This window comes from Primulina eburnea, chromosome 8 (genome assembly GCF_022965805.1).
Source record: "Primulina eburnea isolate SZY01 chromosome 8, ASM2296580v1, whole genome shotgun sequence".
Taxonomy (NCBI): domain Eukaryota; kingdom Viridiplantae; phylum Streptophyta; class Magnoliopsida; order Lamiales; family Gesneriaceae; genus Primulina; species Primulina eburnea.
This window is the reverse complement of record NC_133108.1, coordinates 39,436,465-39,508,553: the sequence shown is the minus strand read 5'-3', so window position 1 is coordinate 39,508,553 and position 72,089 is coordinate 39,436,465. Positions and strand designations below refer to the sequence as shown.

The window sequence follows — 72,089 nt, the reverse complement described above, 5'->3', positions numbered from 1 at the left end:
TTTTTGGATAATATTATTTCACGTATTACCGTGATTGTCGGAGACATCTACAAACAACACGCTTGAAAGTGTTGGCTGAAGATTACGTTTTGCTACTCTAATTTTGGGCACCATGTTTTTGCTTTCTGGAATAAGTTTTATTCTAGTTACTTGTTTTAGAAAATAATTTTTCCTCAACGTATTGAGAAAATTGGTTTTTTTATTAAAATCACTAGAGTTAGCTTTCGTAGCCTGAAATTGATTTTCTAGCGATTATTTTACCTGAGACATTGCACAAGTATTTATTCATAATTAATTCTGAGTTATTTTAATTAAAGTTATTTAATTGTGTGTTATTTAATTCTGCTACGTGTTGTCATTAGGTAATGTAACATATATAACAACATTTAAATATGAGACACAACTTTTTTATATATTTTATACATTTTATGTTAAACAAATTATACCCAATACCAATAAATATATCTCATTCTCTAAGGTAAAAAAGTAAATATAAATCAGTGTGATACTATTGACTTTATATATTTATATCACATGGTACCAATATATAATCTTAAAGAGAACAATAATAAATCTTATAATTTTTTAATTCAATTTTTCAAAAAATAATAAATGCTCAAGTTAAAAGCATGGAAGCCTTATTTGTCTGCGTTTTGCATTAAAATATTTTTTAAAATAATTTTATAATTTCATCCTTTATATATATAATTCAGCGAAATAAAATTTCGTCAAACATTATTACAAATTATTTCTGAAGTATTAACATTTTTGTTTTGCATTTACCATTTCTCTGACAATATATTATTACGAAGTACAAACCAAAAAAATATGATTAGGTCTCTTGTGAGATGGTCTCACGAATCTTTATTTGTGAGACGGGTAAATCCTACCGATATTCACAATAAAAAGTAATACTCTTAGCATAAAAAGTAATATTTTTTAATAGATGACCCAAATAAGATATTTGTATCACAAAATACGACCGTGAGACCGTCTCACACAAGTTTTTGCCAAAAAATATTATATACATGGTCATCTTAGGTTTTTTCTTAATTAAAAAGGAGAGTGAAAGACCTAAAAATAGATAATTTAAGCACTATTTAGTCTTTAGATTTTCGATTTTATACCATCTGTTTGTTTAAAACCAGTATTATAAAAAACACGCTTAAGCTTAAAACTCGACAAAAACGCCCTGCTTTGGAGAAAAGCGGTCAAACTGTAACTACAGTTTGAACGAATTAAGCGTAATTAAAGCGTTTAACTAAGCATGCTTAAACACAATTAATCGCATCTGTTTTTTATTTTTAAATTTTTTTATTTTGAAGGTATGTCTCTTTATTTTAAAATAATAAATTAAGTTTATAATTTAGATGTTTATTTTTTAATTTTAATTATGATTAAACGCGTCTGACAATGATTTGACAAATATTTAGTTATTTTTAATGTCAAAAACTTGTGTGAGACGGTCTCACGGGTCGTATCTGTGAGACGGATCTCTTATTTGGGTCACCCATGCAAAAGTATTAATTTTTATGCTAAAAGTATTACTTTTTATTGTGAATATGGGTAGGGTTGACCCGTCTTACAGAATATGATCCGTGAGATAATCTCACATGAGACCTACTCATTTTTAATGTAGTTTAGTTGCAAAAACAAATAAAGATTATAATTTTGATATTTTTATCTTTTTATAAATATGATAATTAATGTATTAAGCTTAAATTTATCATATTTATGTATTATTTTATCTATTTATTGGTTTGAGATAATTACAATTACACTAAAGATAAAAAACGTTTTTTCACGCATAAGCCCATGCTAATCTCGCTTAAGCTTGAAAGCTTGGAGCTCGACATCCACGCTTCGGGACGCTGCACGCTTTTTTTATCCTTATTTAAAACATAACAATTATACTTATTTCTCTTTTTCTCTGGTATATTTTACTGTAATTATACTAATTTTGTATTTTAATATAGTAACCATGCATGCATGCATATTTTATGTCTTTCGATATCACATGGGGTATGTCGATATTCTCAAACCTATTATTATGACGAAAAATTATATTTTTGACATTTAATTGTATGTTTTTTCCAAAATATTGAACAATTTATAGTCGCAATCCTTTGAATTTTGCTTTTTTCGATTTTTTCAAATTTTCAGTGAATACTGACGTGATTTTGAAAATGATGACGTGCCACCTAAATTAATGACATTGTTTCTGGCATTGTTGACACATTCAATTCTACTTCAACACCAAATTGGAAAGTAAAAAAAAGAAAAGAAAAAGAGAGTAAATTTGTAAGGCCCGAGAAATGTATTTCGTTAATCAGAAAGGATCAGGCGATAATTAATACAATGATTGGTGATAATTGATTTAATTATAGACGGAACAGATCGGGCCGGAAAAGACGAGAAAATACACCAAATAAAGAGAAGGACGAAGCCATCATGCACATGCGCAACGAGGTGCGCGAGTCATGCGCGGGTGGTCCAGAACGTTGGGCGCATATGCGCGGAGAAACGCGCGCATATGCGCGAAGAGCGGAGGTGCGAGGCCGAACATCTCGCGCATATGCGCGAGTCATGCGCGGGTGGTCCAGAACGTTGGGCGCATATGCGCGGAGAAACGCGCGCATATGCGCGAAGAGCGGAGGTGCGAGGCCGAACATCTCGCGCATATGCGCGAGCAACGTCGCGCATATGCGCGAGAAGATATGCAGCAGATGCTGGGCCGAAGCTCCGGCGCATATGCGCGGCTTTGTGCGCGCATATGCGCGCGGCATGCATTTTGACAAAATGCCACTTGGTCTCATGATGCATGTAGTAGCCCGAATTCCAAATTGGGTAATTAACGGATTAATGGTGATTAAGAAGGTTTAATGTGTAATTTTGACCGTGGTCATGATCGGACGGACCGAAGATGGTTCGGTAGCACCGAAGGGTTCGGACGATCCGAAGTGGGTTCGGTGGATCCGATCATGAGGTGTCAAGAGTTGATCGACACGTCAGTTTACATGCAAGTTCGGATGATCCGAAGTGTAGGTTCGGTGGATCCGATCATGAGGTGTCAAGAGCCGATGGACACGTAGGAGTTCGGACGTTCCGAAGTAGGTTCGGTGGATCCGAACATAGCCTATAAATAGTGCTCGGATTTCCTCATTTTGCATTGCAAATTCTTGAGTTGTGTCTCATATTTGGGAGGTTTGGAAGGTTTCTAGGGTTAGTTGTCGGTCGAGCGATAGCCAAGAGCTGCCAGGATTGGTAGCGTAGCGACGCCTGAGTTACGAGGCAATCGACATCAAAGGGCTGTCGACGGACGAAGGTAAACCCTAAACCTTTGGTATTACTGGTTTTGCTAGTCGAGCATGGTAGTATTGTTCATTGGGTATGCTTTTGATGCGTAGGCTTGTTCTAGACCTGATTAGCGGTGTTGCGTAAGGCTAGGCTTGCTGTGATAGAGGTACGAAAGTACTATCCGAGATATCCTGGTCGAGTATACATCCTTATATGTGTTGCATGATTATGTGGTGCATTGATATATGTCATATGATGCATGCTATTATGTCACGTTTTATGATGCATGTTGCATTTCATGTTGAGCCGTATCTCCTTCGAGATAGCCTTTACTGTTGAGCTGTATCTCTTTCGAGATAAGCTATATCTTGTGGGGCCGCTCAGCCCTGTCTTGTCTTGTGGACGCATGGACACCGAGAGTACACAGTGGCCGACGGGTCGGGAGGGCTTCGGTGATCCGGGACATTTTTGGTCCACGTCTGTTCTTGTAGTGGATGCAGTGACCCAGAGGAGTACCGCGCGGCACTATCCACTTGGCGCCTCTAGACTGAGCATTTTGAGATCCTTTGTTACTCCTGTTTCTTGACTACCCTGGTATCATATCATAGCATGTGCATTTCATATAGGCTTGTATACTCATGCTTTTGTACTGGGCGTTCTTATCGCTCACGTCCTCGGTTTTGTTTATCTTGGACACCCCATTCCCACGGGGCAGGCCTCAGGTTGGACAGCTCAGGAAGAGCAGGAGGAGGACAGTGAGTGGCTGGTTGGTTTAATTTTCAGTACTATTCTTTTCGATATGGTTGTACCGTATATTTCATTTTAGTTCGAGTTGTTCTGGATTTCGATTGGGTTGTATAACTATCGTTTGTTGGCCTTTTCCGCAATTATCTCTGATTATTATTAATTAAGTTAATCGCATGCTTAGTTCTTGATTAGTAGGTGATTCTGGAACGGGTCACTACATTTATGGTATCAGAGCATGCTTATGATTTTGGGATATAGATTCTGTTTTGGGATTTTCGTGGATCATTTTACCATTTTCCCCATTCTATCTTGTAGCGATGGCTGACCATTTTGGTGATGAGAGTAGTCAGGGAAGTGTAGGTCGTTGGGGTGACCAGGACGATCGTAGGCGTCATCGTGAACATCGTCATCGTCGGGATGGTCCTAGGCGTTTTGATTTGCACCGTTTCATTCAGATGGGGCCTAAGCCTTTAGTTGGCGGGGAGACTCCCGATGATGCTGAGGATTGGTTAGAGCGCATGGAGAGTTGTTTCCGAGCATTCCAGTGCACCGAGGAGCAGAAGATGGAGACCCTTAGTTTTCTTCTCGAGGGCCGTGCGCGCAAGTGGTGGCGATCGACTTCTGCGCCGATAGTTCAGTCCCAGGGTAGGGTGACTTGGGCCGATTTCCGTGCAGCTTTCATGCAGCTGTATTTTCCTCCAGCCCTTCGCCAGGCAAAGACGATTGAGCTCCTGAATCTTAAGCAGGGGAGTATGTCTGTTGATGAATATCAGCAGAAGTTCTTCGAGTTGTTACCCTTTGCCCCTCATATCAGTGGCAGTTCTGAGGCCAAGTATGACCATTTCCTCTAGAGTCTTAACCAGGAGATTTTTGATCGAGTCACTGTCTGTGATAATCCTACTTCTTATGATGGGTTAGTGAACCGGTGTCGCCAGGCAGAGATCAGTCTCCAGCGTGGTAGGGCTATTCTTTCTTCTAGACCTCCGAGTACTTTGAGCCCTCGATCTCAGTCTTTCAAGAAATCTGGTTCTTCTTCTTCTGGATCTGGATCACGGTCTAGCGGTGTGTTCCGCTTTGGTAAGAAGAAGGTTTCTTGTGTGCATTGTGGGAAGAACCATCCATCGGAGCAATGCCGATCAGCCGCGGGAGCTTGTTTTCAGTGCGGAGAGATGGGTCATCTCAAGAAGAATTGTCCTCAGTTGCGAGGTGGAGCAGGATCTGGTTCCGGATCTCAGACGACTGTACAGCAGAGGAGGCAGGGTCAGGCAGTGGGTAGTTCAAATCTTCGACCTCGTGCCCAAGGTCAGGTTTTTGCGCTGAACCAGGATCAGGCTGCAAATGAGACAGAGAGAGTCATAGCAGGTACTTTTCGTTTATGCGGTATTCCTGCTTTTGTTCTTATTGATACCGGAGCATCACATTCATTCATTTCTGCACGATTTGTTAAGCGTCATAAGTTGCCATATGTTTCTCTAGACGTCATTCTTTCCGTTTCTACCCCGATGGGTCATTCGGTGTTAGCAAAGCGTCTAGTGATGGGTTGTCCCTTAGATTTTGAGGGTAACGAATTGATTGCGAATCTTATGATCTTGGAGATGGAAGATTTTGATTGTATTTTGGGTATAGACATTTTGACTACCTACCGAGCTACTGTGGATTGTTACCAGAAGCTTGTTCAGTTCCGTACGACTGAGAGCTCTAGTTGGTTTTTCTATGGTGAGGGAGCGCGACCTCCGATGCCAGTGGTATCTGCTCTGAAAGCCTGTCGTGCTTTAGAGTCGGGCGGGGAAGGCTACCTCATCTATGCGATTGATTCGTCCACAAGTAGTGTTGGTATAGAGGATATTCCAGTGGTTTGTGAATTTCCTGATGTCTTCCCAGATGAGATTCCTGGTTTTCCTCCGGTTAGAGAGGTGGAATTTGGCATTGAGTTAATGCCAGGGACTGCACCGATTTCTCGTGCCCCATATCGTCTTGCTCCGTCAGAGATGAGAGAATTGAAGCAGCAATTGCAGGATCTTCTTGATAAAGGTTATATTCGCCCAAGTGTTTCACCTTGGGGAGCTCCAGTCTTGTTTGTCAAGAAGAAAGATGGATCTATGCGATTGTGCATTGATTATCGCCAGCTGAATCGTGTGACGATCAAAAACAAGTATCCATTACCTCGTATCGATGATTTGTTCGATCAGCTTCAGGGTACCTCTGTTTACTCCAAGATTGACTTGCGATCGGGTTATCATCAGATGAGAGTTAGAGATGATGATATTTCCAAGACTGCATTTCGTACTCGATATGGGCATTACGAGTTTCTAGTTATGCCATTTGGAATGACGAATGCGCCAGCAGTGTTCATGGATCTGATGAATCGAGTCTTTCGGGATTTTCTAGATCAGTTTGTTGTGGTTTTTATCGACGATATCTTGATTTATTCTCACAGTGTGGAAGAGCATATTCAGCACTTGAAGATTGTGTTGCAGATTCTTCGCGAGAAGCAATTGTATGCTAAGCTGAGTAAGTGCGAGTTCTGGATTGATCGTGTAGTATTCCTTGGTCATGTGATTTCCAAGGAAGGAATTTCTGTGGATCCCAGCAAGATTGAGGCAGTGCTGAATTGGTCACGTCCTACGACGGTGGCTGAGATCCGTAGTTTTCTAGGTCTGGCAGGGTATTATCGCCGCTTCATCGTGAATTTCTCCCAGGTAGCTAGACCTTTGACGCAACTTACTCGGAAGGATGTTCCATTTGAGTGGTCATCTGAGTGCGAAGATAGTTTCAGAGAGCTTCGTCGACTTCTGACTTCTGCACCTGTTTTGGCGTTACCGTCAGGATCTGATGGTTTCAGTGTTTACACCGATGCCTCTTTTCAAGGCTTAGGGTGTGTGTTGACGCAGAATGATCATGTGATCGCTTACGCATCCAGGCAGTTGAAACCTCACGAAGAAAAGTATCCTATTCATGATCTAGAACTAGCTGCTATTGTGTTTGCGCTAAAAATCTGGCGTCATTACTTGTACGGGGTTAAGTTTGAAATTTTTACTGATCATAAGAGTCTGAAGTATCTGTTCACTCAGGCTGAGTTGAACATGAGACAACGTCGTTGGATGGATCTACTTAAAGATTATGATTGCGAGATCAAATACCATCCAGGTTCTGCGAATCTCACAGCCGATGCTCTTAGTCGCAAGGTGAGAATCTCTGCACTTCAGACCAGTGCTATGATTAGTACTATCCAGGATTGTTGTTCATTGGGATTTAATTTCAAACATCGGAAAGGTATGGAGAGCATTCGTGTTGCTACCATTTTATCTGAACCAGCTTTGTTCGCTCGGATTCGAGATGCACAGATGTCTGATCTCAAGACTCAGAGATTAGCCCGATTGGTTCGTGGAGATAGCAATTTCCATTATCAGTCTAATGGTCTTCTGTGTTTGTCTAATCGGGTTGTGGTACCAGAGGATGATACTTTGAGGGAAGAGATCTTGGCTCAGGCTCATCGAAGCAAGTTGAGTGTTCATCCAGGAAGCAACAAGATGTATAAAGATTTGAGGACACGATTTTGGTGGAAAGGGATGAAGCGCAGCGTTTATCAGTTTGTTTCCAAGTGTCTTGTTTGTCAGAAGGTTAAGGCAGAGCACCGTCGACCGGGAGGATTATTGTTGAACTTACCTATTCCCGAATGGAAGTGGGAGCATATCGCGATGGATTTCATTACTCACTTACCATTGTCTTCGAGGAATAGTGATGCTATTTGGGTAGTGGTGGATCGACTCACCAAGTCTGCTCATTTTCTGCCTTATAACCGTGACTTCACTTTCGATCGGATGGCTCGCTTGTACATTCAAGAGATTGTACGTTTGCATGGGGTACCAGTTAGTATTGTCAGTGACAGAGATCCTCGTTTTACCTCACGATTTTGGGGTAGTTTCCAGTCAGCATTGGGCACTTCACTGAGTCTGAGTACTGCTTATCATCCGGAGACTGACGGTCAGTCAGAGAGGACTATCCGTACACTTGAGGATATGTTGCGAGCTTGTGTTATGGATTTCGGACCCGCTTGGCAAGATCATTTGCCTTTGATTGAGTTCGTGTACAACAACAGCTATCATCGTAGTATTGGTATGGCACCATTTGAGGCGTTGTATGGGCGACGTTGTCGTACTCCATTATTCTGGGACGAAGTTGGGGAACGACATGTTGAGGGACCGGAGTTAGTCCAGCAGGCTATTGATAAGGTTGCAGTAATCAAGAAACGGATTAAGATCGCTCAGGATCGACAGGCTAGTTATGCGAACACCAAGCGACGACCTCTTTATTTTCAGCCAGGTGAGAAAGTGTTTCTCCGAGTTTCGCCTTTTCGCAGGATTTTGAGATTTGGTCTCAAGGGTAAGCTATCTCCGAGATTTGTTGGTCCTTTTGAGATTCTGGAATGTGTGGGAGATTTGGCTTACAGGTTAGCATTACCTCCGTATCTGTCTGGGATTCATGATGTGTTCCACGTATCTTTGTTGAGACGATATGTAGCAGATGAGTCTCACATCTTGCATCCATCTGAAGTTCAACTAAATACGGACTTGTCTTACGTAGAACGACCAGTGCGGATCCTCGATCGCAAAGACAAGGTGTTGCGGAATAAGATCATTCCTCTTGTCTTAGTTCAGTGGCAGCGCAGAGGCACTGAAGAAGCCACTTGGGAGCTAGAGAGTCGTATGCGTTCGGAGCATCCAGAGCTCTTTTGAGTTATACTTTGTTTATGTTTGTGTTTTCAGTTGTAATCGAAATATCAGTTGTATTCAACAACAATTGAGATGTAATAACGATGTTGTTATTTCGTTTTGTTCATCCTCTAAGCCTGATTTCGAGGACGAAATCTTTTAAGGGGGGGAGAATGTAGTAGCCCGAATTCCAAATTGGGTAATTAACGGATTAATGGTGATTAAGAAGGTTTAATGTGTAATTTTGACCGTGGTCATGATCGGACGGACCGAAGATGGTTCGGTAGCACCGAAGGGTTCGGACGATCCGAAGTGGGTTCGGTGGATCCGATCATGAGGTGTCAAGAGTTGATCGACACGTCAGTTTACATGCAAGTTCGGATGATCCGAAGTGTAGGTTCGGTGGATCCGATCATGAGGTGTCAAGAGCCGATGGACACGTAGGAGTTCGGACGTTCCGAAGTAGGTTCGGTGGATCCGAACATAGCCTATAAATAGTGCTCGGATTTCCTCATTTTGCATTGCAAATTCTTGAGTTGTGTCTCATATTTGGGAGGTTTGGAAGGTTTCTAGGGTTAGTTGTCGGTCGAGCGATAGCCAAGAGCTGCCAGGATTGGTAGCGTAGCGACGCCTGAGTTACGAGGCAATCGACATCAAAGGGCTGTCGACGGACGAAGGTAAACCCTAAACCTTTGGTATTACTGGTTTTGCTAGTCGAGCATGGTAGTATTGTTCATTGGGTATGCTTTTGATGCGTAGGCTTGTTCTAGACCTGATTAGCGGTGTTGCGTAAGGCTAGGCTTGCTGTGATAGAGGTACGAAAGTACTATCCGAGATATCCTGGTCGAGTATACATCCTTATATGTGTTGCATGATTATGTGGTGCATTGATATATGTCATATGATGCATGCTATTATGTCACGTTTTATGATGCATGTTGCATTTCATGTTGAGCCGTATCTCCTTCGAGATAGCCTTTACTGTTGAGCTGTATCTCTTTCGAGATAAGCTATATCTTGTGGGGCCGCTCAGCCCTGTCTTGTCTTGTGGACGCATGGACACCGAGAGTACACAGTGGCCGACGGGTCGGGAGGGCTTCGGTGATCCGGGACATTTTTGGTCCACGTCTGTTCTTGTAGTGGATGCAGTGACCCAGAGGAGTACCGCGCGGCACTATCCACTTGGCGCCTCTAGACTGAGCATTTTGAGATCCTTTGTTACTCCTGTTTCTTGACTACCCTGGTATCATATCATAGCATGTGCATTTCATATAGGCTTGTATACTCATACTTTTGTACTGGGCGTTCTTATCGCTCACGTCCTCGGTTTTGTTTATCTTGGACACCCCATTCCCACGGGGCAGGCCTCAGGTTGGACAGCTCAGGAAGAGCAGGAGGAGGACAGTGAGTGGCTGGTTGGTTTAATTTTCAGTACTATTCTTTTCGATATGGTTGTACCGTATATTTCATTTTAGTTCGAGTTGTTCTGGATTTCGATTGGGTTGTATAACTATCGTTTGTTGGCCTTTTCCGCAATTATCTCTGATTATTATTAATTAAGTTAATCGCATGCTTAGTTCTTGATTAGTAGGTGATTCTGGAACGGGTCACTACAATGCACGAATTATGTATATATATATATACATACAAACGTTATAATCTCGGGAGAAAAAGGGGAATTCAGAGGAAGGATTGCTTCTTGAGTTTAGAAATTGATTTGCGATCAATCCGTCCGTTCGATTTTGAATCCGGACACAGTACTGTGTTCCTGTCAGAGCAGGCTTCATCTGGACGTAAGTTTTGTTACGTTTAGACATGATTTTAATTTATGATATTGTCAGAATTGAATAGAAAATAGATATAGTGTTTCTGCTACAGTAGATATTGTATAATGGAAGTCAGATTAAAGAATAGACTGATTATGCAATTGTTATGATTTTTGAAAGATATTGACTGAGATTCGATATCAGATTTGTATTATCGTTGAGATTATAAATTTTATTAATACCGATTATGACTCGTGGTATTATATCTGTGGTGTTCAGAATGACGGGGTATTCAAATTGTATTGTTAGGTCGTCGAAACATCAGTTGATCAGATTGATCAGATTCAGTAATGATTTTGATTGTAGCGTGATATCGTTGTTGTGAATTAGATTGTAACTTGTTCAGATATGGATCAGATTATATACCGATTTGAGTATTGATCAGAACATGTTTTGATTCAAGTTATGTACTGATATTGTATTTATATGATTGTCATTGCCAGACTGGGTATGGACAGATCAGAAGACGAGACTTCGTCTTCGTCAGAGCGAGAAGATAAAGGTATAAATAAATGTTGATGCGAGATTGCACAACTCAAGTTAGGTTTGACTTGAGTCTCCCTAAATCACATACTTTATTTTATTGCATTGATATTTGCAGATTATCAGATTGATATGTTAATGTATTGACTTAGAACAGAGTCCGAGTCCGAGTCTAGGGCAGATCAGCCTAGCTAGGGCAGAACCGCCGAGTCTTTCTCAGAACCGATAAGACTCTAGACTTACGGTGTATCGACGCGCTTAAATGTAGATCAACGTTTAATGTAGACACTCGATACAGCATACCGAAGTCTAAATTAGATTGGGATCCCTAGATTAGAATAAGAGATGAGTCAAGTCTTAGATATTGAGACTAGAATTGATTTACAGATCCGTATTAATTTATGTTTCGTAGATTACGATTCATGTTTTATTTACAGACTTGTATTCATACATGTTGTTGATTAGGCTACATGTGATAAGACATATTTCATGCGTTTATATATGTTTTATATGATTGCATGTATACATTGTTTATACTGAGATATTTATATCTCACCGGAGTTATCCGGTTGTTGTCTTGTTTTGTATGTGTGCATGACAACAGGTGGGGCAGGATAGGAGTCCAGAAGAAGATGAGAGCTCAAGATTAGAGTGGTGATTCCAGACTTGGATGTAGAGAGGTTTCATTACTAGATCATAGTAGTTGAACCTTAGTTTTTAACTAGATGTATGAGATACAAGATTGGTATGTATTATACTGGTTTGTATAATAGAATAATGCCATTACCTTCCGCAGTTACATTTTAAAAGAAAAATTTTTAGACCCTGTTTATCTGAATTGATAATTAGTCTCAATGACGATTAAGAAGATGATTAGCGTCCGGGTCCCCACAACAGGTGGTATCAGAGCGATAGATCCTTTGGACTGAGATAGTCAGAGCGATAGATCCTTTAGATTGAGATAGAAGAGAATGAGCGGGGTAGATTGAGATTTCTTACCTTGCATGTGATTTGATAGCATGAGATTGATTTTAATGTAGATTAACATTATGTATGCTAGCATGAGACTATGTTTTACTGCTTTAAAATACATGGTTACCTGCTTTCTGATTTGAATGGGTATTATGTATTATTGAGTATGAATCAGATCTGATTCATGATCAGCAGTAAGATGATCAGAGAAAGATTTCAACAGGTTTGTTGTATTTGGGTTACTAATGTTTTGGTAATCAGATATACCGCCTCGGAGAATTCCAGAGAGAGGTAGTACTTCGACTAGCCAGATGGGTGTGTCAGAAATTTTGATAGAAACAGAATTGAAGAAGTTTCAGTCGTTTCAACCGCCGATTCTGAATGGTACTGAGACGCCAGTAGATTGTGAGAATTGGCTTGAAGAAATAGAGATGCTATTTGAATTTCTTGGGTTCACCGATGATTGTAGAATTACACTGATTGAGAACCAGCTACAAGAGAGTGCAAAGAGATGGTGGTTAGTAACCAAGAAACTCCTGGAACAGCGTAGTTCACCGATTACGTGGAAAATTTTTAAGGTTGAATTCTATCAAAGATTTTTCCCCGTATCATACAAACAAGATAAAAGTGCAGAGTTTTCAGATCTGAGACAGGGGCACTTAAGTATTGATGAGTATTTGGCTCAGTTCTTTACGTTACTACGTTTTTTCCCTCATGTGGCTAAAAATGATGAAGTTATGTCTAGTCAGTTCATTCAGGGATTGAATCCGGAGATACGTGCATTGGTGAATGCAAAAAGACCGATTAATTTTGCTGATATCTTAAACAGAGCCAAAAGAGCATAAACAGTCCTGATGGGACGAAAGGGAGCATCATATGATCTTCCAGTACCGAATTCACAGCAACTGCCTTCCAGAGTTGAGATTGGCAGTAGCAGTAGTGAAAAGAAAGAACCGCTGAAAATGCGAGAGGAGCAGTTTAAGAAGCTAGAAAGTGGTTCGTCTAGCTCCAGTGGTTCCAGTCCAAGTTATATTGGAGTATATTGCAGAACTTGCGGAGGAAAACATTCCACAGAGCAGTGCCAGGGAGTGACTGGCAGATGCAATGTATGTAAACAACCGGGACATTTTGCTAGAGTTTGTCCCCAGAGAAGTTCCCGAAGATTTCAGGGAGCAGGATCATCTGGTGGCAGTGATCGAAGAACAGCCCCAGGAGGCACTTGATGATATAGTGGCAGGTACTAGTACTCTATGATTATGTTGCATATGTATTGATATATACTAATGCATTCGTTATGAGTATCTTTGAAAGAATTTCATTGATATATGTTGTACCTGTTGAGTCTGGTTGTACTGTAGTATTGATTTCCTTATGTTAGGAAAGAAAGATTGATATCAGAGATTTCTGTGAAATATCATAAACTACAGTAAGATAAGAATAAGATCGAGTTAGATTATGATGTACTTTTGTTTTCAGACTTGATTGCATTATTGATATTAATATGCTGAACAAGTACAGAACTACTATAGATCCTTTCAGGAGAGTATAAGATTCAGACCAGATATGGCTGATGAGTAGAGATTTCACGGTAAGAATTTTAGATTCAGGATTCTTGTGATACTCAGATTGTATATGACTCGATTAATACAGAAAGGAACAGATAGTATCCTTATGTATTCAGTAGATACACTGAAATCGAGCCTAGCATTGGCAGATTTGCCAATGATGAAAGAGTTGACTGATGATTTTTCAGATAAGATTGCAGATTTGCTTTATATCAGAAAGATGGATTTCAGAATTGAATCAAGATCAGGTACTGTTTATTTGATTAGAATTCAGTACAGAATGATATGGAATGTACAGAATGATACAGAAAGAATTAAAAGATCAGTAGAAGAGTAATGACCAGGAGTTACATCTGATTTAATGTTCCTCTTTGGTATGTTTCAGTAGGTTCAGAGATATTCTGATAATTTCATGCTTATTATATCTATGATATGGGATATATTTGCAACATCTGATTGATTGAATCGAATATTTGAAGATTGTATCGAATATTCTGAGAACTGTGATTTTCGTATACAGAAATTATTCAGATAAGAATCCTGCTTGAAACAGATTGTATTCAGAGTATGCGATATCTGAAGTTAGTATACTGATTGATTTTGACACAGTTGAGATTGTGATCAGTGACTGAGAAAGATACCGATATCAGAAAGATCAGAAGGATCAGAAATGTCAGAAAGGTCAGGAAAGTTAGAAATTTCAGAAATGTCAGATATGTCAGAAATTTCTTTTCGGTCTGAATTGATAGATTATCGAGTATGATTGCTGTTTATATCTACTTGAGTATTATTATTGTTCTGGAACAGTATTTGAGACAACTTATATTGTTTGGGGGCATATTATATTGGCAGATGAGATATAGCAGTGGATCAGAATGATAGAAAGACGTGATAGATTAGTCAATATCGACAGTGTTGTCAGAAATTGCTACTTTATGAATTTATTAACTCACTAGATCAGTATAGGTTATTGATATTGTGAATCAGTTATGATAGTACTGTTATTCTGAGTCAGTGTTTGATACAGTTCAATCCGAATCAGAATGGAATTCGAGAATTTCAGTGATTCAGAAAGTTAATCAGAATGTTCAGAAATTGATATCGATAATCAGAGCCGAATACCAGGTAGGTATTTTTCTTTACTTTACCTTATTAACTGATTGTTTATATCGTATCGTTCGAATCAGAAAAGACAGATGGTGTCAGAAACAGACAGTAGTAGATTCAGTTTTCAGTTTGATGACTGAGAATGCACAGTATTCGAACAGACAGTTTTGATATAGACAGATTTAGTCAGTTATGGTAGAATTTATGCTGAAATGTTGGCAGAAATTGTACTGAAATGTCTGAATCGCCAGTAAATGAAGACATAAAGATAGAGATCAGAAGATTTATTACAGAACTTGTATATTTCTGATTAGACATAGGAAGTATATTCGATGAATTTCGTAGAAAGATCATTATAATACTTTCAGATTAAGACATGATAGGATTGTGATTGATAGACTGTTCAATCTATATCTATTAGTTTGTACCAGATCACGTACAAACACGACCAGATGACAAAGATCGGTGTCAAAGAAATGGTCAGATTGACTAGGAGATAGCCAGAGTGTGCTATCCAGATATGGGAAGATATCCAGAAAGCGGCAGTGCTGGATGTTAGCACTAGTTGATATGGCAGATTGTCACTATCTGAGTTATGAGATGATGGCATTTATCAGATTACCAGAGGGGTCATGAGATTGGTACAGATGAGACGTCGTACAGTGAGTACTATAGATTCTTTGAATCAGAATAATATCTCGGAGATACCTGGGATAGGATCTGATACGATCAGAGATATGACAAAGAAAAAGATAGCTAATTCAGAAAAGAAGGAAGATAGATCAGATCAGACAGACTTATTATGCCAACGTCGGATGTTGACGATTGGTATTTGGAGAAGAAGACTAAGTATATCCTTGACCGGGATGAACAGAATTGATAAACGCTGATGGCAGTGATTTGTTATGGGCTGTGATTTGGTATATACAGATGTGGTATAGCCAGTATTATGAGACTGAGATTTCAGAACAGATTCATTGAGATGAGTTCTGCTTTGAACTCTGTATACATTTCTTCTGATATATCTGAATTGATTACTTGCGAGTTCGAGGACAACCTCAGATCTAAGAGGGAGAGAAAATGTAAGGCCCGAGAAATGTATTTCGTTAATCAGAAAGGATAAGGCGATAATTAATACAATGATTGGTGATAATTGATTTAATTATAGACGGAACAGATCGGGCCGGAAAAGACGAAAAAATACACCAAATAAAGAGAAGGACGAAGCCATCTTGCACATGCGCAACGAGGTGCGCGAGTCATGCGCGGGTGGTCCAGAACGTTGGGCGCATATGCGCGGAGAAACGCGCGCATATGCGCGAAGAGCGGAGGTGCGAGGCCGAACATCTCGCGCATAGCGAGAAGATATGCAGCAGATGCCGGGCCGAAGCTCCGGCGCATATGCGCGGCTTTGTGCGCGCATATGCGCGCGGCATGCATTTTGACAAAATGCCACTTTGTCTCGTGATGCACGAATTATGTATATATATATACATACAAACGTTATAATCTCGGGAGAAAAAGGGGAATTCAGAGGAAGGATTGCTTCTTGAGTTTAGAAATTGATTTGCGATCAATCCGTCCGTTCGAGTTTGAATCCGGACACAGTACTGTGTTCCTGTAAGAGCAGGCTTCATCTGGACGTAAGTTTTGTTACGTTTAGACATGACTTGAATTTATGATATTGTCAGAATTGAATAGAAACCAGATATAGTGTTTCTGCTACAGTAGATATTGTATAATGGAAGTCAGATTAAAGAATAGACTGATTATGCAATTGTTATGATTTTTGAAAGATATTGACTGAGATTCGATATCAGATTCGTGTTATCGTTGAGATTATAAATTGAATTAATACCGATTATGACTCGTGGTATTATATCTGTGGTGTTCAGAATGACGGGGTATTCAGATTGAATTGTTAGGTCGTCGAAACATCAGTTGATCAGATTGATCAGATTCAGTAATGATTTTGATTGTAGCGTGATATCGTTGTTGTGAATTAGATTGTAACTTGTTCAGATATGGATCAGATTATATACCGATTTGAGTATTGATCAGAACATGTTTTGATTCAAGTTATGTACTGATATTGTATTTATATGATTGTCATTGCCAGACTGGGTATGGACAGATCAGAATACGAGGCTTCGTCTTCGTCAGAGCGAGAAGATAAAGGTATAAATAAATGTTGATGCGAGATTGCACAACTCAAGTTAGGTTTGACTTGAGTCTCCCTAAATCACATACTTTATTTTATTGCATTGATATTTGCAGATTATCAGATTGATATGTTAATGTATTGACTTAGAACAGAGTCAGAGTCCGAGTCTAAGGCAGATCAGCCTAGCTAGGGCAGAACCGCCGAGTCTTTCTCAGAACCGATAAGACTCTAGACTTACGGTGTATCGACGCGCTTAAATGTAGATCAACGTTTAATGTAGACACTCGATACAGCATACCGAAGTCTAAATTAGATTGGGATCCCTAGATTAGAATAAGAGATGAGTCAAGTCTTAGATATTGAGACTAGAATTGATTTACAGATCCGTATTAATTTATGTTTCGTAGATTACGATTCATGTTTTATTTACAGACTTGTATTCATACATGTTGTTGATTAGGCTACATGTGATAAGACATATTTCATGCGTTTATATATGTTTTATATGATTGCATGTATACATTGTTTATACTGAGATATTTATATCTCACCGGAGTTATCCGGCTGTTGTCTTGTTTTGTATGTGTGTATGACAACAGGTGGGGCAGGATCGGGGTCCAGAAGAAGATGAGAGCTCAAGATTAGAGTGGTGATTCCGGACTTGGATGTAGAGAGGTTTCATTACTAGATCATAGTAGTTGAACCTTAGTTTTTAACTAGATGTATGAGATACAAGATTGGTATGTATTATACTGGTTTGTATAATAGAATAATGCCATTACCTTTCGCAGTTACATTTTAAAAGAAAAATTTTTAGACCCTGTTTATCTGAATTGATAATTAGTCCCAATGACGATTAAGAAGATGATTAGCGTCCGGGTCCCCACAAAATTAGTTGACTAAGATCGTGAATTGATTGATAACATAAAAAAATAAAAAATTGACAATGACCAATAATATAATTTTTCCTTAACTATATCTACAATATTTAATTTGATATTTTAAAATTTGAAATAATATGTCATCATTCATTTTGAGCATATTCCCAATAACATTTTCCATATACTCGAGTCATTTGAAATTTATTTTGGGTTAAAAAGAACAAAAGAACCATAGAAAAATAATATAAAATAAATAATAGAAGAGGAATATTTTTTTAAGATTGTTCATGCCTTTATAGCATGTGGAAAAAACCACCGATTTTGGTGGCTTAGTGGCCTAATCATCTCTCTTTAATATTTAAATGTCTTTTTCATCCCTATGATGGAGATATGGATTAATTGATATTGGACTTCAGCTATCATATATTTATATTTTTTACGTGTTATAAATCAATTTTACGAAACGTATATTATATTTGATTCACTCATGAAAAAATATATTTTTTATTGTAAATATAAGTATGATTGACCGTCTCACGAATAAAATATATGAGACTGTATAACAAGAAACCTAATATTTTAAATTATCCTTTTAGATATAGATGTATGTGTATGTACATATTGCATATCTAATATCACAATTTGAACATGAGAGAGGCCCATAAGTAGTATTAAAAAAAACAATTTTACATCAATAATTTTTTACATTTTTTTATTTCACTTTCTCCACCCAAAATTCTTGAAACTTCTCACACAATCTAAAAAGATGAAAATCGACATTATTGCTGGGCCACTTTCAAATAAATACGCGCAGTACAAGAAGCACACGACTGTTCAATATTCTTCCAGCGGACCAAATAGAGCTAATTCCATAAATTATAAGGGGAGTTGCTTGCTTTCTTGATTTAAATTAATTTGGTGAAGTGGATGATTTACAAGAATCTGACATTAAAATCTTAAATCTAAGTGATGTTTCATATTTAAAACTAGAGTTGGTCTATTGTGAGACGGTCTCATGAATCTCTGTCTGTGAGATGAGTTAACCTTACAATATATTCACAATAAAAGTAATACTCTTAATATAAAAAGTAATATTTTTTCATGAATGTCCTAAATAAGATATCTGTCTCACAAAATACGACTCGTAAGACCATCTCAAACAAATTTTTGTCTTAAGATTAATCTAAGCGATTAACAATAAAATATAGTTGTCAGAATTTTTTTAAAAAAAATAAACAAGATTTTCGTTTTTTTAAATTATATACAACTAGTTCATTATATTTGGGCTTAATTAATGATAATATTACTAATATTTTTGTTTGAAATGTCAAATATTGGCGTTGTTTTTGTATTTTTACTTGATTAATTATTTCATTTTTGGAGAGTTCACTCACTTAACACGCAACTCGCGGCGGGTTGAAGAAGTGTTCTTATATACCGTTTTTGCGGGCTGTCAGGCTCGTTTTACAACTCGAGACAATAAACCAGGGATCGCTTGCTCTAGCGATAAAAATAAAAACCAAAAGCCAGATAATCTTGAATGGTGAAGTCTCAGTGATCGCGTGGGATATTTAGTTCAAGTAAATCCTCACCCCGATCGTATGATTCCTCATATTCTTCAACCCGGTATGTCGGCCTTCTCTTTCCACAACCCAACATAGTAATCCATATTCTGGACAAAGAACCCATTTACTATATTAAAAATCTATGATATAGTGTGATCCATTACAGCTGGACTACGTTGGTATGATATAAACAAATACTAAGACGTCGAGGCAGTTTCCATTCAGTATACTTTTTGCTTTACGAAGCTCTACTTTCATTAGCTTCTGATTTTCCGGCCGCCTTGTTCCCCGCTGCTCCGCCTTGCCTGGATTTCTGTCATCACTTCGTGGGTTAGGTTTTCCATTTTTAGCAAGTTTTTTTCAGGGCTACCAGTTTCAAGATTTTTTGGGACCTGAGACTGTACAGTGACCTTCGATGTTTAATGGGCTCGCTCTTTTTTGGGAGGTTTGACAACTGAAGGAAAAGTTGTTCAAAATATTTTCTTGACATATATGCCCGCCGATATCCCGGAAAGTCACCGTACTTCAGTTTTTTTTTTGGCCAAGAAACTGCGCAGTTTCCCATTTCAGAAAATTAAAATCTGGCGTTAATCGGCTTGGAATTTAGAAAAACTTTGTATACAAAAATTATAGATCGGGGAGATACAAACCGACGGTGAAGATTTCATCCGCGCGTGATATCCAGAGCGGCCAAAAGCTCCGCCGCACAGAGCCGGGTACGACATGGAGGGTCAATTCTTACTGTCTTCACTTTTGGGCCCTTAAGCTTCCAGTTTTAGCGATGTAAATTTTGTGTTTTATTGAAATTAAGAAAATACTGGCAGTATCTTGGATGTGAAGGAGATTCCGTTCTGGGGAAGTTTTGGAAATAAGAAAAGGAGAAGATATACTGGTTTTTCAGTCAATCTTTGAAAAATATCTGCCCGGTTTAATTTAATCTTTGTTGGGTTTGGAAGATTGATTATGCAGTAACGAGAAAAGGCGATCTTCGTATAGTTTTGGTTGTTTGAGAGGAAATCACTTGCTGAAAAGTTTAGACTCTTTGAATTAACTTGCTCTAGTTGTTCGGAACGACAGTTTCTTTGAATTGAAGCAAAAGTTGGTGGATGCGGCACTGAGGAAAGAAGAAATTTTGGGTGAAAAGAGTTAAATTCTGCAGAGTAAAGAGCAAAATTTTGACAATGAAGATTCCTTCTGGTGGATTTGTGACAAATTCTGGAGAAGGTGTGTTCTTCTTATGCATTGGCTCAGTAACATCTCTTTCTTTTTCCTTTTTTTTATTTACCCAAACATTTTCTCGTTTTGTGCTTTACCCTCACTTTCATGCTGAAAAGCTGAAGTGTTTCTTGGAATTTGGAAATTCTTTAATCGTGTGAAAGGAAAGTTCAAGAACTTTTTGGTTCATAAACTTGCAAATCATGCATTAAGATTGAATTTTAACTTTTATCAGTATTTTGTCATAATTACCTGTGGATCAATTGTCTTGGTTTCTCTATGTTTGGTAGAACAAGTTTCCTGTGCTTTGACGTGGAATTGGATGGAGATTTAAGGGCTGAAATTGTAATTTTTTGCTGTCGCATGACTTTGGATTCATCTTCTTGGCTGATTTTCATATACATAAAAAATAAAAAACTTGGATAATCCTTGCAATACGGATTAAGTTAGTTACCTCTACTTTAATGATCGTTGCTCACATCAGAAAGATAAAACTGGAAACAATGAGAAAAAGATGAGGAAATCCATTTCTTTCAATAATATTTCTTGGTGAAAGCGAATTAGATCCATTCCGTGTAATTTCTTGTTATTCACTTATTATATGCATTAGCTCCCAACTAGGATTGGGATTTTGGGGGCTAGGAACAATTTCATGTGCGGTGCTGCATATAGTCTTTGGACTGAAGGGAAGTTTGAACAGACCAACCAAACATCTGAACATTTTTATTGCTAGTGTGTTCTGGCACTTCACTGTTTCATGTACATATCTTTTAGGCTGGAACTTTGAGAGATGATTATAGCTAAATTGGTGTTAAAAAAGGAACTAAAAGACAAGTTCCCCTACTTGGAAAATGCACTTGAGCGCCTTTACTAATTGGAACTCATGAAGTACAACTTTCAACAAAAGACTTTCACGATCAAGGTTTGGTCCAAGGCAAAAAAGAAAAGAAAAGAAAAAAATCGAATGGAATAAAAACACCGAAGATTATGTTTTATGTCGACCAGAAACTTGGATGTGTCTCTGTTTTATGTTTCATTATATCTGTTTTAATCAAAACAGGGGATAAAAAGATGATCAATTCAGAGTTGTGGCACGCATGTGCCGGTCCGTTGGTTGCTTTGCCTCCTGTTGGAAGCCATGTGGTCTATTTTCCTCAAGGTCACAGCGAACAAGTATGTTTCATGTCTCCACTTATGGAAATTCGATGACATTTTTAGTTTCCAATGGAAGAATTCTTTTGCGGCAACAGGTGGCAGCATCGATGCAGAAAGAGACAGATGGCATCCCAAGTTATCCTAATCTTCCTTCGAAGTTGATTTGCATGCTGCAGAATGTCACCTTACATGTATGATTTGTTATACATCTCCCATTAAATTCTTATAATTGATGCTTTATCCCTGAATAGATAACCTTCGTTTCTGTGTTCATGCACGATATGATAAATGCTTGCGCCTTAAATTATTTATTTGATGTTTGATGATGTATTTATTAACAGGCTGATGTTGAAACTGATGAGGTCTATGCGCAGATGACTCTTCAACCTGTGAGTAAGGTCTGTTGCCTATTTTATCCTGTTTATTTTAAATAATATTTTATGGAGTATCATTACATGATATTGCATGTCTTCTGGCACATGCACGAGTTTTTATTTCGTTTCGTTTTACAAAAATGGTCAACTCAACTCGCTGAATGGTTTTTTACCTACAATTTTAAGGACTTGTTGAAGTTTCACCCACATTGTGATGGCCGAAATGATGAAACAATCAGTCTGAAAATAGTTTGACTTGTATCTTACAGTATGACCAGGAAGCATTACTTGTATCTGATATTGGGCTAAAGCACAATAGACAACCTGCCGAGTTTTTCTGCAAAAATCTGACAGCAAGTGATACAAGCACTCACGGTGGGTTTTCTGTTCCTCGTCGGGCAGCTGAGAAGATCTTTCCACCTCTTGTATGTGCTATTATATACTGGCACTTGTTATGTAAAGTTTAATATGCAGTGAGTAGATTTCACCCCGTTCTTTTTGTAATGGAAAAGTTGTTTTGTAGGATTTCTCAATGCAACCTCCTGCACAGGAGCTGTCTGCTAGAGATTTGCATGACCAAAATTGGACATTCAGACATATTTATCGAGGTATTCTATGTTAGAGATCTCTACATGCGTTCCATATATATTTTTTGTTTGGCATCGATAAAAGCTCCAAAAAATGTTCAGACATACTATTTATGGTTGGAACCAGGTCAACCGAAAAGACACTTGTTAACGACAGGTTGGAGTGTGTTTGTGAGCTCGAAAAGACTTATAGCTGGTGATGCTGTTCTTTTCATAAAGTATGTAAATATTTTAAACAATTTGTGACAAAATATTATCACTTCCATAATAAAGATTTCCAAATGACAACTTAGGGACGAAAAGTCACAGCTTCTACTTGGTATTCGGCGAGCAAATAGGCAGCAACCGGCACTTTCTTCATCTGTTATATCTAGTGATAGCATGCATATTGGTATTCTTGCTGCTGCTGCTCATGCTGCTGCGAATAGTAGTCCATTCACTATATTCTATAATCCAAGGTAATGAATTTTGAATTTGATATATTACATTAGTATACTTAGAAACCTACTTTTTGAAAATTCTCGTGGCATATTTCTTCGATATTGACAGGGCTAGCCCTTCGGAGTTCGTGATTCCGTTGGCCAAGTATAATAAAGCAATGTACACACAAGTTTCCCCGGGTATGAGATTTAGGATGATGTTTGAGACTGAGGAGTCAGGAGTGCGCCGATACATGGGTACAGTTACCGGAATAAGCGATATGGATTCTGTGCGCTGGAAAAATTCGCAGTGGCGAAATCTTCAGGTAGTTTTTCCTGTTCTTCAAATATGTGCTCGATGCCATTAGTTTCCATTTCAGCAGGTTGAAATGCCTACATAGCAGAAAACCCTTCATAAAAAGTTGGTTAGCTATCAAGTCTTTCACCTTTCAAAGTAGCTAAAACTTTTTTTTAAACTTTTTATTTACTTCAAATGACAAAGGTACCCTCAAATATTTGGGTATACTATTTTTTCTTATCCAATGATTTAACAAATAATTTTTGAATTGAATTGTTTTAAAAGTTTTGTGAATTCTAACCGAACATGATATTTTTATTATTTTTGAAAATACATAAAAAAAAAATAAATAATAATAATATCTAATAATAAACTAAATAAATATAGTAATATTGAAAACAAACATTTTAAGTAATGATAATATTAATAAAATTATAATAACATTAGCAAAATGAAATATCTATATACACACACAACTTAAAAAATTCATTTATTATATTTATATAATTTACTTTCTATATCTCACTTTAATGATTCAAAATTAATCACATATTGTTATTATTATTATTTTCAAGATAATATACAAAAAGATCTATTTTATCGTTTTTTTTCAATTATATATATATATATATATATATATATATATTATTATTATTATTATTATTATTATTAATAAATCGGTTTAGCTTCGCTTGATTTGATTTTTAACATCTGTATTTTGTATAATATTTGTAATACATTATATTATATTTAAGATATATTATATACGTTATATAATATGAATAAATGGTAATTATAAGAAAGGATTAGTATCTTTTAAAAGAAAATTTAAAATTAATCTAATAAAATGTTGGTAAAAAAAATATTGTTGACCTGAAAATTAATTTCAAAATTAAAATTTTCGGTATATGTGGTAAATATATTTTAACATGATTGAATTTTTCATTGAAACCTTTCATTCGTTTTAAATTATTAAATTAAAATTTCATCATAATTGTTCTTTATTTTATTAGAATTTTTTTCATGTATTTTGTACAACATTTAATTTCTTTCTCTACATGAAATTTTGTTAATGATAGGTTGGATGGGATGAATCAACTGCTGGAGAACGCCCTGGTCGAATCTCTATATGGGAAGTGGAACCTGTTGTTACTCCCTTCTACATTTGCCCGCCTCCCTTTTTCAGACCCAAGTTCCCCAAACATCCAAGTTTTCCAGGTACATACTTATGTGGTGATAATTTAATTTATCGCGGTGCGCCGGTGTCTATTCTTTTTTTCCTGATACCAAAATATTGGAATCAGATGATGAACTTGATATGGAAAATATTTTCAAGCGAGGCATGCCCTGGCTTGCAGAAGATTTTGGCATAAAAGATGCGTCAAGCTCGATATTTCCGGGCCTTAGTCTAGTCCAATGGATGAGCATGCAACAGAATAATCAATTGTCCGGCAATCAAGCGGGCTTATTTCCCAATTCATCTGTTCTACAAGGTAACCTTAGCATCGATGACCACACAAAACTTTTGAATTTTCAAAACCCATCTTTAGCTTCACATAATCTTCCACCCGGTAAGGGGAATCTTCCGAATCTACAAGTTAGCCAACAGCAACAAGTCCAGCAAATGTTGCAGTCTCCTACAAACACGCAGCAGCCACAACTGAGGCAGCAGCAGCCGTTGCCGCAACCTCAGCCACAGCTCCTTCAGCACACACTGCAACAGTTGCCGCAGCAGCGGCTACCACAACCTATGCTGCTGCCTCCTGTGACGAATGGTGTCACTTTGGATCAGGCATCAAACCAAAATTCACATCAAATGGGAGTGTATCCTCAGCTTCAACAGCAACAGATATTGACTGGACATGCGCATTTGCAGCAAAATGATTCATTGGTTCACAGAACTACATTTCCCATGACGTCAATGACTCAGGACTTGGTTTTCCCACAACCCGTTGAGCAACAATCTAGCCTCTTGCAGAGACCACAACAGCAGCAGTTACAATTGCAACAAGCTCCATTACCGGTGTTGCAGCAACAAAAGCCACAAATGCAACAATTTTCTCAACAAAATCTTTCAGATCAGCAAATGCAACTGAAACTTCTACAGAAACTACAACAGCAGCATCAACAGCAGCAGTTGTCTTCCCCGTTAAATCCCTTGTTGGAAGCTCAATGTCCCCCAAAACAACACTTGCAACAAAACCAGCATGCCCAAAATCTCTGTCTACCTCCAAAAGTAAATATTAGCGCCTTTCCAGGATCTTCTTCGGTCCAATCTCCACAATTTCCCATCAATCAGTTCCAACATAAATCTCCACTTGAAAATATCAGGGGACGTGTGGAGGGGGATGCCCCATCATGTTCAACATCACCTTCGAAGAATAATTTTCAGGCTTCACAATCAAACTTCTTTAACAGGTATCAAACTGGGCCGACAACTTTGCTAGATAATTCTACAGTCCACCATACCAATAATTTGGCCCAAGAAACTCATACCAAGATCGATATTAGGATGAAACACGAATTCCCCAACTCTAAACCAACTGAACAGCCTAAATACAAGGGTACTGCTACTGATCGTTTGGATGCTGCATCTACTGCGACATCATATTGCCAGGATACGGGTAGCCTCCAACAAAATTTTCCATTAAATGGGTTGGAAACTGATGTTCAGTCGCACACACAGAATAGTCTTCCATTCACTGGTAATATTGATGGATTGGCACCTGATGCCTTGTTGTCGAGGGGTTATGATTCAGGGAAGGATATACAGAACTTACTTTCTAACTACAGTGGCCCTCCGAGGGACATCGATACAGATTTGTCATCTGGAATCAATTCTCAATCATTTGGATTGCCAAACATATCTTTTAAACCAGGTTGTTCGAACGAGGTTGCAATTAATGAAAGTGCCGTTCTGAACGGTGGGTTGTGGTCTAACCAGGCTCCTCGTATGCGAACTTATGCTAAGGTTGGTCTCCCCCAAAGACACCCTTCTCTCTTCAGAGTTTTGAGTCTGTTTTCTTATTATTAGTAATGTTGATAAACTTACTGTAGGTTCAAAAACGTGGCTCGGTGGGGAGAACTGTGGATGTCACCCGTTACAAGGGGTATGACGAGCTTAGACATGACCTTGCACGCATGTTTGGCATTGAAGGTCTGCTAGAAGATCCACAGAGAACCGAGTGGAAGCTTGTATATGTAGACCATGAAAATGACATATTACTTGTCGGAGATGATCCATGGGAGTAAGTATCAATTGTAACTTCTCTTCTGATGTCAAATTTTTTATAACATTTTCCGATTCTTATTACGGCAGGGAGTTTGTGAGCTGCGTTCAAAGTATAAAGATCCTATCATCTGCTGAGGTGCAGCAAATGAGTTTGGATGGCGATCTTGGTCAGATGCCTATCCCGAACCAAGCTTGCAGCAGGACCGATAGTGGTAATGCATGGAGAGGACAGTATGACAACAATTCAGCCACTTCGTTTAATCGCTAAACAATCTGAAGTTTGATATTATCTATGTTCTTGCTGTCCAACTTATGCTCGGTTCTTTCCTACTACCAGGAACAAGGCAACTTGATCATGCAGGAATCAAGTTAAATTTATTTGTTTATCCTCTGGACAAAGACCACAGTCCCAAAATAGCGACTCCCTGTAGTTCTTAAGTCGACTTGTCGACGGTAGAGGCTCTGTTGTATAATGATTCAGTGAATTGTATAAAAGATAACCTTTTACCTGAACAGGGTGTATTAAATGTAAATTTGATGTCTTACTTAGGCTTAGACATAGCATATGCTATTATGTAAGAGAGACAATGTATAGCTTTGTAAACTCAATGATAGTTATAAAGCCGCTCATATTTAGAGGTTTAGCTAAATTTATTTAAAAAAACTTAAGAAATTATTATAAGTTAGAAGGTGTATGATTTTATTTTAAAATAATATGTTACATTTTTTGGATAAACTTATTTTAAACAAATTTAAAATATTGATGTGTTTGGTGGATAAGAAGTTTTTATTGTTATAATTACCAAAATAAGTAATTCAAAGGAGTTATAATCATATATATATATATATATATATATATATATATATATATATATATATATATATATATATATATATATATATATATATATATATATACATAAAATACTTTTAAAATATTATCATAAATCTTAAAACTTGTTTATATTTAAAAAAAAAATTAAGGATTTTTTTTGGAATGATTAAAGAAATTTATTAAAAATTAATTAAAATAATTGTAACGAATGATTATACCACTAATATTGTAGGAAATAAAACAAAATAAATTAAGTGTTGTTTGTTTCAACCATCCACACATATTGGTCCAAATAGGTAAGGTATTCAAATTTCGATTTAATTTAAAAACCTAAAAATCCAAACCGAAAAAACAGAAAATCTAACTGCATCAGAAACCAAATTCTTATATTTTGGTTACAAATGTCAAAGTTGAAGTTTTTATGAATCGGATTCGGATTATATATATCGAAGTGAGGCATGGCGACGAGGCGATCAGCAAAGATGTAACAGGCCATGAATGGGCGTATAAGATTGGAATTGAAGGATGGAATAATGAAATATTTGATTCTCGTACGAAATCTGGTTCTGATCAATGGCAATCTGGACTCTGGAGAGCTTCCTGTTTGACCAAATGTTCACTTGGTAAGGTCATGAATATATGTTTAAAAACTGTAATGTGTTAAGAGGATAGGAAAAGTGTAGAGTTTGCAATTAATTTTTTTTTCCGTTTTTTGCAAACGAGTTTCAAGCACTGGGCGACGACCCCGTCGTGGTAGACTTGCTAGGGTTAGGGAAAGGTCTGGCTTGGGTCAATGGGAATAGTTTTGGACGATATTGGCCAAGATATACTACCAACGATTGGTCTCAGTGATCCATGCGACTATCGTGATCCGTTTTGGGAGTATAAATGTGGCACTGGGTGCGGTGAATCCACTCAGAGATATTATCAGGTGAAGGGAGGTCGATTCGCGAGATCAAATTCGCGAGCTTTGGCAATGTGGGAGGAAGTTGTGGTTCATCCAGAAGAGGAAATTGTACATCCCCCAAAGATGCACTCCCTATAGTCCAGAAGGTGCTCTCATTTGAAATATTCATCACAAAATTAATTGCTTATTTATATTTAAAATTTATTCAATTTTTTGTTTTTTTGTTTTTGGGTTTTATTGATCAAGTATGCAAGCATGTATTGGGAAAGAATCTTGTTCGGTTGCTGCCAATGAGGAAGACTTTTGGAGTGACAGAGTGCGATGCTGGTATTTCAAAGAAGCTTGTGGTGGAGGCTCTTTGCGATATTTATAAGGGTTATATATTTAATTTGAGTAGGTGTCTTGTGAGACGGTCTCACGAATTTTTATATGTGATATGGGTCAATCTTACCGATATTCACAATAAAAAATAATATTCTTAGTATAAAAAGTAATATTTTTTCATGGATGACTCAAATAAGATATTTGTCTCACAAAATACGACCCGTAAAACCGTCTCACACAAGTTTTTATCATTTAATTTTAGATGAATATGGACATTGTACCTATATTTTGCTTTCAGCTAAGTCTTAGGAATTAGGATTTACTTTTTAGTGACTGCATGGATATGATATTGTGATTATTGATAAAAGGAAATGTTGCACGGCATAATAAAAATCTATGTTTGATATAGTTTTGGGAAGTACTGAAATTGAATTGGAAATTATGATTATTCTTTCTTTTTCTTTTTTTCATTTTAATAAAGTATGACCACTACCTAGGCTGTAGCGCAAGTTGCCCAAAAAATAATTTATTTTCAGGTATTAATTTTGACCAAATATGTAATTAAGGCATTGGTTTAATTTGCAAAAATAATAAATATATTCATATATTATCAACCTATTAAGAAAGTGGAATTAAAAACACGAGGTTTCAAGATTTTCATCATTTCTATCTTCTGCTCGAAAAAAGAGCTCTTCCTCTGGCTAGGTCTCGTGGCTTCTTGTGTTCCGCCGCTGCGTTCAGATACTTTTAACGAGAAATTGGTCTTCAGTCCCCAGCCGTCGTTTTTTTTTTTTTATTTGTTCAGTCCTTAGGTACTTTTTTAGTACCACATTTCCACATGAAGTGTACCACATTTTGTATGACATAGTACCACAATTTTGTGGATAGGGAGTGAAGCCAAAGAAATATTTTGATTGAGGATTTTTAACCAACTAGTTTTTTTAAATCGATCGAGTATAGCATATGAGGGAGTTCGCTTTTATTCTCCCTCAAACTCCTTCCTAAACAGGTAGCTCGTAGCTACCCCAAGGTTCAACCTCTCCTGAGTAGGAATTGAATAAATACCGCCTTCTTGTCGTCTGAAGATTCGTGATACATTCAAGAATTCCTTCAGGTAATCTCGATATTCATTATACGATAATATGAATTTTACTTGTTGCAGGGAGCTCTCTTGTAACTGGTTGCTAGGGGGAGCCCCTTAATGGGGCCCCCTGCGTGAGGCTTCGCCGATTGAGAATACCTTTATGAATAACTCTTTATAAAACAACTATTAATAGAGGAAGGACAGATAAATAGATAAATCAAATCCTCGGACGAGTCATATTATTTTAAATTATAATACAAATAAACTAAAAATTCATGTTATAATTGGTATTCTCAATATCTTATTTTAAACTATTCTCTCGATTTTTATATTCCAAAAAAAGTAGTTTAAAATGTTATAAATGCTGAAACTTATGTTTAATCTGCATTCGTACTTATTTAATTGTGTATTAAAATTTAACTAAAAATGACCACGATGCTTGTAATTAAGAACACGATTAAATAATATTTCATATACAAATCAACTAACACATGAAAATGAAAGCAAAATTAATTTTAAAAAAAAGTAGATCTCTTGTAAGACGGTCTCATGTATTTTTATGTGTGAAACGGGTCAACTCTACCGATATTCAAAATTAAAAAAATAATACTCTTGGCATAAAAATAATATTTTTTTGTGGAGGACCCAAATAAAATATCTGTCTCACAAAATACGACTCATGAGACCGTCTCACACAAATTTTTGCCTTAAAAGAAACGTGGGAAAGTGCAGTAAAACTGAATAGGTAATAGAAAATTTGGGCAAACCAGCCGGCAATGGCCCAGTTTTGCACAAATAATCCATCTGCCCCCGATCCGGCAAAAATATGTATATTAATTTGAGTTGAAGACTGATCATAACTAAAGTGGTGAAATAAATGAGCGTAATTAGTAATTTCTTGACCCCATCTTGCCAGCACACACCGCCACCCACATAAAATAATTGGTTTTGATTGGAAATTTCCCTACAAGACAAATGACAGGGAGATCCCCGGCCCTCAGCCACAGTACTAGAGGGTTGGTTCAGTGGCAGTGCAGCGCCACATTTCAGGTGCACTTTCTCAAGAAGAATTTGGGATGGCGTTAGGGAGTGGCTAGGAATGAGGAAGCTCGTGGGATCTTTGACTGCTACACTTAAAAGCATTCGGAGGCGTTTATCGAGGTAATTCGATTCTAGATAAAATGAGATGTGTTTGGAATGCAAGGAACTGTGTTATGTTCGAGAGTGGAAAGTCGGTAGTGGAGATATTAAAATTCTTAGCTTTCGTTGCATTCCTAGTACAATTTCAGTTATTAATATTTTGTAATAACGATTTAATGATTTAGAGCACGTTATCGTAGATTTTCTTCTGGACATGTACTATCTTTTTGTTTTATTTAATGGAAGTGATTTTATTAAAAAAATTATTTTATAACTATGATCCACATTAATTTATTATTTAATTATCCAATGGTACAATTAACATGTCAGTGGACCAACACAAGATATGTAGCAATTATATTGAGCGAATAGGATTTTAGTTGTATTCTTAAAATCCTATTTTCTTCTCAAAGTGAACGTCTAATTAATATCGTTGACCGATCGATTCAATTATTAAATTATAAATAGTTAATATGTGACACGGTCTCACGAATCAATATTCGCCAGACGGATCAATGATTTTCATATTTACAATAAAAGATAATAATTTTTCATGGATGCCCCTAATAGAATATTTATCTCGCAAAATTAATTTATATATATATATATATATATATATATATATATTTTTTGAAATCAATTTATATATATATATATATAAAACTAAAAATGGAATTTCATTTTCAGCCATTAAAAATAGAATATTTGTCCCATATAATTGACTCATAAAACCGTTTTACAGAAGTTTTTATGATTATCATTTTCAGCCATTAAAAAGTACGATGAAATAAACTCTAATGGCGTTTTACTGTCATGCTACCCAAAAATTTTTAATTTGTGAAAAAAAACTATATATTAATCTTTCAGAAACAAAGTATTATATAGGAGTAGAAGAAGTCCGCGTTGATTAGATTTAGAAATGACATTTTTATTGATGACATAATTGACATTAATTAAATCCAAATTGAAGTACTAAACTTTTGTTGTCTTACGTCATCTCAAACCTATTACTCTATTTTACAACACCCTAAGGCCATCTCCAAAGCTGCACAGCCTTTATATCTCCAATGGGGATACTTTATTGTGCCAAAATAGCGCAGCCCCCTTCCTCCTGCGTCAAATTTGGCGTATGGGTATTTTCTTTTTAAATAAATTTTTAATTTTTTTACTTATATTTATTATGAATATTTGTATTTAAATTATAAATATTATTTAAATAATAATATAATATTTGTTTTATTATTTAAATAATTAGTTATTTAATCATAAAAATTAAAAATTAATCATTGTTGATTTTTAAAATATTTATTTATTTATTTTAATTATTAATATTTAAAAACTAATTTTTTTATGATTTTTTAATTAATAAAATACAACGGGGTTGCGTTATTGTGCCAAAATATTTAAATTTATTAATAATAAAAGATTAGTCATAATTAAAAATATATTAAATAAAATATAATAATTAATATATGTAAAATAAAAAGAATATTTTAAGAATATTCTTTTTGGTGTAAGATTTGAAGTAAATGGGTGGGAGATGGAGGGTTTTTTTAAAAAAATATTATAAATAAAAAAACTAATTGTAAAAATGTTGCAAAATTAAAAGTCTTACAAATCTAGTGCAATCCGGGACTCACTGTCCCGGATTCTGACATTTTATAAAAAAAAATAAAAGGATTGAATCCGTGTCTTAGCGACGGTTTCTATAAAACCGTTGTCAATAGCGACGGTTTAACCAACACTGTCGCCATGGGCAACGACTTATCAATACCGTTGCTAAATCCGACGGTTAAAAAAGAAACCGTCGCTACTGAATCCTTGACACTCTTTCACGGATTCTGAGTCATTTTATCATTTTTAAATAGTGATACTCTTCATTTTATCACCGAAGTCGAGCAACTTAGAAGCAAAATTATTTCTTTCGATCACCGAGTACCACTATGTTGCTTCTAAGTTGCTTCTAAGTTGAAGAGTATCACTATGTTGCTTCTAAGTTGCTCGGCTTCGGTGATAAAATGAAAAGTATCACTATTTAAAAATGATAAAATGACACAGAATCCGTGGAAGGCTGTCACGGATTAAGTAACGACGGTTTCCGGTTCAACCGTCGCATGTAGCGACAGTTTTAATAAGTCGTCGCCAATAGCGACAGTTTTAGTTAACCCGTCGCCTTTTGCGACGGTTTTATAAAACCGTCGCTAAGGCACGGATTCAATTCCCTCTGCCACAGATTCTTCCTTTTATTTTTTTTTAAAAAAATGTCGGAATCCGGGACAGTGAGTCCCGGATTGCACTAGATTTGTAAAGCTTTTAATTTTGCAACATTTTTACAATTAGTTTTTTTATTTATAATCTTTTTTAAAAAAAACCCGGGAGATGGATGTTGTGTATGAAACGGTCTCACGAATCTTCATCTGTAAGACGGATTAACCCTATCGATATTCGAATAAAAAGTAATACTTTTAGCATAAAAAGTAACAATTTTTCATGGATGACCCAAATAAGAGATTTGTCTCACAAAATATAACTCGTGAGACCGTCTCACACACATTTTTGTCAAAAACTAATTAAGTCATTCGCATTTATCTCTCGACATTTTATGTATTTGACATTCACTTACATACAAGGAAGGAGAATGGAAAAAAAAAATAGAGGTGGACACTAATTATCACATTGATTTAAAATCAATGCAAAATTCGTGGTTTCGTATATATGATCACATTTACGTTTATCTTTGATATCTATTGAAAAAATAAGGATGATAATAATGAAAATTTTATTTTATAAAATTATTATATTTTCTTAAAACAAAATCATTATTTTATATACGCTTCCATCCTTTTTCTTTTGGAAGAAGAATAACAATTTTTATGGAGAATTCGTCGATAGGGGTGATATATCATACCGAATTATATATCATATATTGTATCGATAATTACGATATAAACAAATTTTATCGTAATATCATACCGAAATTACTGAAAATTTCGGTACATATAACTAGTATACTGATTATACCGAAATTGTAGGGTATACCAAGATTTCGATATGGTATCGATATATACTTTTTTATACCGAAAAAACCTTACATTTTTTAAAATTTATAAATTTATTGTTTTAAAATATTATATATTTTAAAATATATATATCTATATTTCGGTATAGATTAAAATTTCAAATTTTATATAATCTCAATACTGAAAAATTCAATATCTTTGAATTTTTCGTTATCGTACCATATCACATAAAATTTTTCGATATACCGAAAATTCGATATTTTTTCTTAAAAAGTGAAATAAGGTCAGAAAGGGGGCACATCAGTTTGACACTGTACAGCACAAACCTGTGCAAGAATAATGGCCCACGGATCACTTTCATTTCCAAATCATATGGGCCCCATGCAAAATGGGATTATTCTAAAAGTCCAAGAAATGAAAAAACAAGATAAAATAAATGCATGGGCCCACGTTCCTACAGAGTGGGCTTTATTTATAAACGAATATGACACGTACCAAATCCCCGGCCGGCGAACGGTTCACCGGAATCTTGGGCTGGAAGTGTTAATGGAAATGGGCCCAACGGGTGGAAATGGACGTTACTTATAATATTGCCCACTGACAAGTGATTTGGATCCAAATTAAATAATGGTGGAATAAAGTGGTTCAATTATTGTTTTGAGAAATGAAATCAACTTTTATGATTGTATAAGCTTGTATTATAATTTTTAAATATTTTTTTTTTGAGTTTGAAAAAACTCAAAATATCGTCTCAAACTTAATCCTTATTGTTATCGACAGAATAATTTTTAAATTACTTTTAAACTCAAAAAATCGTCTCAAACTCAACACCTTGTTGTTATCGACATAATAATTTTTAAATTCTAAAAGTAATATTCTTAGCAGGTTATTTTTATTTTGTTTGAAAAAGTGGTTAATCAAATCATTATTGAAAAAGAAAATTGGACGAGAAGTGTCAAAAGCTCTGGCAATAACTTTTTTCAAAATTCACAATATCCTTCTCTTTTATGTTGTAAAACTTACGATAATTTGCTTTAAACTAATATTTAAATTTAAATTTGCATTTAGTCATTGTCAAAAAAATAATTGTATTTCTATTATTCGATACAAAAAATTATGAACTTTTTGGGTCAACATGTAATTTCATGAATCAAATCGATAAAAAATATTATATTAATATACGATATTTGAATACTAGTTGTTTTGCATATCCTATTAATATATGATATTTAGTATCCAAAGATACGTAGCAAATATCGATATTAATGTCAAATTTGTCTTTTTAGATGAAAATGTGTACAAAACATCGAAAATATTATACTAATACGTGATATTTAATTATCAGTTATTTCATTTTTGATATTAATATATGATTTTTGACTATCTAAACATATGTAGCAAATGTTGATGTTAATAAAATTGTTTAAATTTTATACTCAAATATTATATTTTGTATCAGAACCAAGAAAGTCTGTACTAAAAGTTTATATATTAATATTATATTTTCAATGTTTTGTATAGATTTTTTTATGTGAAAAGACATATAAGCTCAAAAGTTCAAAAATATTATTTTATTGATCAGAATACAAATTGATATTTTTATGACAAAAAATAAAGCAAATTTAAATTTGATTTTGGAGATTTTAAGCAAATTCAACCGAAAAGTCATATAACTCGATCAAATATAAAAAAATAAATAAAAAAAATAAATAAATACAAATTTTAAAAGGAAAGGAAAAAAGCAACCTCACTTCAAGTGTAACGACTCTCAATCAAGCATATATTGGGAATCCTCCTAAAGAACCATATTTTAAGACTCCATTGAGATACTAAATCTCTCTGTTCTCTCTGCGACAGATTGGAGAGAGGATTATTCCAGCCATGATCGGTAAAAATCCGAAGCAGGTGATCGGGATACTCGCTGGATCATTTGTTTCCGGCAATAGATCCGGCATAGTCGACGTAGTCGCCAGCTCGAGGGGTCACTTAGAGCCCAAAGCTCAGTCCCCAAGAGGGCTAAAACATTTTGATTTTGGTGGGGTTGGCTTAGGAATAGTGGCGGCACTCGAGAAATCCGGTGACCGCGTGGGTGAAACTCCGGCCAATATACCGTTATTTAACCGAAAGATGAGCCGATCCAACCCAATTCCGGTGAAGAATCCATTGAGAGTTGGGGGATATCTGGAGGACTTTGAGATGGAAAGTTCAGAGGAGTACACAATTGTGACGTCCCATGGACCAGATAACCCATGCACTAAAGTGTACTATGGTGGGATTGGGCATGGTAGAAAGGGTGACGAAAGAGCCCCTTTCAGAATACAGAGCAGCGAAGCGAACAACCGGGCTAGCGTATTCTTCATATCTCCACCGAGATTGGGGGAAGTTGCCGGAGCTCCGGCGACCGATTTCCTGAGCTCCTGCAATTTGTGCAAGAAGCAACTCCATGGCAAAGACATATACATGTACAGGTATAATATATTAATTATCCTACGTTCCCTTGCAAGATTTGCTTCCTTGTACCATAACATGGAATCAAGAAAATAACTTGATTATTGATCTATTTCATTGATATCCATCTCATGTTTCTTGCATTGAATTTTGCTGCAGGGGGGACAAAGCATTTTGCAGCTCAGACTGTCGATACAGCCAAATAGTGATCGACGAGCGCAAAGAGAACTGCAGATCAGAAAGCTCGAGACCCGTCGAGGTTTCCAGCTCTCCTCTTTCAAATGGACATGTTTTCACCACCGGGATCCTAGCAATTTAGTTTCTTTACGTGCCAAAAAAAAAAAAAAAAAAAACTTGGGTGGTGGCAATGGAGTCCTGGATAGATATAGTCCTATACTTGTATTATTAAAGTAAATAGAGATAGATACTCGATATATGCAAGGGGTATTTGAACATCGATCTTTATTGTTGTGAGTAATGATAATGACCAAGTTTTGCTAATTTTATTTTAGCAGATCGTGTATTTGAGATGGTGACAAGTGATTGGAGTGGGTGGGTTGCTCAATTAAGACATCAAATTATGATGTTTAATAATCTATTGTTCTATATTGTGTTAAATATATTTTACTAGATATAAGTATTATTAATGATATCTGATGAAGATCGGTGATTGTTCAGCTATGGAAGTTTTAGAAATAAGCAGAAACCACATGCGGCGGCGTTAGATTATCCCTGGCGAAATTTCTTCTAACACTCATACGAGGAATAAAGGATGAAAATTTTTAAGGCTGGGACTGCATTTTTTGTCTTGGTTTCCTTAGCCTGCGTTGCGTGCCTCTCCAACTAATGCCTATAAAATAGAACCAAGCCAAGTAAAAGTTTAGAAAATGGAAAGTATATTATGGACTTGTAAAATGGATGGTTAAGTGTGGAATGAAAAATGTCTCAGATAGAAAATAATCTTAGCATGTCTGAGCTTATATTAAGTTACATTTTGTGAAGATGTAAGAATGATTGATCAAAAACTTTCTCTCGCGTGCTTGCACATGGAGTGCAAATCAAGAGCTTATTTGTACTAAAAACGCTTGACTTGTGTGCAAGCGTACGAGCGTGATTTGAATAAATCGAATGTCGGAACAATCAAGGCAAAATTGCCCACCCGAATTTTTCTATTTTCCTGAGTTTTTATTTTCGAGACTCTTGGTGCTCCATATGGCTTGACTGTCGGTGGTCCAGCTGAACAGCCTTCGGCATTCTAGATGGCCATTCTGTGACTGTCCATATGGAACTCAAGTACCTATGTCAGGTAGTCTTGAGTCCTCCAAACATATCTCACACTCGTATATTACTTTTCTTTCTTGTCTATGCCTCCTTCTGCTCTGCTTTAACTCGTGATAAAGTTCAAGTACTTCTTCATTCCCCGAACGTAAAATCTCTTTGTTAGGATACTACTGGTTGTCCCGTTGTATCCTGAGAAACAGTCGTCCAACTTGATCCTCTAAGCACATACAATTTAGAACAAATCTGTTTTAAGGTCATTATACTTTGTACGGGCATCGGTTTGCTTTAGTGTTTTCGTTTATTTGTTCATACTCGACCTTATGTATCTGTTATAACTTTACCCTACTTTACTCATCTATGTTTAAAAACTACGATAGTTGCTTACAAGTTCAGCAATTATACTATTGCTAACAAAACTAGGCGGTTTTACATTGAAGTCTGTCTATTGAGGTAGAATTTTGCATTGACATAAATATTTGAAGTGTCAAACTTATTTCTAGGTATATCAACCACCTCGTATAGACCTAACCACAGCCACATGTTCAGAGCCGTTTCCATGGGTCGTGATATAACTAGGGTTGGCAATAATAGGATTTCATATAATCTGTTATCGCCCTCGTTATATAAATTTCTATCAATATCATCATCTTCAGCAGATATTCAATTTTTATCATCTTTCTCATACTCGTTGGAAGATCGTTCATATCTTACTTGAATATCTGATAACCACATGAGTGAGTCTCATGTGAGATTGTCTCACGGATCATAATATGTAAGACGGGTCAACCTTACCCATATTCACAATAAAAAATAATATTCTTAGCATAAAAAGTAATACTTTTTCATGGGTAACCCAAATAAAATATCCGTCTCACAAACACGATTCGTGAGACCATCTCACACAAGGTTTTGTCTAACCACATATAATTATATTTTTTCAATTTTGAATTATTTAGATTAAATTATATATTTATCAAATTCTTAAAAGAACAATAAAAAAAATAATAAATTTAAAACTTAACAAATTAAGCATCATAGAACAAAAAAATTATTAGAATAGTTTGCCTCAACATTTTTATTCCACAAAAATAAAATCACCTCTATAATAATTTTCTTTATTCTATCTAACTCCCATTATTCAACTTACACAGCGTTTGGTATGCTGGATTAAATAGTTCAACAAAAAACAGATTAAATATCTATATAAACATTTCTTTAATATATGAATAAATATATATGTACAAATAAATGTACTATATAGTATAATCTAATCGGGTATAATGCCGGTTCAAAAACAATGGATCGATTCAAGAACCGGCCATACAGTTCTGATCGATGGAACCGTAGACCCAGTTACCAGGATTACCGACCGCTGTTCGGTTCGAGTTAATTTGTGACCCTCGATCAACTCTAGCACACTTAATATTATCCAACAGTGACGATATACAGACACTGATGGTGTAATCAAACAATAAAATCCAAAATCTCTCGAGCAATATTGATACAACAAAGCTACAATCATTTATTGACGCGCTTAAAATGATGACAATATGCAGTGTGAACAGTAGTTTCGAACGGAGAGAAAACAGCATCAACTTGTTAACTTAAATTCCTGCATGCCATTCGAAGAGCAACACTTCAGATTACCATCGCTACTGATAGAACATGGGTTGTTGGGATGTGCCGATGCTCGAATACATGGTGTCATATATTGGCTGAGTGGCAGCGGCAAGTCGCTGACCCTGTGGATGCATCAGAGCTTGTGCACCACCCATCATTTTACTCAAAGCAAGTTGCCGCTCATAGGCAGCCAGATCGGCAACCGTAAATCCTGGCATATGGGTTGCAGCTGGAGGAGGTAGGGAGGTAGAAATGGTTCCTGGAGGAGTAGGCTTACTGCCCCATGAGCACTGCAGCAATATTATAATATGTATTTATTATCTTTAATTTGAGCCTTTTTCCAGAAAAATATTAACCAAAAATGGAAAGTTTTGTCTCGATTAATACCTATCGGAGCTTTGAAAGTTGAATGACATGTTTATGAACACAGATATACCAATGGACCTAAATAATGAATGTGTGTACCTTTATCGGTTTGCCAAAGAGGATTCGAGCATTTCCCATTTGGATAGCGCGAGCTGCTTCAGCATGACTACTATATCTAATGAAGCCAAAACCTTTGTCTCTTTGAACACGGATATCCTCAATTGCTCCAACTCCGAGTGCATGGAAATGACGGTGTAGATCAACAGAGGTCACCTGCAATAAGTGTTGTCAGCGATATGAACAGAAAATATTTTTGTCTACAACTCCTAAAACAAGAGAAATGAATAAATCACCACAGCATCAGCAGGGAAACAAAACCAATGAATGAAAATTAAATGAATCGTTATATACGTAAAACAATTACACATAACTTTCATAATTGATCAAAGTTCAGAGAGTAGGTAGGTATGATACATTGAATTTCTAGACGGAACAGTTGACAAAACATGGAAAATGGAAACTTTTCTAAACAAAACAGAGGATTGCACAATATCACAACCTCGAGGTTGCCCTAGTCTCCTTGAGATGATTATGATTCAGTGTGTTTACATATGACCAAAACTGAACCAGTTGCGGTTCTTATTTTTTACAGATAAAAAAATTATCTAGTTACCATACGTGTGATACTTAAATAGCTGATGCAGTTCTTAGTTCACCCTATCGAGTAAACATTAGCGAACCATCACTTCATTTAACAACAGAGGCCAGATTGCAATGGTGGCATTCCATAAGAAGAGAAGAACTTTTTTCAAATAATATTAGATTAGCTTAAATATATACTTACTTCAGGAGCAAGATTGCCAACATATACAGTGGTATACTGTGGATTATTTTCTGGAGTATCTTCATAACTCTTTTCTTGACCATCTTCTGCAGAATAAATCATGAGGAAAAAAGAATACAACAACAAAAAATATGGATAAACCCAAGGCAAAACTCATATCCTCCTCCTCAAAATCAAATCAAAACTATAAAACATCTAGCAACTGAGGCTCCTGCATTGTTAAAGCTAAGTGCCTGTTCATTCATTGACAACTATCACTAAATTCGAAACGAGATTTACCAAAACGATATATCTGGTGAATAACCAACCGATCCAGTCGTTAGTTCTACAACATATATTGAATCAGAATATCGTTGAAACAGTAACTAACTTTCAGAACCAGATCTATAGAAGCGATTTATTGTGGATAACTAACCTGATGTTCCATTTGTTAGTTCCACGATGGTTTTTAAATCGGAACTCTGCTGGTCATCACCCAGACCAGCACCTTTTGTGGCCCAGTTGCAGCGGATTTGTCTACTTCCAAGCCACTTCCCTGCAATTTCAAGGAGAAAAGTATTGCTTTAGAACTAAATATCAACTACAACTCATACCATATAGAGTTCTAACAAAATCATCAACACAAACCAATCTGGTTCACCAAAAAGGTACTTTTTCTGAGCGAACCAGAGGATATCAAATATGTTGTTTGTGATTCTTCACAAACCATTTACAAAAAGCGGCAAGGGCTTAATAGATCTAACACGGTGAATCTTGTAAAAAAATCCTATCATACAGCCACGTCATCATAACTTCAGAAGTTCAATCCACTGTCACACCATCTACACCCACTTCTTAATGCTTTCTCAATAAGGGGGGAAATTCAAAATTCCACTCTGCCAGTCATACACCATCAGTAAATAAAATTCAGACTAACTTTTCATGAACGTACTAACAAGACATAATTATTGCATGAAGCAATCAACATTAGGTTAGAAACAAGGACCCCTGAGGTCCAATACAGATGCAAAAATTCCTTGGAGACAAATTATCTTTTTAATCATTAGATAACAATTATTTTATTATATCTTTTAGCGTGAAATTGAAAAAACCACTGGTACTATGCATAAAATTTATGGCCCAAAAAACTGGTAAATAAATTTAAAAAATAAAAATAAAAAATTCCACAAAAGAGAATCAGATACAAAAAAGGAACGACGAAACAAAGCATACCCACCATTCAAGTCATTTATTGAACTTTGAGCGTCCTGGAAGTCGCACAAGATACAGAATGATCAATTGATGAATAATGCACAAACAGAAGACCAAAAAAAAATCCACTCAGACCTGCTGATTACGAAAAGAAACAAATCCGAAGCCCCTTGAGCGACCAGTCTTCTGATCCCACATGACCCTTGCATCTCTGCATCAATAGAACGACAGCTGTTGAGTTGCTCGTGAAAGCAAGGGTATCTCAATCTCAAGGAATTGCAAACAAAATTTAACTTACGAACAACTAGGATAGACAGAGAAACATGCAAACAAGGTAGCATCCGTAACCTCTGGGCTAAGATCACCGACAAAAATATTGAATTGATCTGCACAGTAAAGTCAAGTGCATATAATCACCAACACATAGTCCCAAACTAGTTGGTGTTTTATAAAATCACCAATAATGAAGAAAAAGAGGATCAAAGGTAAGATTCTGGATATATATTAACATACTTGATGTGTCCTCTCTCTGCGAACTAGCATATGCCCAGTTAACTTTAATAGGTTGACCAAACCTGAAATTGCAATTTAATAATCAAGAACCCACCGTAAATCAAATAATTTACCAATCTTCCTACTTACAATTGCCTCCCATTCAAAGTCACAATAGCAAGGGCGGCTGATCGACGATCAAGGTAATCCACAAAGCCATATGATGACTGCATTACAGGTTGGAAATACTCATTAGGATGAGAATATTAGCACTTAAATAAATAAAATCTCCTTCACAAAAAAAAAGGAGAGAAAAATACTATTCCATAAATTAGTTCAATCACTGAATAAATGGTAATTAAAATGCAAACCTTAAGAGGAACTAAACTTTTGTGTGTTTATTCATTCTATTACGAAGGATAAAAAAAATTGGGAGCTGCATAACTCACTCGTTAGGATAAATTACAAGGATAAGAACATTGACGGCAACCATAAAAGTAGCAGAGAGTTGTATATATTTGGTTGGAGCATATTTTTCTAAACTTGCAATTACTGGATAACACTGAGACAACCTCTATAAAAGTAGCAGAGAGTTGTATATATTTGGTTGGAGCATATTTTTCTAAACTTGCAATTACTGGATAACACTGAGACAACCTCTATACATCTCCATACTGAATCAAACATGAATATCTAACAAAACATTCAAGAACCACAACGGGATTACAAGTCCATCTGAAACTGAATAAGCATAGGAGTCCAGAGAGTAAGGGAAGCATTAATACATAGAAGAAAAACCTTTTTTTTCTCAGAGAAGGACGTGAATAGGTGAAGAGGTTAAACAATGAGACATAAGACCACACCTTATCTTTGCGAATGAGCTTGCAACCTTCAAGAGGACAAGTATTAGCAAAAACCTCTTGAAGAAGTGGTTCTGTAACTTGTGGGTGGATGTTTCCAACATACCTATGTGGTATCACAAAATGGTTTATAAATCAGCAAAAATTGGATCCTGTACATTGAGATAGTTGAGATTGCTAGTCCTGAAGTATCTATCATATGACACGAAATAATTCAATCAGCGTCTAAGGAATAATTTAATATTTCAACATGGTGAAAACTGCTTCAGCACAAGGACAGGAATGAAAAAGGAAATCGGAAAAGAACAAACAAAAAACAAAGGGCTCAAAAAATTCAGTTAGGAACTCACACACTACGGCATGTACTTGAATCGAACCCGGGGGGCAAATTTCCACTCAAGATAGGCTCAATCTGCATAAAGTAAACAAATCATGAGGGATGTCAGACTGGAAATTTAAAAATCCTGAAAATGAAATATAAGACGTATGGAAGAAGACGTAGAACACATTGAGGTTTACAGAAATCAAAAGCAGAAGACACATATTGATAACAGATTTAAAATCCCACTTGTTCATTCCACATCAACAGAAACTTCATCAAACTTTCCAACTTCTACGTATTGAATGCTCCCATTTTGTCAGATTCTTTAAAGAGAAGTGACCAATCCCATTATTTGTAGATGCTTGTCATAAATTAAATATTAACACTTGCCTAACAAAAAGCTCTCTCAACCCCAATTTCATTTTTTTTAAAAAAAACTAGAACTAAACAACAAATTTTCCAAAGTCCACCGTCTAACTAGCAACAGCTAGCAGATATCCAAATGTATCTCTTACATGTATACTATGCATGGGAAAAAAAGTAGGAATGCCCAAGTCTGTAGAAACTGGTTGCGTGATTGCACTCGCAAACAAAGAGGAATTTCAAGGAAATAAATTTTCGGTAGAGAAATACAGCACAACTAGCTATAACAAAGCAATTAACATCAGATTATCCAACTTTGATCTTGATATGGTAAAAGACAGTGATACTAGCTTCACTTGAAGTCTTGAATAACCAACCATTTAAAAACAATCATCGGTATCCCAATCGTGAAAATTCGCCTATTTAACAAGTACTTATTTTCTTATACAGCTTCTCCACTGAGGCAGGTGGACAAGCAAAACAATCCAGTGCCGCCATTTTCTTAATAATTTCATTCATCAACACAAATTCGTAAAAGTATATCAAGAAACTTATAATCTTTTAACATATATCTGCATTATATCCCAGAAATGCCAAAGCTACGTAACAAGAAGCTACTGAAATGGCCAGAAAAACCCAACTTGATTGTTCAATGCATAGCTAGGCAAAAGATTTATCCGTCGAACGATAAAAGAGAGGACAATACACCATATAAATTCAAATTCCAACAATTCTTTCAACAAATTTTAACAGAAAAAAATAAATAAATGAAAACGTCAAAGGGTAAAAAAACCTGAGGCTGCGCAAGGAGACCCGGATGATAAAGAGATTGCTGCATTAGCGCTTGCTGTTGCTTCAACCTCTGCTGATGCATCTTCGTCTATACTCGAAAGACACACAAAAAAAGTTGCAGAAAAAAGGTGATAAAACAAAAAAGAAATTAAGGTTCTTACAAGGCACGCAAAATGAACGAGGAAAAAAACCTAAAAAATAAGAAAAATGAAGAGAAAAATAAAAAGAAGAAGAAAGGAAAAAAAACCCCGAAGCAGGACAGGACAGCAGGTGAGAAGACACGGGTAAGATGAAGATGGGGATCAATTGTATTAGGCCTCGGGCTTCGATTGCCTTTGTTTTTCTGACCGTTAGATTTAATCAACTGCGGTAACGACAAGATTGATGATGTAAGAAATCAGGAATTATTTTTTTTATAAAAAAACAAAATTTTAATGAGTGTTTTTTTATATATATAAAATTTAATTAATGTTTTGCATGTATAATGTACACAAGCGCGGTACAGAGAAACACATTGGATTCATGTTTTATTCTTTTAAAAAAAAACTTGATTCTACGATTTCAATTATGTTTGCTGTGTAACTAAGCAAAAATTTGTGTGAAATAGTCTTACGAGTCGTATTTTTTTAGACGAATCTTTTTTCTGGGCCATCCATGAAAAATTTTATTTTTTATGCTAAGAGTATTACTTTTTATTGTGAATATCAGTAAGGTTGACCAGTCTCATAGATAAAGATTAATGAGACTGTCTCACAAAAGACCTACTCGTGTAACTAATGATGAAAAATAACGACTTTCAATAGGTTAGCTGGAACATATGATATAATTAACATCTATCAAAGAATCGGGTGTTGGATTCTTTAGTGTTGGATTCTTTATTGTTTTTGCTTTCTCGATATGAGCTAGTCTTACTCATTGTGTTTTAGCTGATTGACGTGATTTGTAGACTATTGAAAATTTATGTTTAATCAAAGTACATCAAAAGATAACAGCCGCTACGCTTAATAAGATAATATAAAAATACATTATTTTTATCTAACATCGGTCAACAATTTTTTTTTTTTTAAAAAAAATAACACTCTACAATGTATTTCAAATACACTTGAACATCGCATCTATTTTCCCCATAGATATTCAGGAAAATAAAATTTAATTGAGTTAAATATTTTTCAAAAACTTATATTTAGCCAAAAACTAATTGTGTGTAAAGCCCGAGTGCAATAATATAGGCCCACAAGAAAAGCGAGGTTAATCAATAATGAGACTCTTTATTCTTGGGCAGCAAATAATGGGCCGTGGCCTTGGCAGCTAAAAAAAATTAACCTAGCCCGTAAAGTAGCAATGAGCATTGGCAAAGTACGTTGGTACAAGTCTGTACTCTGTACAATGATTTTATTATTTTAAAAAAAATCTAACGAATAAATTAAACATAATATATTAATTTTTAACATTTACTTCTAACAATAAGTGTAAAACATTTGCAGTTAATATATTAACACATTTAAAGGAGAAGTTAGAAATAACAATAATATGTGTATTCGCATGGTTCCAACAATGAGCTGATGAATAATATATAATAGAGTAGATTTTTTTAGACGGTCTCATGAATCTTTATCTGTAAGAAGAGTCAATCCTACCGATATTCACAATAAAAAAGTAATACATGTAGTATAAAAATCAATACTTTTTCATGGATGACCCAAATTAAATATCTGTCTCACAAAATACGACCTGTGAGACCGTGTCACACAAGTTTTTGCTTATATAATATTAGTCGTGATGCGTATGTAATATTAACACAAAGGAAAAACCTAAAAAAAAAAAAAATTAATGGGATTGGCAGCAAACAACATGGGACTATGAAAGCTAAAATATTGTGGTGGATGATTTTAAGTGGTGGGAAGTTGGATTGTTTCCGGCGAAACAAAACACCACGTGGTTGATTTGGGATTATTTTTCTGTACACAATTTTTTTTTTATAAAAAAAATAATAAAATATATACATTAATTTCACATAGGACTTAAGAGTTGACTCGTTAATCTTTATCCAGTCAATCAAATCCTATATTCCAAGAAACCGCGTTAATAATTCTATATTATTAATTTTTTTCTATGATCAGCATAATTTCTTCTTCTCTTATTATTATTTTGAAGAGTAATTCTTCTTATGATATAGTCTCATAGATTTATATATCTGAAATAAAAAATAACATTTTTACATAAAAATAATAATTTTATAGGTCGGATTAAATATGAGATTTGTCTCGTAAAAACGATAGGTGAGCAAGATTATCAAATATGATTTTTTTTTTGTATATTGAATTGTCAATAATAAAATATTTCGTATCCTTTTTGTTTCAACTTTCATTAAAACCAGCCAGCCATGCCCATCAATTCGTCGAAATTTTTTTTTTTGAGAATAATTATTCTTGTAATAAAATTATTATTAATAATAATAGTAAAAAAATATTACACGAATCGAGAAAATGATGAATATTAGTGGCAGGCAAAGAGGGCAGTTTTCACCTCGATTATTAATTTGTTGGAAATAATAATGGTGACGACTGTGACAACGATTAGATTGTTATATAATTTAAAATATCTAAATTATATTATCGTCATCTATATTTATGATAAAATTAAATAGTAAAATTTGTACACAAAAAATCGATTAAATAAGAAAATTGATATATACACTTTTGAAATGGTTCAATCGATAAATGATTCAACTAAAAAGTCAAGTTTACACTTAAAATAAATTTTTTTAAGTTGAATTACTTTTATTAAATTCAATAAAGTACACAATTTTTTAATATTTTATTTTTTTTAACAATATTATATTTATTTTAAAATTGTATTTATGATAAATAAATATCATAATTTTTTGTTTTAAACTATAACTATCATGAGTAGTTCTTCTGTGAAACGAACTCATTGATTTATATATGTGAGACTGAACGGGTTGATTCGATCAATATTTATAATGTAAAATTAATTTTGCCGTAAAATTATAGTAATATTCATTGATCGGGTCGGCTAGAAATTTGTTTCATGAAAGCGACACATGCGACAATCTCATATGAGTTTTCGTTAACTATTAGTTAATACAATATAACGCAATAGATAAATTATATGCTCAAATATAATATATTTTAAAAATATTTCTAAATGCATAATAAAATCATATTATTTTTCTCTATATATGTTTTAATATTATAATTGTATGATAATTAATTTGCAACTCAATAAATAAATCATATATCAACAAAATTGTAGGATGTGTGCTTATCACTTTATCAAAGTTATAATCGATGGTAAATGTGCAACTTAAATCTTTTAAGCATATAACTGCTCAAGAATCATGTTTCGATTGCTCTGTACAGTGGAGATAATTATTGTACTCAATAGTCTTCATCCTAATAATAGAGTTTCTTGCATCACTGAGAATCGAACTCGTGACTTGTAGATCATGAAAATAAAAATCTTCTGAGAAAAGAGAAAAACATTCGTGTGTGACGGCTGGAGTACCGACACAACAGCGTGTGGAAAATCTTACTAATTGTTCTGAATTGCATGATTCTATGGTCGAAAGTATTTATTTTTACTATTTCAATGAACAAAATATATGTAATTGAATTTAATAATAATAAATGAACTTAAAAACAATTTAGTTTAAGGGTATGTTTTCTCTTTTAATTGGATATGTGTAAATTGAACTATTACAATAATTCGTATATCAATTTGTCACTTGACAACAGATTTTTGCTCTAAAATTAAATGATAATTTTTCAATTCTACGTAATTTGTTAATTAATTGTCATGACTAGATCCCAGTAGAACTCTAAGACCGAACATTTGTCGTTTTACTAAAAATTATAGTTTATGTCAATTGTTAAGATTGGAACTTGGACCTAACTCAATCTCAAAAACTAGCTCAAGGGGAGAGGATTGTCCAAACCCATATATACAACTCTCAGGTTATTTAACCAACCGATGTGGGACAATTAACACACCCCTCTCACGCCCAGGAATAAACATCTGGAGCGTGTAGTTTACAAATGACTCAATTATGGGTTTATGCCAATAGTACAACTCAAATATGTTAAAATGTACAGTAGCCCAATAGACATAATTCGATCGCTCTACCCAGCATGGACACTTATTGTGTCACGCCCCGGGACGGGGGTTGGTTGACACCGGCGTTGCTCTCCAATATTACATTCGAAAACAACAAGCCTCAGAAGTACAAAATCTCATAAACCAGTCTTTTATTCATAATACGAAATAAATCAATTGTCTGTTACAACTCGAATGCTGATGTTTTACAGCGGAAATGTAAAACCAAATATTACAGTATCTTAACAGATGCAGCGGAATAAAAATAAACATAAACTGAGAACAACAGTCTTCTTCACCAGCCCCAGAACTGGATATGCTCTTCTTCTTCTAACATCTCTTCAGTACTCTTATCTGAGATAGGTTTGGTGGATGAGTGATATGATTGTCACTCAGTAAGCAGGGGCGGGATTAACTCCCAGTTTTCGAAATCGTTTTCAACAGAAACAGTAATACAATAGTATACAGAAACTCGTATTTCATGACAGAAATCAGAATTCAGACTTTGCAGGTTTCAGAACAGAAATCAGAATTAGTAAGCACTGAACACGTTAGTGAATTTCATGGCTAAACTGATATCAGTCCCCTATATGTTCTCTCCTCTAAGGGGTGAGGCCAGAATCAGAATCAAAATTCAGAAAATGTTCAGAATATATATTCCTACCATTAGTTCACTAGGGAGTTTCAGTGCTTCAAAACATATGTCAGAATTAACATACAGAAACACACTTTAAAACAGAATTATCAAACGGATTTCAAGTTATTTATATATAAGCCCACTTACCGTAATTTGCTTAAAGTTTCGGTTGAAGTCTACTGGAATTTGGCTGTTCTCGCTACTAGATTTTGCTGCTTGACAAAGGCACTCTTTCTTAACTCGAAATTTAAGTGATAATCTCAAAGCTTGTGTAACTCATTTCAGAGACTTGAGGGTGTTATTTATAGGCCACATTCTGACTGTTACGTTTCCAATTAATGGTCATAATCTGACATTAACAGCTTTTATTCCATGTTAATGCTTCAGTTACAAGTCTGAGCTGAATCAGTAACTGACTGCTGCTTCTTTCTCGCCCTTCTGCTGCTGCTGATTTTTCGTTCTTCTTCTACTGCTGCTGCTGGAAAATACATGTCTGCTGGAAAAGTACCAGCTTCTGAATATTATCTTATGCTGGAAATTTTACATTGCTTACTGAAATGTTTTTGCTGGAAATTCGGGTTCTCACATATTGCATCACAACAATCTTTCTCATAATAATTACACTTCTTGTGAGTAATGAGTTTCGAACTCATGACCTTTTCTTCGATACCAATTGTAGGAGTGATCGCTTGCCGTTGTACTAAAATATATAAAAGTTGATAACGATGCTAATCAAATATTTTAAATTGTACATCATTCCAAACGACATGGTTCAATCGCTCTATCCAACATAGACAATTATTGCACTTCAACAATCTTTCTCACAATAATTGCAGCACTTGGAATCAATGAGAATCGAACAAACTCACAGCTTTGTCTCTCATACTAATTATAGGACTGAACGTTTGTCGTTTTATCAAAAGCTCTAGATGATAATAGTGCACCTTAAATATTTTAAATCGTACAGCGGCTCAAGCGAAATGGTTTGATCGCTCTATCAAATAGAGACAACTATTACACTTTAACATGAACGATTATATTCTAGATAATTAATTAATTGAAAATAATTTCATTGAAAAAAATATAAAATCTCTCATTTAAGAACGTGTTTAAGCCCCTGCCAAGAAATTTATTACCTGTTGTTACACTAGCTATAATTAGTCTATTAAGTACTTTTTTCCCCAACTTACTTCTCACCAACTTGTCATAAAGAATCATTAATTTTTTATTCAAAAAAATTATGACTTTATTATTTATTGGCCCCATTTATTCACTGGTACTACTGGCATTAGGTAGAGAGGACGACCGCGAAAAAACGTGATTATTTTTTATTTGTAAAAGTGAAACAGACAAGTTGGACTGCAAATTACCTAACATTTTCCTACCATGCACTTGTATTGGTCGGATGATATTGATTTTATCCACGGGTCTACAGGACCTATATATTCACGAGGGAATAGTTGGTTTGAAACCCTAGATATTTATTTCGTAACAAATATAAAAAAGTTATATTATTATTTTTATTCGTCAAAAATACATAATTTAATATTTGTATTAAGTATTATTTTTTTTATAATTAATCTACTTTGTTCATTAAAAACATGCATACTTTCAATAATTTTTTCATATTTTATTGAACAGTACTCATTGAATAATGATAAAATGAAAAACTTATTTATGGAATTTGGTTTTCCAGTTATTTAATAATTTGTTTCAAAACACATGTGGGAGTAAATAATTAACAAAAACTTGTGTGAGACGATCTCACGGGTCGTTTTGTGAGACAGATATCTTATTTGGGTCATCCATGAAAAAATATTATTTTTATGTCAAGAGTATTACTTTTTATTGTGAATATCGGTATGATTGACCCGTCTCATAGATAAAGATTCGTTAGATCGTCTCACAAATTAAAGACCTACCCATAATAAAGTTTTTTCAGTTATTTAATAATTTATGGAACTTTTTTTTCAGTACATGTGTGTGTGTGAGTAAGTATATAGGATACATAAAATTTGAATTTTTTTAAATTAAATTATATTTTATTTAGGAGCCTAAGTAAATTTAGTGTCACTCATAGAGACAATGTAACAACGATTGACTTATTGACAATAACTAGGATTAGTTTATTGAACTTATGAATCCAATGCATTCAATTATATTTGACTCGTTATAATAAATATATCAATATCATGCATATTTTAAATCTTAATAATGTTATCATATATATATATATAATCGGATTCAAGATTTTTCCATCACAGTTATCGGAAGGTTCGACACTACCTATGGGGCACTGTCTCCACAGGATCTGGGCCATTGATTTTAAAGAAATTGGTGGACCCCATGTATATGTGTATAAATCTGGACCTTTGGTTTTTTTCATGGAGGCAATGCCCCGCAAAGTAGGATGAAATCTTCCACAGTTATCTGCATGAATAGAAACAAAATTCGCTTAAGATCTAGAAAAATTAATATTTTGAACGTAAAAAATATTAATTTCAATGAGTCGAGTCGTATATCTATCTCATATAGTTAGCACGTGAATAGTTATTATAGCACGTGAATAGTTATTATACTTAATAGCTATCGCTCGATGCAAAATTCAAAATGATTTCAATAAAATATTTTACGATGTTGAAATACAACAACTTAAAATAAATAATATCATCATAAAATTAAAAGAAACTTGTCCCAAATTTGCACACCAAAACTGATATTATAAAGGGTTTAAATTAAATTCCGAGAATAAATTAAATGTGAATCTCGTGAAGGCTTTGGTTTCATTTTCCACAATCGCTTTGTAGAAAGCAATCTCCGCGTCGTGCTTTGTCAAAACCGCGTGCGAATGTATGCATGCCCCACCTTCTCTTTAGTCTCCACCCATCCATTCACGGGTCTAATCGTCCATTTTTCAATTTTATTAAAAAACTCTTATTTTCGAATATTTAAGTTCAACTGTTGACGTGACATCTAAAAAAAAAAAAAAAAAATTATGTCGTATCGATATTTTTCGATGAGACGTTAATATTTTCAGTGACATATCAATATTTTTTGATGTAACATCAGTAACGGACTTTAAATAACTGAAAATTAGAAGTTAACATACCAAATTTCAAAATTGAATAAGTTTGTAGAATTTTTCGTTTTAGTTTTGAGTATGTATATATGTAAATATTATATTATAAAATATAAATATCTGATAACTTTAAATAGGTTGAAATTTTCTTTCTTTATTAGATAAAGCATTAACGTAAAGACTCATTCATACATATGTTTCTTATAATTTTGTCTTCTCCAATAATGGTTAGCTAAAATGACTAAAAAAAAAAAACTCCCCATATAATGTAGAATAACCTGATATTTCCTCGAACATAAATATAGTGTGTAGGGGGAGCCACCCTTGTACTAGGGTGGGTTCAAGTTCAACTTATTTTTTTAAAAAAAATTAATAGTTTTAATTTTTTATTTTCAGTCTCGTGTTTAAAAATTAAAAATAGTACAACTCTCATAAATCATTCTTCATCGTTGTCTGTTGGTTGGTTTACTATCGTGTGTTCTGAAATTATGGGACTTTGAGGTAAAAATTCGACAACTCTAGGATCATGTCGAATATTTAGTTGTGATTATTTGAGTTGTAATAATATTGACTTATGATGTATATGAATTTTGGACTTCGAATTTTTACCTCAAAAATCTATTGTTGCGGACTTTCGAAATAATAAAAAAATTGGTTGAAATGTTTGATGATTACTTATGTACAATTATTATAAGGCTTGTATTGCGATTTTTGTAGTTAGAATAACTGAAAATTGAATAATTATGAAATTTGAAAAATAATTTTTTGTTGAAATTTTTTTTAGAGTATTGAATTTTTCTAGTTAGGTAACTCGGGGAAAGAAGAAAGAGTAGGTCTCTTGTGAGACGGTCTCACGAATTTTTATTCGTGAGACGGGTCAACCCTAACGATATTCACAATAAAAAGTAAATTTTTTTATGGATGACCCAAATAAGAGATCCGTCTCACAAAATACAATCCGTGAGATCGTCTCACACAAGTTTTTGCCAAGAAGAAAAGAAAAATTATGAAGTTATTTTTAAATTCAAAGAGTATACATCAACAAATAACGGACAACCATCAATTACAGTCTACGACTAAATAAAATATTGATTTCAACCAAAATATTGTTGAAACATATAACATTTATCTAAATTATTCAGGAATATGATAATGTTATATTTTATATCAACATTATTCATAGATATTGATAAATCTTTATGATATTATATCAATATTCTTTGAGAATATTGATTAATCTTATAAATTTATATTTTATTCATATATCTATCAATATTATCAACATAAAGTCGCGTTGTGCTATTTTAGGAGCATCAATATAAAATTAAAAATTGTACTTCCTCTGGAGCATCAATATATACCTACAATTTGTGCTACTTCGGAAACATCAATATTAAATCTAAATATTGTGCTTCTTGGAGAGCATTCATACAAGAATAAGAATAAATTATTTATGAATTTTACCTTAAAAAATACTCGTGCTGATAACATGTTGTGAATAGTAGAGAATATAGAGAAGCGAGAATGATTTAGAATGCTTTATTAATCATTTGAGACATAATTTAAATAGTTGATAACATGATAAAATATAGATCTTATCTCAATAATCATCTACTGTATCTTATCTATAACAATCGCATTTATATTGGGACCATCCAATTGGATTTAAAAAAATTCCGAGACTTTTATTATCTGTTCCTTTGTTGGAAATTAATATAAAGTCGGAAACTATGATTGGGTTCAACAACATATATTTAGTCAATCTGTTCTTTTGGAGGTGAAATCTTACCCGGCATGCTTGCCTATTAAAAGGCAACAAAAATTAAAGTTCTTCATTCTAAAAACAAAAAAAATAGATGTAATATTGTAGATTAAATAAATTAAAAAAAACAACATTGAATTTAATGTGTTATTCAATATAACGTTTTTTGCTGATACAAAAAAGTAATGATATATACAGTTAAATTTGTACAAAAATTCTTACCGCACAAAAAAATCAATACAAAATTTTCACTTATCAAAATTTCATGATAAATTCAACATGAAATCTCATGTGATAATAAAAAATTGTCTTGATATAATAGTAAAATTTAATGATATAATTATTATAAATATCGTTGTTGTACAATATATTTATTATATTTTTAGCATTACACTAAAAAAACCTACATCGTTGTAACGTGATTGACCACTGCATTTAGCATTCTGTTGTCCATTAATTAATATCATAATGACTAAGTTTTATCAATTGAATTTGTATATAAAAAATTTGTGTCAGACGATCTTACGGGTCGTATTTTGTGAGATATATATCTTATTTGTGTTATACATGAAAAAATATTATTTTTTATTGTGAATATCGGTAGGATTGACCCGTCTCACAGATAAAGATTCGTGAGACCGTCTCACAAAAGACCTACTCAATTTGTATTAGATTTAACAATGCATACACATTTTGATAGAAATAGCAATAATTTGGGAAAATCATATTTTCCCTCGTATAAAGTATAAATTTTTCATTTTTTATTATAGTTGTCGGCCAATGTATGATTTAGTTCATTAATTTGCATTCCATCAATTTTAGTTATTTTCAACTTAATGTTAACGAACACCGGAAAATAATGTCGTAAAATCAGAAAATAACGATTTTTCATCGAAAATTGTCGATATGATATATGACATTGTTGATGTACCTTATATAACACCATCAATTGAAAAACAATATAAGCCGGTGGATCGAGATAATAAGTTGACCGTCAACATGACCGAAAAACCTGCATGTTATAGAATCGAAAGTATAATTTTCTTGGAATATTTTTGGATAATAACTCATAATGTATATATATCGTATATTCAAAATATTCAACATTATGTCTTCCCGTTTCAACATTCTTTCCCGGTGACTCAAATTAATTCATTTATACATAGAATTCACTTCAGCGTAGATTCCGTAAGAGTATTTGTGATTGCAAATGAATAAGTATGATCATTAATAGTATGATTATTTTCAACTAAATACAATTAAGTACACAATAGATATGAATTTATACAATCCGTTAGAAATAGAATAATGTCAATAGAAATGTAAACGAGTCGAGCAGAATTAAACAATAATTAAGAATAATATTGAAATGCCTAAAAATTTTAAAATCATCATAATTAACAATCATATTGAAATTTTAAGACACTTTGGTATAAACTATGATCTCAACGAGCTTTTCTAGTCATCATAATCAAAAATCATTAAAACATTTTACGACCACTTAGTCCACTAATAATAATTGAAATGCTCAGAAAATTTCAAAAAAATAAAAAATAATAATTGAAATACTTAGAAAATTCTAAAAAAAAAATAAAACAATAGTTGAAATGCTTTGCCGACGAAACAATTGAATAATTAATATATAGAAATTAGAAAGTGAACCAACCTAATGATGAGAAATTCGGCTCAATAAAAAATCGACTCGAACTTGAATTTATCAAGCTCTGAGTCATTACTCAAGATGAGTTTGAGTCGTTTCTTTTAACTTTAATTAATTACTCGATCGAAATTGAGTCGAGCAAGTCATAATTTAAAGACAAAAATTAGTGTGAGATGGTTCAACATGTCGTATTTTGTGAGACGAATCTCTTATTTGGATCATCCATGAAAAAATATTAATTTTTATTGTGAATATCGGTAAGCTTGACCCGTCTCACAGATAAAGATTCGTGAGACCATCTCACAAAAAACCTACTATAATTTAAACCGCTTCGAGCTCGATTAGCATGATACTTGACTCGTGTATATCCCTAACAAGAAATTGACAACAATATATTCAACATGTTAGATAAAAATGTATAAAAGTCATCACAATATAAGATCACAAACACACAAGGAAATATAATTATCACAACAAATCTGATCCAAACAATTATTGAAAGGACTATATATGTTACATTATCTCTAAAATTAATAATCTTGGCTGATCTTGTAAATGTCCCAAGTCCCAACTCACACGAAGTGGCATGCATCGATGGGAAAATAAGATAGTAACCAGTGAAGCCAAACGACAATTAATCATTTAAATTATTATTATGAAGATAATTAATCGCACTGAAATTCGAAATTTCCCAATCCCAGCCATGCTTCCGCCGTAGGTGGCTTTGCAGTCGCCGCCGCCACCGGTTTGATTGCTGCAGCTTGATATGGTGCATTTTCTGTGATTCTGTAATGCAATCATGGAAATGGAGAAGCCCAACAATTTTTTGGTTTCAAGAAAATTAACCGCGGCAGCTAGATAAAAAGTTAAATTAGCAGCATATATACCTATCCTTTCTCTTCTCCAAGAAGCGGGCCAGTGAATTCTTCCTCGCAATCGGTAAATCTGCAAACCAGATTAAATGGTCATCTTCCAGCAGATAATGATGAAAACATTTCATTAAATTGACGGGGTGGTTTTTTTTTTTTTTTTTGAAGATGTGTGGTTATGTAGTAGCTTACCTGAACCAAGAGGTGGATCTGGAGTGTGCTGAGTCCGCTCCGGTATCCCGAAGCTGCGAACTATATTCGGAAATCTGGTGGCGGACTCCGCCGGGAACTGGGCGGTATGCGGCGGAGGAACCGAGGCGGAGTGGCGGTTCTTGGTGGCGCAGGAGTTGCTCGCTAACACCATAACGTCCTTGGCCTTGTCCGCCGGGAAATCGTTGAACACAATCACCTGACCGGCGTAGAAGATGGTCATCTGCGCAGTCTCCACCTCAGGTTTCTTCAGAGTCTCTTCTTTGGCATCAGATTTCTCAATCATCGGCAACAAATTCATTGTCCCTGAAACGACCGCCGCCACAGATCCAATCAAGAAACAAACAAAAATGGAAAGCAAAGCCAAAAAAGAAAAAAGAAAAAAAAGATCCAGTAGAATTTAAAACCAAATCCAACAAGTCATAGATCAGGCCACTTGGAATCAGATTTCATACCTTTGGACTCGAAGTTAGGATTCAAGCACTGAGCAAGCTCCCCCAAAGTGCCCTTCTCCTTCAGGTACTGACTCAGAAGGCTACATGTCTGCGAGAAGCTGGTAGATCTTCTGCTCGAAAACCTCCCGGAATCCACAATCTCCGCCGAACCCATTTCCCCTCCGGTGGCGTCAAGAAGTTATCAAGTGGTTTCACATTTAGCATTAAATATGCGATGAAAATGGGAACGAGAAGGTGGTTTATATATATATACAAATGGAGTTTGCTGGCCATTTGGGGGAGAGAGAGAGAGAGAGAGAAAAAAAAAGCACGAGGAATATATGGTGTAATAAAAAGTCCAACAACTTGACCCGCTCCATATTCTACGCAGTTTCCACACAACCTAATTTTTTTCCATTAATTATTTCCATCCTACACATGTTTTAGAAGTGGATTTGACGATATATATTTTTTTAATTAACCGGAGTTATTTTTTATTATATTTATTATTAATTTATTAGTAATTAGTAAATATACTCACACGATTTGTCCATTTAAATTATAGTTTTATCTTTATATGTAATTAATAAAGTTTTATACAAAATATAATTATATTAGAGTATTTCATCAACAAAATTCCTTTTCTTTAAACTAATTTATTATGTTCTTTTTTATTTAAGAAAGAACGGTAGTTACGAAGATAATTTGATAATATTAATAAGGGATTATTACTTAATCTATAATATAGATATACATCAATCTTTTATTATACCAAAAATGTTATGGTAATATGTTGACCTTACAATTTCTTTTAATCTTTATATCACTATTTGTTTTTCTCGATTTTGTATTATTGTGTATTTCATTACTTTGTAAATTTATTTATTTTTTCATAAAATGGAAGATACAAAATATAAATATATAAAATAGATAGTTAAAATTCTTGTAATAGTAGTATTTTTCGGGATTGGTAACTCTATCAATCTTAATTTTGATGATAACAAAACTTGTTATTGTGTTTCTAACATATTACTCGAGTATGAAATTGTCAACTCAATATGAAAACTGAAACTCGAATTTAGTCAAACTGAAAATCTGACGACCTGCAATGTTTCGATAATATCTTACAGATCGGTGATGCAAATGACAAGTCGTCAAAAACATTGAACATAAAATTCAATTTTGGACCAGTTGCATCTCGGGTCAATTGAGCTAAATCGAATGTTATTTGGGCAAATTGATGGTCGTAAGACCAACATGATTGAAACCAAAACAGCCATCTGTTGGCATGAGCAATTACGATATTTTGATATGTCTGATCAGCTCAGTTATCAAAATGAAACGATTCAATATGATTTACGAAGCTAAGACGATGATCTATAGATCATGTTCACAAGTAAAAGTATGAATCAGAGTTAAGATGCTGATAAATGATGATGAAGATACTAGTTCTGCATAAACTGAAATCACATCAGTTTGGTTTAGTCTAACTGACGAGCCCAACTGAATGATCAGTCTAGCTGAGGAGCCCAAGTGGCAGCGAACCTAAAAATTAGTCAGGCTTGGGAAAAGTGGGCAGTTAGACGGAAATGATTGTTTCAATATCAGAAACAGTACAGAAACTTTCCAAACAGTCATATTCTTGTGTCTAAAATATATATCACTCTTTGATGCTATATATACAACATATTGAAGATTAAATAAAAGTTTATTTAATGCTACATAAATAAATTAGCTAGAATGAAAGTAAATTCAAGTGTGATGATACATTTGATATATACATACACTATAAAAATCATCACACTCAATCATTTACACATATACACTAGAGTTGAGTTTCGAAGTTTAGTTGAGTGAGCCTTCACACAAAGACATTAAAGATTATATTTGTAGTATTGTCATAAGAAACATTAAAAATTATGTGGATTCTGAGGTTATGGTCTACAATTGAGAATGCGCTAGGAGTTTCAATTAAAAAAAAAGATAAGTCCTAAATTAAATTAGTTCATACAAAGAATTGTTTATATCAAAGTATTCTAGTGGATCATCTCTGAGCGAATAATGGGTGACGTAGAATTCATTAAATTACGAACATCCATAAACAAATTATGTCTATTTATTTATTGCATTTACTTATTATTACTACGTTTTAAGGTGTATTGTTGAATGATTTTAAGTGTATTTCAAATACCAAAATATTTGTTATCAAATGTTTGATAAAATTCTTACTTGGATTCTACGAATGATTATTTTATGTGTCTTCCATTTGATTTAAAAATTAAACTCGATTTAATTCATCAATGTTCAATATTTCAAAAACCGAACTATTATAACTCAACAATTATTCTTCAATCGATCCTATCAATAATGTTGTTATTATGGTTCTTTTTAACATCAATATTTCAAATATGTGTTTGTAGAACTGAAAGCTTTACCAAAAGCTATAGCTGGTGGTAATGGTGCAACTCAAATCTTTTAAACCGCACAACAGCTCATGCACCACGATTCGATCGCTATACCAAGCAAAGACAATTATTGCACATTTGCACCCAACAATCTTCCTCCTAATAATTGCACTTCTTGCAATTAATGAGAATCGAACCCGTGACTTTGGCTATGATACTAATTGTAGGATCGAAAGCTTATCGCTTTACCAAAAGCTATAGTTTGTGGTAATGGTGCAACTCAAATATTTTAAACCACACAACAATTCAAACACCATGGTTCGATCGCTCTACCAAATAGGAACAATTATTACATCCAATAGTGTTCCATCTAAATTTGAAGTGAAAGTCATGACATAGTAACTAATCAATTATATATCACATATGCCAATAAAAATAAGCTCGAGTCATTACATTGTGCCAGCTTATCTTAATTTGTTCATATGAGTGGTCTTAATAATAGACGATTTGAAAACAAGAGGGTCACGTTACTATCCAAAACTAATATTATGAAAAAAAATTGTAATTTTGATATGTATATTTATCTATTTGTGATTTTGATAATTTATTAATCAATATTTGATTTTAATATTATTTAAAAAAAGTGATAATTTGTTTAAGTAGTGTTGACCTGACCTCGACTTAGTGCTCAATTGCACAATATTACAATGACTCGCGATAAAAAATGACTAAAAATATTAAAAACCGAAATATGCATGATTAAGATTTATGTTTTTATGACATAGATGGCTACACACACATAACGAAAATTGCAAATTTCTCAAAATATCTATGTATAAAAACTCAGTTTTTGCCAAATATGGAAAATTCTCGCCAAAAGGAAAAGAAATTTGTTTTGTATGATTTTATTGAAATAAAAAATCGTTGGTTGATTAATAAAATTTATTTGGCAAAATTGTGCATTTCCGATGGAAATTAAATCAACATATCTGATAATTTCAAGTTTCCATGATGTTAGTAATCGTCACAAGGGATTCCTAAATTTAAAACATTCCAAAAGTATTTCGTTTTTGAAATTTATTTTAATTTTTTATTAAAAAAAATCATCAATACACAACATAAAATGATACATTTATACTGATAAAAGTTAAAGAGTGGGTCTCATGTGAGATGAGTCAACCCTACCGATATTCACAATAAAAAATAAAATTATTAACATAAAAAGTAATATTTTTTCATGAATGACCCAAATAAGAGATCCGTCTCACAAATACGACCCGTGAGACTATCTCACACAAGTTTTTGTCAAACTTAAAAGTCGGATTTTATAATTTCTCAAACTTCAATAAACAACTATTTATAATTAAATAACTAAGATTATTAGAGTTTCGAAATTTGAATCCAAAGATATCATTATACCTTTTCAAAATTAAACAAACTTTATAATTCTCTTGAATAATTTTACACGAAAAGTTTAGAATAAATGAAGTTGTAAATAATAAAAATTCAAAAATATGCAACTATCATAAATAATGAAGCCAAACTACAATATACAACATCTTTAAATAATTAATTTACTAAAATCATTTGAAATTTGAGATTCTAATATATCATTAAAAAAATTTAGACATAAAAAAAAAAATGGAAGTTTCCAAGTACGGCCATTACAATAACAAATGTTGCAGCCAACAACTTAATACGTAGAGACACTTCATCAAAAGAGCAGGTCTCATGTGAGACCGTCTCACGGATCATAATCTGTGAGACGGGTCAACCCTACCCATATTCACAATAAAAAGTAATACTTTTAGCATAAACAGTAATACTTTTTCATGGATGACCCAAATAAGAGATCCGTCTCACAAATACGACCCGTGAGACCGTCTCACACAAGTTTTTGCCTCATCAAAATCTAGAAACATGCCAACTTAATAGAATCTTTAGCATAAATATAAATTTAATCAAGACCAATTAAAAAAAAAGTATATAAAATTTATTTAAAATTCGATTAAATTATTTTTCATAAGCCTTAACATTTAACACATATTTTTAAGGCTCAGATATATTTAAAGATTTAAGGACATTAAAATTCAACTAAAAAACATGTATAAATACTTTGATTCATAAATCAACAAAAAACTCAATAACCGCTGACCAAGATCACAACAATATAAAAAGATAAATAGAAATGAATTATAATAATAATAATTTTTTTTGTTTTATTGTTTTTAATTAAATTTTTAATCAAAATTTATTCATATAATAAACAATATAATTTTTTTAACAAATAGTTATTTATTTTTAAAAAATTTTGACAGAAAAAATAATTTTATATTTTCTAAATATATTTTTCTATTTTTTTAATAACAGTTCCACTAATCTAATATCTTCATTATCTCAAATGGTATAATTTTTTTGATATAAAGTTTTTATAATATTTTTAAAATGTTAAATATATTCATTACATAATATTAATAATTTCAAATGATTAAAATATATCGCTCATGTTTTAATAATTTTAATAAATAACCACATAAAATAATATTTCGTGTAATTTTGGGAGTTTTGTTCGAGGTGTGGGTTACGTGTCGCTATGCAGATCGTTTTCTCCTATCCTCTCCTCTCTTCTAAAGTCATTGTTGTACTTCACTGCCTGAGTAGTACATTTTGTTTCAATTCTTATTGGTCCATTTAAATCTCATCCGACATGACCAATTCTAAGGCTTTGACACGTGTCTAATGCACACCATTTTTCGGGAAATTTGGGTCAGTCTCCAGCCGCCATTTTTTTTTATGTTCAGTCCCTAGATACTTTTTTAGTACCATATTTCCACATGAAGTGTACCACATTTTGTATGACATAGTACCACAATTTTGTGGGTAGGGAGTGAAGCCAAAGAAATTTTTTGATTGGAGATTTTTCAATATCTTCCCCACTATTTTTTATTAAATATTTTTTATGCAAAAAAGCTAAAGATTATATAAAAATTAAAACTTTTAAATTTTTTTTTTCATAATAACCTTTTATATTATGTTAGATACGATCAAATAAAATCAAAAGTATAGATAAAGATGAAGACTTTATTGAGATTGATTGATACTTTATAAATGACATTTAAATTTTCTTTTACAAAAATAGGTTTTTATGATTTTTATTTTTTATGATTCTTTATCAAATAAAAAATGAATACGTAAGTAAATGAGAAAATAATATTTTGATCCATTAAACTGTCGAATTTCTGTTTTGATACATTAAATTTTTAAATTTTGATTTTGATAAATTAATTTTTAATTTTTGACTATTTATACCTAATTCATTTACGTGACATCAGACATGTCAACATTTTTCGATATCATAACAATATTTTGTGGTATTACGCCAGCTTTTCTCAGTGTAACATCAAAACTCATAAGACAAATAATTCAAATTTTGTCATTCAAAATCAAAAGTTGAAAATTTAATGTACAAAAATTCAAAATAAGCAAATTTAATAGACCAAAAACGTTATTTTCTCTATATAAAAAAAACATACAATGACCTTAAAGTAGTTACTTTAAACATCTCAAGATTAATAATATAGATAATCACTTCTTCCATAATATTGAGATATTGGATTAGAAAATAAGCTAAAATAGGGATTTTTAATTTAACAATATTACAAATTATTCAACTGTTGGATTGCCGAACATAAGTTGAAACCACCTGTGAACTTAGTTTGTAAATGATTTGGTTCAAATGATCAAATTCCAGTAGAGTCCAAAATCGTTTGAATCTACACTGCAAATATCAACGACGAAGAAAGAAATTATACAAATATTATATACAACAAAGATTTCGTTTTGAAATTTTATAATCTTCCAAGACATACAGAAATAATAAAATCTTACTATATGAAAGCTCATCTATAACCAGTTTCATTTACATGTAAAATATGAGACTAATCGCCTAAAATACACGACAGATTGTCCCTCTCACGAGTCAACGTCCTTATTATCTGAACATTTTATGCCACTTTTTCTGGAAAAAAAAATAAAATTATGTCACATGATACAACAAGCATTTTGATATATATTATATATATCTATCTTACCAAGTACTTTTTTTACGAGTCATGTCCGCCACAGCATGCGTAGCAACCTAAACACGCCAAGGCACCGCACAACTGAGTGAGCACGATTGCACATTGATCATTCGTGTGGGAGCACATTTGGATACAGCACGGGCAACAGCAGTAACTGCAAAGTTTTCCAAAGCAGCTGGAAGTTGCTTTGATAAAAAATTCTGCAGCTTGGGGGAGTTTGGTGTTGCTAGATCCTGGAGGTATGTTCTCCTTCGTAGCATCTACGTTGCCAAAACCCAGTCCAATGTTGTTCAGAACAGTTATTATTTGTGGTTTGGAGTCTTCAGTCATTTTATGATCGATTTTGTTGGAGATCTGCAAAATATGCAATATGATTAAATAAGATTTGAGGCATTCATGATTATTCTTGGAAATACAACACAAATGGAAGACAATTCTCAAAAATCACATATTACATTTTTTGACTCAATGCAATATGTAGGAAGTTCTCAATTGACACACGTGTGTAAATTCTGAAGTTGAGATGAAGCGGGAGAACTTGAAAATACTCTCTAGAGTAAAAAATTTCTGACTCTCAAACTCTTAAGAGGCTGTTTTGCCAGTATTTGCAATGGCGGACTCGAGTAGTAAAGGTAGCAAATGAGCTTAAATGGTTGGAATGCATGAGTCATGACATATAGAGTACATGTCTGTCTTTCATCAATTTATATTTCTAGCTTTTGGATCTTGTTAGAGGGTCCAATGTTTTGTGCTTTTATACCCCTCTATGTATTTGATTCCTTCAATAAGTTTGTCATGGTTCTCATAATGTTCAAACTGTGTTTGTTGTTTTATTACAATGGACTTTGCAAAATCTAAAGAAACAAAACACAAAGTAATCCGCAAATGAAAGATAAAAGTGACATTTAAATTAAAAAAAAGAATAAAAAACTTAGTGACATTTTCAAAGGTTCAAGTAAACGCACCTGTTTCGAATTCTTTGAATTTGCGCTTGTTTTCCCTTTCACTGTCTCGAGCAAAACCATGTGAGTATACTCAGAAAAAATGGCATTTTGGACACTCATTTTTGCTACCTGTCAATACAAATTACAGCTCACCAAGTGCTATACAATGCCAATGAACTAATATCTTCATACTTATAAACACAAGTGAATAAGGAAGAGAGCAGTTAGAAAGTACAAACACACCAACTTTCCACGACAAGACACAAAATTCATATCGTTAATTAGTACAGATTTTTCTTTTTTTGGATACATGACAATAACGACAGGCATCACAACGAGTACATAATGGTGGGAAAGTTATAAGAGTTGGTACAACTAGTTAATTTCCTCGGAAACCTACATTGTTTGACAAAAAATTCGGGTTTCCTACCCAACTGAAACGAAATTCCACTCTGTTTAATTTTGTCAATTTCTACCAAAAGTCTAGAATATCCTAGAAGAACCAATAATATCATGTTTGATTCTCGTCATGGCTCCACGGGATATCAGACAAGGTATTATACCGATACTGTGCACACTTTGTCGTAGCCAAGTCATATAATCATTCGTTTACCTTTAAAACATGGTTACTTTCAGTACTTTAAATTGAATGATGTAACTTTCAATTATGTCGGGCAATAAAACAACCCCACAAACATCTTACAAACAAAGATCTTCACTTAAAGTACGAAAAATTGTGCCTAATTGAAAACACTCAAATTTCATTTGAAAGTTTGAACCATTATCTTTTTAAAAAACTTCTGTAAATCGAGAAAGGACTTTCATACAGCCACCATGCCATCGCTTTCCAAGAAGTGATAGAGATATTTAATACTTTGTATTTTAGTGACTTTTGCCAGATTTTCTCCAGAAATCAAACTCACTATTTGTCTTGTAGATCGAGTATCAAAGCCAAAATATCAGGGACTATGTGTTGACAGCAATAAATCAAACTGTTAATACCTTTTCCTCAAGCTCCTTACTTTCTGAATACCAGGCCTGAGCTGTAAGGAGTTCAATATGTTGCTTGGCTACTATCTGTAATGATATAACATTAATCAAAATAATCAAAAGATGCCATAAAACGAGCAACTAGATGAAGTTGGTCGAAAAATCTAACCCAAAACTGCATTGGTAAAGGAAAATTTAAACAAACCAATACACTGTTCATGCAATGAAACAGATTCGTAGAAAATGATGCTAAATATAAATTCCAGTAATCCCTAGAATAAGATGTTAAATATAAAGTCAAATAATCCCTATACAGAAAAAGCATCGATTTTTGGCAATTTGACTTAGAAAGAAGAAAGAAAATATTGTAAGATGAACAAAAGGCTAATGTTACATCGTCAGTCACATCAAAGCACCAAATGACTCGCACCTTGTCAATAGGTATCTCCTTTGTCTCTTGTGTCTTCAGTTCTAGAGAGAAATTGGTCGAATCAGGTAGGATGCCTTTAACTTTAAGGATCTCTGGAAATGTTCCACTGTATCTGCCGGACACGATCAAGGGACTTTTGGTTGAAAGGTCTGGAATTCGGGAAGGAAACACCTAACATAAAACGTGGACTCTTGTTAAAAACATGCATAATTCACAAGCGACAGTACTAAATGGATGTAGTCCCCACAAAACTTAATACTTTGTTTGGGAATAGGATGTCATAGATAACTGGGAAAAGGAAAAATCGAAATCAATGCAATTTCTGTGCGTTCAGAAAATTAAGACAGCTGACATGAAAAATATTTCAGTAGTGTTCCATATGGTAACCAGTAATTTAATAACCATTTCTTAAACCACAAAGGAATGAAAGTATGCACCTCAAGATCATCAAGTTCATCAACATTCTCAAAAGAAATATTTGCAAGCAAAATAGATGAGGTTCTGGCAAATAGTCCTTTTATTCGAACCTCAATTGAACCTGTCAAATTTTGTAAAACAAATCAGAAAATGGCCTTGTATTGCTTGGGCGCAACTCTCTTATTCTTCAGAAAGAGGTAGTTTGTGCCTCATTAAAAAATGTTAAGATCAGGCCACAGGGAATATCAAAATTACAGAAGTGTAACTCAAGTAAAAATTAAATAGGATATATGGCCATTATCGAAATAATGAGAGATCAGAACAAATTTAATTTTCTTTTATCGTGAAACAATTGCTTGTGAATCATGAAGATTTGTTTAATTTTACCTAATATTTGAAGGAAAAAACTGGAAATTCAGGCACAATATTTTGATGCACCAGAGCGCTACAAAAAGAAGGCTAGAACTTACCCAGGTCAATAGCAGAATCATATTGCCCACGACCAATTGTTGCAAGCATCCAAAGGAAGTAATGATTACAGAAATCACCTAAATATATTTATATTACAGTTGAGACAACCAATCAGGCAAGTATCTCAAGCATGCAATGGGAAAAAAAGGTTGCTCAAATTTTATAAAATATAGAAATGATATTTAGCCATCAGAAATGACCTTAGGAGTCTGCAACCTAAGAGTTGAGCACTTTTAACCATCTCAAACTTTATTGTGGAAATCTTTGGTAATTGGAATTTAAGAAATTGTAATAAATCTATACCATGTAAATTATGTTATGTAGTACAGAATAAAACGCCATACATAATCCAAATCTGCAGAATAGAATGGTTTACGTCCATACTTGCACATTTCATTTTAAAAATAAATGAAAATGTTGGTTAATTAATCTATATGTACAGAGGTTAATTGCTTTATAGATATGAGTATATTGTGTACATTATATGGAACCTTTTGAATATACATATGTTCTGACAACGCTACCAGTAGAATTAACAGCTGATTAAACGTATTTTATAACTTACTTGATCATTTTTTTTATTAAGAACTATTTATGCAGTGTTTGTTTTTATTTTCCAGAATCAGTTTCTCATCTTCAAAAATTAAAATAAATATTATCAATTTAGTTATATTTTCTTTCCCCAAAACTAGTTTTCCTTCTCTTTCATATCTTCAAGTTCCAACATAGCCACTACTTTTAGCTAAACTTTTCATCATTCCAAAAATAATGCATTATTATGATAAATTTCAATCTAAACCATATTATTTTAAAACTTTAAAGTAAATTTATGCAATTGTTTCTCGCATGATTTTTTTTGACAATGTTTCTCTCATGCTTTCATAACATCTACTGTAACAATTTCATCCCCGAAACAAACCAAACACATATTTAATTCCCAAATTATTCCTACAAAATATTTCTCCAAAACTTTTTCCAAAAATTTCCAAAGTGCCTTGAAATTGTTTGTACATATTTGGCTTAATTTCAATCCTTTTCAATGCATATCAAACATAACAAAAAAGTTACTGAATGAAAATCATACCTATGCCGAATGTGGAAACTCGGGGGCAAACATTTTTTTTATTTGTTAACTGGCTTTTCAATGCATCACAAATATGTCTCTCATCTTCAACAGCCCCATCCGTTATGAGGAAAATGATAGGAATACAATTTTGACTATCTGACAACATCTCAATCGCCTGACAAGTACATGAGTTTCTGTAAGATACCACATATTATTATTATTTTTTTTAAAAAAAAGAAAAAAACATTGATTATCATCAAAACAGAAACAATTTACTAAGCATGAGTACATATATTAATCATCTGTCATCTTTTCTAAAGTCACTAGACACAAGTCATATGGATTAAAGTCGTACATAAGAAATCGAAAATCATAAAATCAATCCAAAACTGAAATTACAGAAGCCAAAACCTTAAAAAGGAAAAGAGAATTTGGTTCAGTTTCTAAGCGTGCGCACAGGAAAATTGTGTTTGGTGTCAAGGTTCTAATATGTTGAATGAGACGAAACTGAACCACATAATACCTCTTCTTCAAGTAAAACCGCAAACAGAAATGAAACCAGATAGTTGATGATTAAAAGCTAGGTGGAACAAGGATGATTCACACAAAGTTACAGAAGGATGAAAAAAATACCTGATTTAAAGGAAGCAAAATGTTTGTCCCTCCACCAGCCACAAAATTTAAATTAACCCACTGAGTGGCTTTCTCAATAGCTCCTGTGGTAGCTGACTCCAAAGATGAGGAAAATAGGTACATTTCACCATTGAAAGCAATTATATTAAACAAATCTTCAGGGTTGAGCTTTGAAAGTGCAGCAAAGAGTGCATTTTTTGTATCATCAAGCAGTTTTCCCTTCATGCTTCCACTTATATCTACAACAAATACCACAGCTCTCCTGAAAACCTGCATAACATAAACAATATTCAGTGAATATCACTTTGAGAGAAGGGCATGCGCTCTGTTAAAATCCGCTCATCATTTCTATCTGAGCTTTATACTTTATATTTAGATTTAAATGTTTAACCCCTATAATGATATATCTCTATTCACCACATTAAATCGAATATGTTCAAGTGTTTCTCCTCATTTCGAATAACCAGTATCATAATGCAAACAATATTAGCAGATTCATTGAAAATCATCCAGTATAATGTTACGATGCATCAATTTGAACGCAGAAGGGTAAGAGCACCTTCAGGGGAATTATTTTTTCTCTCTCAATCATTACACCAGCCACTAGCTATGAGAAAAATTCTATTTGCACTAAACACGAACAAACTAGATCCACAATTCACCTTTTCATTCTGCTGCACTCCGGGATATAGATAGCAGCAAAACATTTCTCTAGGATCAACATCGTGCAATGACGGTGGACTCAAAAGCACACCACCAAAAGTATGACTTGAAGATATCTGACAAGAGTGCAATGAAAGTTGAGCAATATAATTACTTAAATACCAGTCAACTTAAAAAATGCACTCATGAAGCAAATTATTCATTTTTTATTAGAATTAGAATAATTTGAACTCAGTGGGTATTGGAATATTTCTGTTTCTCCTTTCCTTTTCTGATTCATCAGCAATTACAAACTATATGCCGAAGAAATCTTACTGCATATGTGAACACAAAGTTGTTTCTTGACCACGTAAGAACTTCAGAGTCATACAAGAAACCCAACTTTCCCGCTTGCCGTAACCGCTCCTGAAATTTCCCAAAGAAACTGAAAATTAAATGATACCAAGTTATTTCGTGTGATCAACAAGAACAAGAAGAAAATGGTACCTTCAGCGGATGACTCGTAGTTTTACACAAAACTTGGGTTCCCAAACCAGAATTAACATTAAGCTGTATCTTTTCACGCTTAGAAATCTTCTTACCAGCGGGTGTTACATATTCCGGAAAGCTAAATGGAATGTTCAAGGTAAATTGGCCATCATGATACAACAATTTTTGGGACCATCTAAGTTTAACCGAAAGATTGGTTCCTCCATCTATCTGATAAACGGTAAATCGCATAAAGAGTTTGTTCATTACGGCACATAAACTACAAAACAATAAAAAAACGCAGCTTGAGAACAAAATTAGATGAAACTCTTGCCTGTGGGATTTTAAGAGTAAATATATGAGGTTTCAGAAAGCCTCCATCTTCAATCTGGGCTACCTTTTTTGTATCACTTTCATTGTCTATTGCAATCAGTTGAGTACTATACGATTTCCTTGGTACCTCAACCTCAACACCTAGAATCGAACCCTGTTAGCCATGTTAATATACCTCTTGAGAACAAAACAAACATTTTTCAGTCGAGAAAAAGAGTTCAGACCATTCTTCATGTCACTTCCATAAAAAAAGAACCAAGCAAGAAAAAACAAAAGAGAACCCACATCCGATAATGAAAAATCAAAAGAAAAAGATCTTTAGTTTAAAAAAAAAACAAGAAGAAAAGAAACCTTCGACTGAAAGCTACCTGTTCACCCATTGGGACAGCGATGCGGCAATCACAGCTGCGGTTGCCCATGACGCAATGGACGCGCCAGGAGCCCGTCACCGTCACAAAAGCCGTGTCTAGATAAGAATCCACCTCAAGCGAAACCCCACTCATCTGCAACGGAATCAAAGCCAGGGGATCGCACCTCCCGTGCACGTGAGGCTGATAGCTCCGCATATCGGGATTATCCACAATCGCGGGATCGCTGATCACGGCATAAATCATGGGAGATACAGGGAGGTAGGAGCATCCCGACGCCCTCTCCATGGCAGTGGGTGGTTTGGGCGGCGCCACCGCCCTGTCCTTGCCAAAGTATATCCTCTTCGAGAGGCGCAGACCATCCTCAACGGCGGCCTCGAAATCCTCGGCCATAGAACTAAAGGAGGGGCACGAAGATTCGGAGTTCTTCTTGAGTACAGTAGCCTCCAATTTTGTGTCAGCATAAAACAACAAGATTTAGGAGAAATAGACGGCATTGGACGTTTTAGTGGGTCCCCATTCAAGTCATTAAAATATATACATATCAATTCGTAAATCGTAATTATCAACAAAATATGGTATTTCTTTCCTTCAGTAACATAAAAATAAGAGTCGATCTAATTTACAACCAATTCGCGCGATAGTTAGTAAAATAATAGAGTAGGTCTCTCGTAAGACGGACTCACGAATCTTTATCTGTGAGACGATCAACTCTACCGATATCCACAATAAAAAATAATACTCTTATTAAATAATCATCCTATCTCATGTTGGTTATTTTTAACCTTGATTATGATTGAAAGTCATCATTATTTATGTTATTTGTGTGATTAAATATCTCTTCTTAAAAGTGTGATAATGAATAATTCTTGAATAGTGATAATGATAAATTAATATAATATTTAAATTTTTATTATATTTTTTTTATAAATTAATTTCATATATTTTTATTATTTTCAATCATTTTAAAGAAATTAAATTGTAATACAAATGTATCATAAATTAAATTTTTATAAATTTCTAATCTTATTAATTAATTCTTTTATAAAAATAAATATTTATTAAATTCTAATTTATTTTTTTTAATGATTATCGTAATTTTTTCAAATATATTTTTAAAAATATATTTAAATTAATTTTAATATCAGTAAAATTATAATTATAAATATTTAATTATCTATCAAATTATTTTAAGAATATTTATAATTATTTTAAAAACAATAATTATTTTAAGAAGAATCGAAAGATTCGTATTTATTCTTTGCTTTGAACAAGTTTGGAAGTGGGCAAGGAATAATAAATATTACTAGTTTTTAATATGGAGATTTACAGGATATAGTAAAATTGATTAATAATATAAACCTGATTTGTACTATATATTTGTGTTAAATTTTTAATCAATTGAGGAATACTAGTTTATGATCTAATTAGCATGACGAATTAGACTTGAAACTAGTTAAATATGAACATGCACGTTACACATAATACTTAATGTTTAAGGAATGTGTTTGTATTAAAGTTGATTTATTGAAAAATAGGAAGCTATAAATCAGAAATGTTGGAT

At 34.0% G+C, this 72,089-nt stretch overlaps 5 protein-coding genes and 1 long non-coding RNA gene across 9 annotated transcripts; 3 read left to right on the top strand and 3 right to left on the bottom strand.

Annotated features, from left to right (window-relative positions):
• The first annotated feature begins 19,225 nt into the window (after positions 1-19,225).
• On the top strand, positions 19,226-27,229 carry LOC140839669 (auxin response factor 19-like). 2 transcript variants are annotated; one of them, XM_073206538.1, is made up of 13 exons: positions 19,226-20,543; positions 21,595-21,707; positions 21,785-21,880; positions 22,031-22,087; positions 22,333-22,488; positions 22,587-22,671; positions 22,778-22,868; positions 22,944-23,108; positions 23,200-23,395; positions 24,447-24,585; positions 24,672-26,338; positions 26,425-26,615; positions 26,687-27,229. In XM_073206538.1, the coding sequence occupies exons 1-13, from the start codon at positions 20,501-20,503 to the stop codon at positions 26,865-26,867; spliced, it is 3,180 nt and encodes a 1,059-aa protein (XP_073062639.1). In that variant the 5' UTR covers positions 19,226-20,500; the 3' UTR covers positions 26,868-27,229. The 2 variants fall into 2 exon arrangements, with proteins under 2 accessions (XP_073062639.1, XP_073062640.1); XM_073206539.1 differs by lacking the exons at positions 19,226-20,543; positions 21,595-21,707; positions 21,785-21,880; positions 22,031-22,087 and having other exon boundaries at positions 22,333-22,438.
• An 8,442-nt stretch (positions 27,230-35,671) lies between these two features.
• LOC140837963 (FCS-Like Zinc finger 13-like) lies at positions 35,672-36,963 on the top strand. Its single transcript, XM_073204041.1, has 2 exons — positions 35,672-36,377; positions 36,517-36,963. The coding sequence occupies exons 1-2, from the start codon at positions 35,791-35,793 to the stop codon at positions 36,674-36,676; spliced, it is 747 nt and encodes a 248-aa protein (XP_073060142.1). The 5' UTR covers positions 35,672-35,790; the 3' UTR covers positions 36,677-36,963.
• Positions 36,964-39,285: 2,322 nt separating this feature from the next.
• On the bottom strand, positions 39,286-44,776 carry LOC140839668 (oligouridylate-binding protein 1-like). Of its 2 annotated transcripts, none has more exons than XM_073206537.1 (12): positions 44,490-44,776; positions 43,362-43,423; positions 43,015-43,117; positions 42,302-42,378; positions 42,173-42,234; positions 41,958-42,045; positions 41,795-41,870; positions 41,685-41,715; positions 40,884-41,003; positions 40,469-40,551; positions 39,724-39,897; positions 39,286-39,548 (listed from the first exon to the last, which is right to left on the bottom strand). In XM_073206537.1, the coding sequence occupies exons 1-12, from the start codon at positions 44,568-44,570 to the stop codon at positions 39,291-39,293; spliced, it is 1,215 nt and encodes a 404-aa protein (XP_073062638.1). In that variant the 5' UTR covers positions 44,571-44,776; the 3' UTR covers positions 39,286-39,290. The 2 variants fall into 2 exon arrangements, with proteins under 2 accessions (XP_073062638.1, XP_073062637.1); XM_073206536.1 differs by having other exon boundaries at positions 40,469-40,554; positions 44,490-44,774.
• An 11,399-nt stretch (positions 44,777-56,175) lies between these two features.
• On the top strand, positions 56,176-56,607 carry LOC140839667 (uncharacterized). The gene is made up of 2 exons (XR_012119770.1): positions 56,176-56,306; positions 56,350-56,607. It is a non-coding gene; the product is annotated as an uncharacterized lncRNA (long non-coding RNA).
• LOC140839666 (protein TIFY 10b-like) lies at positions 56,179-57,505 on the bottom strand. Its single transcript, XM_073206534.1, has 4 exons — positions 57,277-57,505; positions 56,804-57,127; positions 56,630-56,687; positions 56,179-56,528 (listed from the first exon to the last, which is right to left on the bottom strand). Exons 1-4 carry the CDS (start codon positions 57,428-57,430, stop codon positions 56,408-56,410), a joined length of 657 nt encoding a protein of 218 aa, XP_073062635.1. The 5' UTR covers positions 57,431-57,505; the 3' UTR covers positions 56,179-56,407.
• A 6,054-nt stretch (positions 57,506-63,559) lies between these two features.
• Positions 63,560-70,998, bottom strand: LOC140839665 (uncharacterized). Of its 2 annotated transcripts, XM_073206533.1 has the most exons (14): positions 70,526-70,998; positions 70,159-70,311; positions 69,843-70,055; positions 69,672-69,761; positions 69,356-69,472; positions 68,694-68,963; positions 68,079-68,235; positions 66,994-67,071; positions 66,544-66,644; positions 66,107-66,277; positions 65,689-65,763; positions 64,708-64,815; positions 63,752-64,096; positions 63,560-63,678 (listed from the first exon to the last, which is right to left on the bottom strand). In XM_073206533.1, exons 1-13 carry the CDS (start codon positions 70,916-70,918, stop codon positions 63,764-63,766), a joined length of 2,259 nt encoding a protein of 752 aa, XP_073062634.1. In that variant the 5' UTR covers positions 70,919-70,998; the 3' UTR covers positions 63,560-63,678; positions 63,752-63,763. The 2 variants fall into 2 exon arrangements, with proteins under 2 accessions (XP_073062634.1, XP_073062633.1); XM_073206532.1 differs by having other exon boundaries at positions 63,560-64,096.
• Positions 70,999-72,089: the final 1,091 nt, after the last annotated feature.

Excerpts from the sequence above, each read along its gene's own strand:
- LOC140839669 (XM_073206538.1), top strand. The coding sequence starts at position 20,501 with ATGAAGATTCCTTCTGGTGGATTTGTGACAAATTCTGGAGAAG. Across the intron at positions 21,881-22,030 it reads TGCAGAATGTCACCTTACAT|GCTGATGTTGAAACTGATGA; the intron begins GTATGATTTGTT and ends ATTTATTAACAG. Across the intron at positions 22,672-22,777 it reads ATTCAGACATATTTATCGAG|GTCAACCGAAAAGACACTTG; the intron begins GTATTCTATGTT and ends GGTTGGAACCAG.
- LOC140839665 (XM_073206532.1), bottom strand. The coding sequence starts at position 70,918 with ATGGCCGAGGATTTCGAGGCCGCCGTTGAGGATGGTCTGCGCCTCTCG. Across the intron at positions 69,762-69,842 it reads CTACGAGTCATCCGCTGAAG|GAGCGGTTACGGCAAGCGGG; the intron begins GTACCATTTTCT and ends GGGAAATTTCAG. Across the intron at positions 68,236-68,693 it reads TTTTGCTTCCTTTAAATCAG|GCGATTGAGATGTTGTCAGA; the intron begins GTATTTTTTTCA and ends TGTACTTGTCAG.
- LOC140839666 (XM_073206534.1), bottom strand. The coding sequence starts at position 57,430 with ATGGGTTCGGCGGAGATTGTGGATTCCGGGAGGTTTTCGAGCAGAAGA. Across the intron at positions 56,688-56,803 it reads AGATCCACCTCTTGGTTCAG|ATTTACCGATTGCGAGGAAG; the intron begins GTAAGCTACTAC and ends TCTGGTTTGCAG. Across the intron at positions 56,529-56,629 it reads TTGGAGAAGAGAAAGGATAG|AATCACAGAAAATGCACCAT; the intron begins GTATATATGCTG and ends ATTGCATTACAG.
- LOC140837963 (XM_073204041.1), top strand. The coding sequence starts at position 35,791 with ATGATCGGTAAAAATCCGAAGCAGGTGATCGGGATACTCGCTGGATCA. Across the intron at positions 36,378-36,516 it reads AAAGACATATACATGTACAG|GGGGGACAAAGCATTTTGCA; the intron begins GTATAATATATT and ends ATTTTGCTGCAG.
- LOC140839668 (XM_073206536.1), bottom strand. The coding sequence starts at position 44,570 with ATGCATCAGCAGAGGTTGAAGCAACAGCAAGCGCTAATGCAGCAATCT. Across the intron at positions 43,118-43,361 it reads TCAAGTACATGCCGTAGTGT|GTATGTTGGAAACATCCACC; the intron begins GTGAGTTCCTAA and ends GATACCACATAG. Across the intron at positions 41,004-41,684 it reads TTCAATAAATGACTTGAATG|GGAAGTGGCTTGGAAGTAGA; the intron begins GTGGGTATGCTT and ends TTGAAATTGCAG.